Below are 72,089 nucleotides of genomic sequence, written 5' to 3'. Positions count from 1 at the left end.
CTAAAATCACAATAATAACCTAGCACAGGTTGCAAGATCTCATTCATTTATACCACATCTCAGGCTTATAAATGTGAATATAATAACATCAATCATTTGTTAATGCTAACAGCAACCCTTTTAAAATCCTATACCTAAATTCAAATGCTGCATATGTAAAAGAAAAAGTTAGTTTCCACTTAGAAAATGTAGAATAGATTTCAGTTTCGTTTCTATAAAAATTACAAAAAGACCTTATTCCTGTGTATAAATATTCACAAGAGAGTTCCATAATTGCTGCCAGGCTTTTCGAAACCCAAGAAGAGCTGATTTGGCTCAGCATAGCCTGAAGGTTGGAAACCACTGCTCTAGGCAAAAGACATGATGGATGTTCATCCGTTAGCTCAGGCTATATGTGTGTCTGCATACAGCAGGCTACGCCATTTTTAGCTAAGAGAAAAATATAACATAAAAATTCCAGATACTTTATTTTTAGTCTAATACTTGAGGGTTGGTTTCTAGGTTTAAAATTATTCAAAATACTTTTTGTTTGTCAAAGAGGAAAAAATTGGGCTAGATATGTATAAATTTACCCTCATCTGAATTTCAGTTAGCAGATTTATATTTGTATTTATTTATATTTAATGTAAAGAAATATTCTAAAAACTTCGTGGTAAAATTACTAATACTCCTTGTTTCTAGTGACCTGAATTTAACTTTCTAAATTAGCTCATCATTATTTATAGTTATAAAATTAAGTTAAACAGAAGCTTTGGAGTGAATTCCTTAAGTAAAAGCTCAGGAAAAGCTAATATTTATGGAAAATAAGTCGAAGCAGTCAGGGAGAAGATGAACTAAAATATTTACTTTAGTACAGACATAGGCATCCTTGCTGCAAATGTTTAGGAAAGCTTTCAGTAAAGTTGGTGATTTTATGTGAATATTCACGAGTTAGTGAGACAACTCGTGCACCTAGTTGTTATGTTTTCAAATTTGTGTCCAAAGGTAAAGGAAACGTACAAAGAAAGATGGAATGACATTGAAAGAGGAATGGAGTTGTTCTTAAGTCTGAGACCTTTTTCACTGGACAAACTGCAAGGAGTTAAGGAAAGCTGCAGAAGAAAGCAGTGTGGTATTTTTTTTTCCCCCGTATATCAGTTAAATTTGAAAGACGTTTTAGCTTAGTTTTATCTGGCATGCTAACTTGAGTGGAAATGGTGAATCTGTCCTGTCTTTGACAGACAGGTATTGGCTAACCTTAGTAAGAAACACAGCTGTTTTCACAGTAAAGAAAAAATCTGAGCACAATTTCAGAAATAGCCACTCTTAAGAATTACTGACAACAGCCCTTGATTACTCATACATGTGTCAAACACTCTTGTAAGACATCTTATCATCATGTAACAATACTGGTTATAATTTGAATATTATAGGAGTTTGTGTACTTGTCCTTTCTATAAAGAATACATTCCAGATGAAAAAAAATGTTATTTCATTTACAAGTTCTGGAGTATTACACTGAACAGTCAAGGTTCTGTCCTGATTCTTCCCAAACATTACCAGATTATATATATTTATTTTTTTTTCTTAATTAGGACTCCTATCTGATTGTATGTACAATCATTATAGGTATTAAACTGTCCTATATTCCTAAGATTACTAAGGTGGTGGTTGGTTCTTGCTTTTATTGGTTATCTATTCATCCTCTGGAAAAAGATAAATCTGTTTTAAAATGAATTTATTTGATTGTTTAAATAAAAGGAATAAATTTACACATGTTTGTTCTTGATCATAATGCACAGTATTTCTTCAAATTAAACTAGTCTTTTAGAAAAAGAAACTGCAAAAGTTAGACATTTTATCTCCTTTTTACAGAAATGTATAGTAAGCCTCTCAGGTTTTTTTGTCCCATGAACCTTTTTACTTACTAATATTTTCTTTCCTATTTCAGTCTTTTGTATTTCATTATTATAGACTATGTTAGTACAGCTAATTGTTTACTCATCTATCAGTGAAAAGGCTTTTCTATTAATAACATTTTATAAATTTCCCCTTAATACATTTGTGAAAGAAAGGTTATTTTAAGTGTACAGGAAGACCTCACACTTTTAACTAAAAAGATATAATTCTGTTCACTACATTTGGTTTATCTAAAAAAAAAAAAAAAAGGCAAACAAATCAGCATTTTGCTGACAGATTCAGCTCTTAACCCATTGTGTTTAGAAGCAATGAAATGATAAATTATATCCTAAAAATACAAATACAGACCTCACAAGCATTGTTTTTTTATATATATGAAGTGGTAAAATTTCTTCCATTTATTCTTCTTCACATTTTTTCCTTTGAATCAAAAATCTACTTAAAACTGACAACTGAAGAAACTCAAAGTAGTCAACTCTGCAGCTGCTTCTTACACAAAGGCTCTACAAATGTCCTATGGACATACTTTATAGATCTGTACGTTGTATACTTTTTGAAAAGCAGTGACAGATTAGAAGTTCATTGTAAAATTGTAAGAACTTTAAGCCACTCAATAGAGTAAGACCTCATGAATTTCTTCCTGCACACACATGTATTCAATAAGAACTTCTGCTGATGACCATTTGTGTAGTTTTGTTTTACTATTGTAATTTTTTGAAAAAGAAAATGTACAATTTCATGATTCAGTGTTTGGTTTGGGTTTGGTTTTTTTTTTCAACCAACGTTTCTGGTCATACAATCTTCATATTGTAAATCGATGCTTTATAGCAAAACTTTTCCTTGTAAGCTTAGTTATTCTCAATAGTGTGCATATAAATGCAGTTTCAGTCTAGTTTATGTATATATTTTGCATGATGAGTATTCAACATTAGCCTGATACAAACATCAAGTCTGGTAGAGATGACCGTGTTGTTCTTCCTGTACCACAACTTAGTTACACAGGTGGACAGCAGCAGGAATTTTGATATCTCTAGGATTTAAAGAAGGTCCTAGATGTTTTGAGTCTTCTCAGGCTCTGCAACAGCCCATTGAAGGTTTTGATCATTTAAGTTTTGAATGCTGTCTTCAAAATTATTTTTATTCCAAGACATTAAATAAGGTCTTTAATCAAAAGAACATATACTCCTTATGTGATACTTAGGTCACAGGTTTTCATTCTTTTTCACTATGTGATAATATTACTACTCATAGGATAGTTCAGTCTACCAGGGGCATCAGGAGGTCTCAATTTCAACTTCCTGTGCGTGCCAGGGTCAGCTGAGGTCAGAACAGGTTAATCAGATCTTGATCCAGTTGGTTCTTAAAAACACCAAGGAAAGAGACTTCACATCTCTGGGCAGCCTATTTCACTGCTTGACTGTCCTCTTTCAGAAAAAAATTTCTCTTATTTCAGTTTATGTCTATTGTACCTTGTCCTCCCACCATGGAGCACTGTGAACAGCCTGGCTCCATTGTCTTGATGACTTCATCATCACTTAGGAGATTAGAAGCATTTATTCTCTGGTTTGAACAATCCCAGCTGCTTCAGCCTGTTATAGGGCAAGTGCCCCAGCTCCTGACCACGCTGCTGAATCCCTACTGAACTCATTCCAATTAACCAATGCCCTTAATTAACTAGGGGGACCAAAATTTGACACTGAACTCCAGGTACAGTCCTAGAAGTGTTGAGGAGAGGGGTGTAATCACTTTGCTTTAACTTTTTGACCATGTCCTGTTAGTACAACTTCTCTCAGGAGGTTCTTAGCCTTCTGTGCTGCATGGGCACACTGCGGGCTTATGCCCAGCAGAGCTGCTCCCCTGCTAGTTAGGTGCCAGCTTCTATTACTTCATGGGAGCTCCTTCTTCCAAGTGCAAAGACTCATCATTTGTCCCTGTTGATGTTCATGAGCAAAGATAATCAAATTTTGCCTTAGATTTAGATTATGTATTGCCCTTTCAGTTTATGATCTTTTGCAGAAAGCACTGGGCTAATACATACAGGATTCAGACAGGAAAACAAAGGCAGTATATCTGAGCTGTATCTGCAGCACCGCCTATAAGTAAAGGAGCCTTGATGACAGGAAATCCTTTTCTGCTTGGTAACATGGATTTTCTAAAGCAATTACAGAATTTCTGGACTCAAAATAGTAACTGTGCTCTGTACAAATAGTTCTCCATTCCAGCATCATTTGCTCAGCAAGCTTTTCCACAAGCCTTGCAGCATTCTCTCTGTGGTCCTGAACAGGCTCTCTTGCCCTACAAGAAATATATACAGTTATAGTGTCTTCATGAACCATACTGGATGGAGACTGAAGTTTTTTGAGATCAATACACTGAAAGAGAAAGCAGAAAATACTAGTGAATAAACCAAGGAAGCAAGTGGAGATTCTCAGAAAAAAATAATGTAAAAGTGCAATAACTGTGATTCTAATGCTTCTTGAGTTGGATCAAGACTAAGGAGTAAGCATTACTCTTTTATTCCCCAACTCCTCACGTGTGTGTTCAGGTAGCCATTTAGCTAAAGTTATTCTTTCCTGTTCTTTCCTCTTTTGAAAGAATTGTAACCGCACTGTCTTTATGAACGCATAAAAATCTTTTCCACTTGCCCTCTTAGTTGCTTATATTTAAATAACTTACAGGTAGTCACAATGCATTTCTTAAATATTTATAAGTAGCTGAAGCAAGTCACTTATAAGCAAGCTCTTTGTATTTGCTAGCCTGAGGAATGAGCTCATGTTGCTGATTGTGGAACTAAAAGGCTTTGGGTTCTTTTTCCCATTTTTATGTATTAATGTTTAAATACATATCTATGGCAGGAATGCATGTGGGGGGCTGTATGTGTCTTTATATAATAATATGTATTTTTATGTTTGCTTTTTTTTTTTTTTTTTTTCATGACTAAAGCAAGCTTTAAAGTATTTTTTGATAAATTGCTTCTGGCTTTTACTAATAAAAAAATTTATCCTGAAAGAGACAGACATACATATGTATGTATGTGATTATTTATTTATAGGAAAAGTGACTAAAATAGACATGAATATAACCAAATATTTGAACTTAGAACGATAATAATAAATTGAAATTAGAGAGCAGTTTCTGTGCTGTATCTCCTGAGAGACGCAGAAAGGAACAATAAGCTTAAGAGAGAAAACATATCCTTATCCCTGCTTGTAATGAAATGTCCTATTCCCTTTTATATGTATGCAGATGAACATATTGAATAATCTGTAGCTATGTGGAATAGAAAAGTTCGGTACTATCATCATTTTAGTGTGTGCATATGTATGCAGATTTATTTATGTCTGCAAGTGTGTTTATGCATGTGCACACAGTGCCTGTCACTTGTCTGTTAACTAGAACACAAATACCTTACATTGAATAACAGAAGAATATAAATTAAATAAGAAAGCTTCTCCCTTGAAAAATAAATGAATATGTTTTGTGAATATTTAGTTTTAATATCAGGACCCATAGATCAAGCTATGAGCTAATGCCAGATTCCTGCAAGAAGTTATACATATACTGCACAGTTAAATGAATGGACACAAAGAACCTCAATTCTTTTAGCATTTTTCTCAAGAACAAATAATTATTTTTTGTTCTCTAAAGCAATGTTTTACATATAAATAAAATAAACACTTATGTTGTTACTAATAAGAAAAGACTAGAAAAAAACTAGATTGTGTTTTCAGTATTTAGCGTTTGTGTTGCCTTTTTTTGTTTTGTTTTAGTTTTTTTTGTTTTGTTTTGTTTTGGTTTGGTTTGGTTTTTTGTTTGGTTTTTTTTTTCCAAATTGTATTTTTTAAAATTTCTTAATATTCAGTGGAAGGTATGAGGTTTTGAGGGGGAGGGTGAGGTGGTTTTTTTTGTTTGTTTGTTTTTGTTATTTGTTGGTTGTTTCAGTTGTTTTGTTTTGTTTTGTTTTTTAGTTACAGTAGCCTTCTTCTTCAGTCTTACCAGATTATTAAACAAATAATATCTTAATAAGACAAAGAACATACATTTTATACCTTGTGAAGCAAGAATGCTAAAGTGGTACAATAATTACAGAGAAGATTTACTAACACAAGACAGACATACTCAAGTCAAGGAAATGATTTCCAGTGAATTATTGAAGAAGCGGACAAATGAAATTAATTTTAAACATTTTATGGGATCAGACAGCATCATGACCTTGTGGTCCCATTTTCTAAAATTAATCATTAAAAAATTGAAACTTCCTATTCCGTTCACAGAAATTGTGCTGATTTTTAAAGCCATTTTGTTTGAGTAGCATCATTTTTCTTCCTTAAATCAGACTTTTATTTTTCTTGTAGTTTTTGCTTTGTGGTAAAACTTGCTACTAAATTTGGCTTTAGGTCAGAAAGTACATCATATTGTGTTCTATAAAAATATCTGCCTATGGTGTTCTTGTTTCTTGTGCGTTACTGACTCAAATGGTTAACTAGTGTCTTTTATTTCCCTCCCTGTTTTTTGGTGGTTTTCTTGGGGATTTTTTTTTTATATATAAAGTTTGCTTACTTTCATGCTAAGTTTTTTGATACAGTATTAAATTTACTCTTCACTTCATCAGATGCCAAAACACTTTAGTCATAGACTTGCACAATTTTACTAATGGCATGACTTTCCTTCTCCACATGGAAGAGGACACAGTCCAGGAGACAAGCTGGGAGGGCAGAACAGTTGTTGGAGCTGCATGCAGTGTAGCCCTGGAGCAAGGCCGCGGGTCCCAGGGACAGGTGTGGGTAGTGGTGTCTCCTTCCTACTTCTCCCTACTGTCCTGACCTTCACCAACTGCTACACTGGCAGACCTCTTCATTTTGCTCAAGGTACAATCATCTCTCTGAAGTTTCGAGATGATGCACCCTTATTACTGAAAGCCTTCAACATGAAGAAAGCAGCACATTTTGCTCAACATCAACAAGTTCTTCCCTTCTATTTACACTGACTTTATACTAATAATACGAACGGCTCCCTGGAGCTGTTTATTGTATATATTTCATGGATGAAAACCATGGAACAAGCTGTCTTTAATTTCAAAATATCTTCCAATTTACATCACTATTTACTTCTTGATCAACTAATTGAAGTGTGAGTAAAAAAATGGATTAATATAGGATACTTTGATTTATAAATGAAAGACCACAAGAAAGCTTCAAGGTGCTTGTTGCAGGTGGTCAGGACAGAGCTGAGGACTATCTGACTATGTAGAGACACAGACATCATAGAGACTCTAGACATGTGATTGCTTTGGTCATTTCATGGCAAATCTGAAGAATTTTTTAACAGAGAATTTCTTTTTGCGTTATTTTCTGACACATGGATAATGGCTATGAGCTGAAACTATACAAACTTTTTCTTCTTGTAACACAGACAAGATTTAAGCAAGGTTTTCAGGGGTGAAAGTAACTTATTAGTCTAATTCACAGCAATACTTTGCCCTGATGACTTTCAGAGTTAAGCTATATTCCAAAACCTCCGCAGATGGAGTAGAAATTATTTTCAAATTTGCCATGGGTAAGAAAAATTAGGAATTATCTTCAAATTCCAAAACCCTTTAATTTGCTTTAGAGATTAAGGAGGTTAATTCTGAATCTACCTAGAATTCTAAGTTCTATTTTTGTGTAAAGAAAGAAGAATTTGGAAACTCTTGTGTTCTACATAAAAAAATATGGATCAGACAATAGTGTAGTTGAAGAGAATGTGCTGGTGATGTTATGTTATACACATTATATACATTAGATGTACTGAAATGGAAACTCAAATTGTAAGTGCTCAGCAGTGATAATCTGTGACCAAGAAATAATTTGGCATGGAGGGCACAAAGGCCTGACTGCAGAAGGAATTAAGCTGGCTGGAATCAGGAATGCCAGAGACAGAAGGGGTCCCTGTAAGGGCGTGACGTTTCCTTTGTTGTCCAAATAAGAAATAGCTGCAGCATTGCCTGGTGGTAATCCTGGAATGGGAGCTCTCAAGGGCCACAGAACTGGTGCAGGGAGATAAACTCAACATCTCAGATCCAAGGTACCACATGATGGTGCTCTCAGGATTGATGCTGGTGTAAGCATCTAAGGAGTCTATTTGTGACACATCTTTGCAGAGTCCTTGTGGAACTGTGTGTGGTGGTAGGACTGTCCAATGCGCTGCTCATTAGCAATAATTCTTTTTAATATTTAAGTACAAATGTGTTTAATTGATCTCAAGGGGTACAATAAAAGTTTCCTTACAATACCAAGTTTTGAAAAACAAATGTACTATGTAACAAAATAAGAAATAAGAAATAACACAGTATCACTGTGTCAGTTAACTGATTATTTTTTTAACCGAAGAAACCACCTATTAAGATGTTATTATATTAAAATACCTGTGTTCAAAAGTTATATTGAAAGGTCTTTTTTTCTAGACCATAGTTAAACTTCATGAAAGAACAATAATATGAACTTTACAGCAGTATATGTAAAAGGCGACAAAACTGAGTGTATTTTTTTGTAGGATGTCCACACTGTTCTTCTTACCACTTTTCTTTGTCATAACTGCTCTAACTAGACCTGAACAGACCATAAGGAAAATAGTATATGCAAGTATAGATATGTAAGTAGCTGACATTCTTTAAACTTAGTGTGTCATCTGTAATGATACATTGCACCTGAATTTCAAATGAAGCATTCTCTTGCACTACCATAACAGCGTATTAGTATTTTAACTGTGCAGGGAGATTAGTTGGTTACTCAGCATTACTCTGAAGAGATGGCAATATTTCTTAGTTCATATGATTCTTTTTAATTTCATTTACTGTTTTAAAATTAATGTCGATCTTAAATAATGCTATCAAATACGGCTCTGATTCAAATACGCTGAAGTAAATGGAAAGGTTCCATGGATTTCGAAAGTCTTTGGACCAGATTACATCTGAAAATCAATCAAAATACTATTTCCAAGAGATAAAGATATCAAGTGTAGTCTGAGGATATTACTGAAACATCTTGAAAACAATCCAAAATTCAATTAATTTTCTGGGTTTGATGTTGACTTCCTATACTTTAGGCAGGAAACAGAGGAGCAGTACAAGTAGCTTGCACTTTCCTTGATGATGTTTGTGACAGCTACCATAAGTTATTGAAAATGCCACCTCAAAGAGAGTGTGACACTCTATGTAGGCTTTCTCATCTACAGGAATTATTTTTAAAATGTTACATAAAATGGGTATTTTATTCTGATATTTAGTGTAATTGTACTCTTATCTGATGCTGTTCTAGCTTTTCATGTGCCCTTTTCAGAGAGATTTTTTTCCTGTACTTAAAATATGTGGTATCACTCATGAAATAATACATTCACAAATAAAGGAAACACAATAGTGTTCTTATAACATTAATATTACTTTTGATAATAACAAATTAAAATAAACCTGTGTAAACATGCAGAACTAGTTTTATAACTATTTTATACTTTATATTAGTGCTGTTTGTTCTTGGTTATTGACTTTTATTTTTTTTACTTTTTCCCATAAGTACAGTACAACATTGGCAGATACACCTTAACTGTAAGTGAAATAATTTCTATAAAAATAAAATAAAATATGGCATAGCGTAATATAGCATACTATAGTGTGGCATAACATACTGTAGCATAACATAACATGATATCATTTCATGTAATATCATAATATTCTCAAGACTTTGAGGACACATGTTTTGCAGATCTGTGCAAGCAAAGGTTTGTTTTGAATATTAGAGCTTTCCATAAAACAAAGGAATTAAATATTCATTTCTAGAATCAAGAACAAAAATGCTTTTAAGTCAGTGTTCAAGGAGTAAAGAGTAAGAAATGAGCAAGGACTTGCACTGCTTTACCTGTATTAAATACATTAATACTAACAACTGTCATAATCTCTTTTGATTATAGATTTTGGTGAAACTACTCAGACATGGTTTTAGGATCATTGATATTGAATCTGTGCATGAATGGTTCATACACTGATCTGAATTTAACCTCAGTGTGTTGTGAACACACAGCTCCATTTCTGTTTTATTACAGCTTCTAGAAGTGCAAGAAGTTTTACACTAGCTGCAATAAGACAGAAGGTGCAATGTAGCATTAGTAGGAGTAGAGCATACTCTCACAACAGCAGATTCAAACACCAAAACTTCCTGTTAACACATCACATTTTATTAAACAACTTGGAACAGGCAAAGGTTTGTTGGTACTGAATTAGTGTTCTGTGTAACCTTGCACTGGAATTCCAGTGTTAGATCTTTCACTGCTGTGAAACCAGAGCCTAGTGGATAACATTCAACAACTTTTTTTTGTTTTTTTTTCTTCTGACAAGAAAGCTGATCTGATATTCTGCTCCACGTTCAACCTCTGCATTAGCTCTTTTCCATCTGCTACAGAATGCCTTCTGTATATGCAAAATTTTCATAGACAATCAAATCACATTTTCAGTCATTGCCACTTAACACATTATTTCAACCATACACTTCTCATAACTGTATTTCAACAGTACACTTCACATATTTCAACTTACACTTCAAGTAACCTTTCCAAGCTTCTAATTTTTTTGTCATTTTTAATATCACAAATCTGTACCTCCTAATTCTTCTACCAGATGAGGAAGTTGATTAATTGTGTGCAATATTTGTTCATTTTAATTATGTGTAGGGAGCTTTTATTGTAATATTTAAATTAGGTAATTGTTGCTGATCAATATTTTAAGCTGAACTATTTATTCAGTATAAATTTTCAAAAATTGGCCAATTACACATGCCTATTTCTATACACAGGAAGATATATATATATATATATATATATTTTTAATGTATATCTTTGATAAAAATCTGTACTTGCTGACCTTCTTTCCTTTGTCTAATCTCTTCCTGACTTCTCTAGGTACTATATTCACCAACTACAGACCAAGATGGGAAATAAGCTTACATAGGAAATGGAGGCAACAAGCTTCTTTTTATAGGTCTGTGACAAACTCAATTTGACTATAGAAAACTCAATCCTATTCAAATAAATGAGAGGTTTTCTTTAAAAAGGATAAATTAATACATAAAAAAATACAGACTTTTTTTTTTTTCTGAGTTCCTCCCATTGCCTTATGTTATTGACTTTGTTTTCATATAAATCATTTGACACACGAAAAGTGAAAGAAACAATAAAACACCTCTTCCTAATCTCAATTCCCCTTGTTTCCACAACACATTATACTCTGTCCCACCTTGGTGAGGTGAGGTGCAGGAGGTTGAGGTCATAACACAGAGGTTTCCTTTTGCTACTCCTCACTTCTTAGCTATTTTCCTCTGCTGCTCCTTACTTCTTGCTGCTCCTCTACACCAATGTGGATCATCCATGGGCTACAGTCCCTCAGAAGTGTCCCTGCTCCAGCATGCAGGGATGACACAAGGTAGCTCGAGGTCTTATCCCATAGACAACACCCTGCATCCATTGCTCCTGAAACCCTGCATTTTATGTCTGTAGGCTATTTTCAACTACTTAATAATCTGGTGCAACCTGAACACATAATTGTTTTGGGAGGAAAAGAAAAAAAAAAATAGAATCTGGGTCTTTATTGTATTCAGGAATACTGGTGATTTGAAAATATAATTAAATAAACTTCTCAAATAAGAGCTATTTGTTGGTTTGACTTAAAATCTTTTTACATCATCTGTTTTTCTGCATAAAATATTGCAGAATGTTTCTAACATATATTTTCCTTTCACACTGTAGGCTAATGAAATCCTAGGAAAATATTTTTTAGATCTATTACCCTCAAAGAACTGGAGAAAAACAAAAATGTAGAGAATGTGTAAACACACACCTGCTCTCACAATCCTCAGTTTAATATAAGAGAAGGCATAATTATTTCTATATTATTTGGGGTATATAAATTCTTTTAACTGAACCATGCAGAAGAAGACATGTTCCATACTTAATGCTATGGCTCTCTTAAAACCACATGAAGAATGTGGTTAGATTAATGCATACCTCTGACAGACATGTAACAGTGGATTAAAATTGAATGTCTGAAACATGCTGCCCTTAGGACTCCTCCCTGCCTTCCTGACCAGTGCTGCCTCCATGGAGGCAAAGGTGTCTGATTTGCTTGTAGATAAGTAGAACAACCACAGCCTTCATTCTCAATCTTATGTTAAACTGACTCCAGTTTTATTTAACTTCTGTATGACAGACTGGAAACAAAGGTGAGGCTGGACCTGATTTGTGAGTGGTTGGGAAAGATGAGTGGGGTTGGTAGGAGCTGCAGCTTTATATCTGCTAATTAATGTCTGTTAAGAACCCTGAGAGGAGGAATGTCTTTGACCACTTCCCTCCATCTTTCTTCTGTGTTCTTCATTTCTCTATTTACCACACAGTTATTGTTCTTTTTCTACACGGAGAAGATCTTTTTGATTGGAACACTTCATGGTAGCACAAAAGAGCATATATTTGAAGTATAATGTAATTAAGAATTAATAAGGTGGTGGCAGACTTGATTTAATTTTTTTGTTGTTAACAAAGAAAAATTCTCAAGAGAACATTGAAATATAATTCAGTAAATTCTTCTGAACAAACTGGGGTTCTAAGTAGTGAGAAAAGTTGACAAACACACATGTTCATTTCATATAACGGATAGTAAATGTTATGATAACAGCCCCCCTCAAATGCACTTTGTACTTACATGAACATTATGTAAGTTTAGCGGTACAGCATACACAGGACACTGAGCTCAGTTTTCTGGGCTGCGTACAGTATCAGTAAGATTTCCAACATAGAACTTTTCTTTGTAACAGACAGAATAGAATATCCCTGAATCTCAAAAGAAAGCACAGACTACATTTCTAAAATGCTGTGTAATTCCTACACAGAGCCACTCCTGAACAGTAAGGGCAATTTAATTATCTAAATAGTAATTAGGAAATTAAATGGAGTTGAAAGCTTACATTCCTTTGAGACCTGGGACTTGGCAAATATAGAAAAAAGTGAAAAGTTTATGTCTCTAATAATATCTTAAGGGGTATGCAGTACTGTACGACTTTAGAAGAAAGGCTCCTCTCCCCCCCGCCTCAACCGGACAATTTAGGGTGCATAATTTACTTTTGCTGCAATTAAAATACAAAAATGTTCTATGTGGATGTAAGTAAGCTTGAAGACTGAAGCTGGTAAAAGGGACTTCAACTTTCATAATCATAAGCAAATACCAAATGTTGCTCACAAATACCTTAAACTCCTGCTCTATTAAAACCAGTTACTTTTCCTGTGTACTGTACCTTGAATCATCTAAACTTGAATTATGTTTATTTGCACAGCAGAAACTAAGGAAGAATTCAATTTAGGAAGAATCTTAAATAGTTAGGACAAAAGACTGTAAGGCAGCCAGAGATTCACAATAAATGTATCTGTGAAATTGTTCTGAAGATAATGACAAACAGAAAATCCATTAATTTGTATGGAATACACTGTCTGCAATATATAGAAGCAGAAATATTTTGAAATTTCCTCAGCCCACAAATAATTTAAATAAGGAAGGATATTATTTGCAGCATTTTTACAATACTTCATTAACTATTAATGGAAATTGTTAAACTACTTATTAAATAGTCCTTATTCACCAGCTAGTAATTTAAATACAGTTGTTATTTTATGATACAAATATATATCCATAATTTAAAACTTTTCTCATATGCTTGCTACTGCAGTGTTATAATTAAATCTAATACTTGAATGCATGCTGCAACACAGTTGCACCATGAAAAAAACACTGATGTTCTGTGTGATGCCACATAAGAAAGGTCATCTATTTCCATATTTCTATTGCTGAAATTTTATATGCTGAGACAATGGTGATCACAGTGTGCAATCTAAACCGAATGTACCCTAATTAATGAAAGCGAAATGAGCCTTTTGGAGCATCTCTCCACCAATGACTATACAAAGGTCTCAGTTATCTTCAGAACAAGCCAGTTTTCTTGAATGCTGAGAGGGAGTCATTTAAGTTTAAACCAGGAAATGTTAAGTGCTTTGCACTGTGCATTTGTGAGACTTCATTGGGATTCTGACAGCTGATTTTGAGAGGAGAAACATAAATGTTTGGGATTTATCATTCTTAATGGCTGGAAGATGAAGGCGCAATAGCTGAAGTGACAGCAGCTTTTTGGCATTGTATCCTGGTGTCAAAACAAACAGCTGAGCACAGGAGAGAAGAAATTAATTTCCTCCTTGCTTGCATATCTCTTGTATCCTAAATGGACAAATTATGGATTATGCTAAATTCTGAGAGGCCCATTTTTTAATTTCACCATAGAAGCCAGTTTTGGCAGTGTAGAACACAGCCGTATCAAATAGTCCCTCTAGTGGGTGCACACGGCAAGGTTGTGGAAGTGGGACAGGAAGGGTGTGCCTACAAGATGTGTCTGTAAGAAAAGGTCAGGGGCTGCACTATGCTAGTTCCAGTCTGTTCAAGCCAGCTCTGCCATAAATACCTCACAGGACACAGCTGAGCCTGTTAGTGAAGTTGCTGGTTCTTCTGGGAAAACACATTTTAAAACAGAACAAAATTTCACATAGGCAGTGAGCATTTACAAACAAAAAGTGTGAGAAACCATCCTGCAGACACCAACATCAGAGAATAAGGAAGGCAAGGAGGTGCTTCAGGTGGTGGAGCTTCCTCTACAGCCTGTGGAGAGGAGCATGCCAGAGCAGATATCCATGCTGCAGTTCATGGAAGACCCCACACCAGAGTAGGTGAGTGTTTTGTGAATGGAAGACCATGGAGCACTCATACAGGATCGGGACAGAAGTGTGAGGAAGACGGAAGGGCAGAGAGGCACTGTGATGAACTGACCAGGAGCCCCTGGATTCCCCTTCTCTCCTGTGCCACTCAGTTTGAGGGAGAAGGGAAAGGAACTGGGATTAAAGGAGTGAAGCTAATTGGTAAGTGATATCCTGCCATCATCTCAAGGGGTTTTTATCTCTTTTCCTTCTTCTTCTTCTCCCTCCTCCCCCTGCCCCACCCAAGAACAGCTAGGTGGGCAGTAATGTTTTTCTTTTATAGAAAAATAACAGTGAAAGTCAAAAACAAATTAAGAACATTGACAACACATAGCTGAAAATCTGCATTAGACAGAATATGGAGATTATGGGAGAGTTTAAGGAACCATTTTTTTTCCCCCCCAAAGAAGAATGTTCTTCTAAGCTCCATCTTAACAGCACCTCTACTAGCTGACATGATGCTTTATGTTTCTTCTTGAAATTGACAGATAAAGAACTTAATTTCTTTAGACTTCTTGAAAGACTCTAAGAGGTTTTAATTCCAAGGGAATTAAAAGCTTATTCCAAGGCATTTCTCAGAAAGACCTGAAAAAAACAATGTCAAGATATCTGATCCTTTTCTTTAGTATTCTTTTCACAAAGAAAACACACTGTAATACTTTTATAGAAGAGTCCTGTGAAGTTGTTGTTTGTTTGTGGGTTTGTTTGTTTGTTTGTTTGTTTTATTTTTCTTTCCCTTTTTTCCTTGATTTCTCTTAAGACCAAACTCTGTCCATATGGGAAGTGCGAGGGCAAAAAATCATGGACTCCACACAATCCAATATGAATTCAAGTGAAGCCATTTATTACAGAGATAAGCCTCCTTATATATGCAGTTATTTCCTGATCACATGTCCATGCTCCAAGCATGCATTAGCTGATTGGATATTGTCCAAGTTCACGAGCTGTCCACGCACCTGAGTCTCACTGCTAACAGGTCTGTTGATTTACATCTTGTTGAGGCCCTGAGGCCTCACTCCCACAGCGGGTGCCGTTTTTCAGCCTTTGGGCTGGCCTTGAGATTCATTTGGCTAGTTCAGAAATAAAACTACATCTAATAGAAACCCATCCACACAACGACCTCAAGAAAACCCCTCAAATCTCCCACAGGAAGAGCCCCATTTTGAGAAGTGAGAATATATTGATGGACGAAGATAGTTGCAAAATGTGGAAGTAAAACTTTTACTCTCTGCCTTTATAAATAAACATCTAGTTTTTGATACAAGCCAGGAAAAGGCCTTCCTTTTTTGCTATTTATGATAACCATCAATAATTAAAATCCACGTAATCATATGGGTGTTTTTCTTTCATGTACATGAGTACCTCATAATATTAATCCTGTTTGAAAATGAAATAGTTTTGCTGAAATTTTCTTATTCATGAATAACAAAATGCTTGCTTAGGCTTTTGTTGGAAACCTGACCTGCTCATCTGTCTCTTCCAGATTTCTTAAAGGGGGCAGGGGACACAAAAGCCTGGGGAGTTTCATTGACCAAGTTTATAACATCTCTGCGAAGACTACCAGGATCTACTTTTCAAGAAGTAGACTTTTTGAGGGAAGGATGCGTAGAAGGCAAATAATGAAAGGCAGGTGAGGCAGAGTATGATTAGTTTATGTCAAAATGTAAGGGGGGGAGTTCCAAGAAGGAGGCAGACTAGGGAAGGGAAGGGAAGGGAAGGATGAGGCACAAAAAGATATACCCTATATGCATAGTTCACCCTTGTTTCAACCAGGATGCAGGTGAGCTTAGAGTATTTTAGTGAAATCTGATGATAGTCTTAAATTAATACACTTAATTGCAAGTCTTTCCTTCTCCACCCATTATTGCCTATTCTACAGATGTTGATCCTAATCTATGGTGTTTCTATGTGTAGCACACAATCTTTAGTAATTTTATACAGCCTTCTTTGTATTCCAGTTGTGTTCACTTATTGAATCTCATTTTCTTTCAAACAGCAGCAATTCTATGTAGTTCTGTAAAGCTATTCAGTATGAAATGGTACAAGAAAAAAAGACAAGACCATCTTGCGAATATTTTTTAAAGGAGTCTGGAGTATCATTCACTTTTGATGAGTAATTTCACAATCTTTTTCATTTTCAGATGTGACTTAAACTTTCAAAGCACGGTGAAATTCTGAGGACCCTGTTGAGCCATTCCAATGAGCTATGGATTCTGTTTTCTGTAAAGTCTTGAATTTTTACCTGAGGGGCACAAATAACAGAGAATTTGCCTGCCTCCCCATTGTTGCACGTAACACAGAAAAATTTATTGGTTTCTCGTGGAAACAGGACTTCTACTTCATCTCTTCATCTCCTTACTACTAGTTTATGAGCTCATTGGGTAATTTCTCTCAGATTTGTCAGAAAAATAGAGATCTCTATTTAAATTCTGACAGTCTCCACAGCAACAAGAAAAAGAATATATCCTCAAAGTCTGTCTTTAGCAGTAATCAACAGAATATGTATATAAAAATGTATGAAATATATATACATATATATACATTATGTGTAATAGCTCTATTTGATTTGAGCTACTTAAATTGTCACTGATCTGAATAGAAAGGCCCTGATTAATTCCATGAGACTAATTCTATAGTTATCTTCCAAAAGCAGATCAAATTTGACTGAAACCTCAGATTTGCTTACCCTTACTCTAGGAAAAAAGCAGTTCTGAGTTTAAGTGTCATGTTCAAAAATTCCTTAGAAGAGCCAACAGTTTTGTACATGAAAGTGGAATACATGCTTGTTTGCTTTTTTACTTCCTGTATGCACAAAAAGGATTTACAGGTAAAGATTGTACAGCTTCCTCATGTCCCAGTTTTACAAATCTACCCTTCTGCTTATTAATTCCGATAGAGCAATTAGGTGTGTACAAAGTAGTTTCTATTGTCTAGAGTCTTTACATAATTCATGGAGAGACTCAAGCAACCCAATGTCTTAAATTCAAAATATTGATTATACAACTCATTGAACTTCAGTCCAAACTAGTTTTGAAAGGTTAAACCTTCAGATAAGAAACTCCAACAAAGAAATTTTACATAATCTAAATTTAAAAAATCATAAAATATGTACAGACCTATGTAAAAATCAATAACTGGAGAGTGCTTTTAAATAATATTTAATCAAATTATATATTAGCTGGTGTTATACAAGCGTCTGTGCTGGGAGAACAAGTGTACAAGGGAGCTGTAGTTTCATTCAGTACCTAAATGATGAAATAGAGAGTAAGATTATTAAGTTTGCAGATGATAACCGTCTATGAGGGAAAACAAACACATTAGAGGAAAGAATTAGAATTTAATATTATCTTAATAAATGGAAGATATATTCTTAAAAATGTTATGCTATACTAATCAAAATGAATGAGTTCAAGATAATACATTTAATTTGCCAGGTTGGATGAAGCTTTGAGCAACCTGTTCTAGTGGAAAGTATAACTGCCCATGGCAGGGGGTTTGGGACTAGATGGTCTTTAAGGCCTCTTCCAACCCAAACCATTCTATGATGTTAAATCAGAATAACTAACACACAGATTAAATAATCACTTAAGAAAGTGCTCTGTAGAAAAGTAACCTGAATATTGTTGAAGATCTGTTGGAAATGAGTCAACAAAAAGCTATTGTTTGTTTATATCACATGGCCTAAAGACAAGTAAAATGATCTTTATGTTCTGTTCATAATTGGTAATGCATTATGCCAAGTTTGAGATAAAAATAACATTTCAAGATCAATACAAGACAGCATGAGTGTCAGTTAAAAGAGGTAAAGGAAAGAAGATCAGAGAGGTGATGTCTTGAGGTATTTTGTACGTTACTGGTTCCTTGAGTCTATGTTATATTCTGGAAGAAAAAATAGCAAACAAAATAAAATATTTTGTTGTTGTTGTTGTTGTTTTATTTTGTTGTTGTTGTTGTTGTTGTTTTATTTTTGTTTGTTTGTTTGGGTTTGTTTTGATTTGGTTTGTTTTTGGTGGGTTTTTTGTGGTTTTGTTTGTTAGTTTCTTTCAGTGGACAAAGTATTAAAATATTAAACCTTCTTTGGATTGGTCACAGAATGAAATGTCTATGCTGTTCTGTGAGCAGACTAGTACATCACACAATTAAACCATGACCATGTAAATTCCTGAGAGACAAGCAGGGAATGTTGTGCCAAATTTCTTCTCTATGTATTAAAGTCATCTAAAAGTCCAAGTTACAAAATAATTAACTGATTCACCCTCCAGACACAACAGATGGGAGCATTCTGATCCCACTTTGTTGCCTGAAAGAGAGCTGATAATTTTGTTCACTTTTCTCAACTAATTTCTATTTATATTACACACTGCCATGGTCAGCTTTTGAAGTTTCATTTGCTCTATTCCAAAAACTTTCTTGATTGCTGAGGAGAATCTTTTCTTTAGCAACGTGGAAACGAAAGTGTGCTAATCAAAGTTTACAGAAACAGTTACAGCTCCTCCTACTGGGTTAGAAGCACTGTAGCTTACTTATGTATCTACATATTCAGAAGTATAGAAATATTCATCATTATCTCTGAAACATTAGACTTATTTTCAATGACTGGTAGAACATCTAGTCTCCTATTCAGAATTAGCATATAATCTACCTAATCCTTCTTGCTTGTATTTCTTATTGACCAAGTGTCCGTGAAGGCCCAAACTTGAAATATAAGATAACCAAATTTGAGCTTCAGGTGTTATATTACTTTCTAATTTTATTTTTGTACCAGGCAAAAACCCAACCCAAACCAAACCAAACAGCCTGAAACAAACAAACACAAAACTATCTTGACATCAGTTCCTTCATCCCAATTCATACCACTGAGCTATGTGGCCTAACATATTATCCCAAATGAAAGTTTTAATAACCTAGCTTTAGCCTAACTTCCAGGTTAGCTTAGCCCTCTTGGAAGCCCAACATCCTCAAAAAAGTCAGAAGAAACTGTCCTTTCCTCCCTGTTATCCATTTTAGAAAAATTACCAGTGTCTGTGTCATTGAAAAAGTATTTAGCTCTATTTTCAGGTTATCCATGTGCTGGCATTTCTATCATCACCTAGTGAGCAGTGACTATTGACATCAATAAATGAATGGGAGACAGTAGAAAATAATTGTGATACAAAAGCCTGAAGATGAATTCATGACACCTAAAGCTTCAAATTAAATGGCTCAAAATGAGGTATTAACACGAAATGCTGGCTCTGATAATTTCTCTGGACAAGTTGAGGTTGCAACTGTTTCTAACTGACAGGTCAAAATGATATCACTTCTTTGTGGGAAAAATGCCTGTTGTACAGTCAGGACATTGTTTAGCAGGGAAGATAGTACTGGGTCTCTCAGGTCCAAAACTAAGTCCTAAAGTATTTAAATTGTTAGAATGAATGTCAGAAAGCTGTTTATTGAAGACAGGGACAAATGTAAGGGAAGAAATCTACTCAGCACAATTTTGAACATTTTTTTTTTTCCACACAGAATGACAGAATCACAGAATGTTAGGGATTGGAAGGAACCTCAAAAGATCATCTAGTCCAATCCCCCTGCTAGAGCAGGAACACTTAGATGAGGTTACACAGGACGGCATCCAGGCGGGTTTTGAATGTCTCCAGAATAGGAGACTCCACAGCCTCCCTGGGCAGCCTGTTCCAGCGCTCTGTCACCCTCACTGAGAAGAAGTTTCTTCTCAAATTTAAGTGGAACCTCTTGTGTTCCAGCTTGATCCCATTACCCCTTGTCCTATCATTGTTTGCCACCGAGAAGAGCCTGGCTCCATCCTCGTGGCACTCACCCTTTATATATTTATAAACATTAATAAGGTCACCCCTCAGTCTCCTCCAAACTAAAGAGACCCAGCTCCCTCAGACTTTCTTCATAAGGGAGGTGCTCCACTCCCTTAATCATCTTTGTTGCCCTATGCTGGACTCTCTCCAGCAGTTCCCTGTCCTTCTTGAACTGAGGGGTCCAGAACTGGACACAACATTCCAGATGTTTCTATATGAAAAAGATATAATTGCTGAGTGGTCTGAGGATAAACCACAAAAACGTGTTTCTGGAAGGATCAGGGAAAGAGAAAACAAGGTTTACCAGTGAAAGTCAAAATAATTTTCTCATTTAGAATTAGGCAGCTGGTGTTACATTCAAAATCTTGTTACAGGTAAAAGGGAATATGTTGTGTATATGGAGTGAAGAAGTTATGATTACTTGAACTCCTAAAATCTAATTGAGATGCAGAAGTTTTTCAGCTACAACAATGCTAATACCCATAGCCCAATTAATATCGAAAAGCCTCCTAAGGAAAATTGTTATACATGAACTTACCATTGACAATGCTTTTTCTCTGGTGTTATACTCACCTTCCCAATATTTATTTCTATCTTCATCAAAGAGATTGGAGATTGAGAGTTTTATGAAAGTCAAAACTATCCTGATTTCCTTGATTAAAAGGGATGTGATACCTTGAATTAATTTAATGCTCTTCTCTCATCTACCCAGTCAGTCATACCATCATAGAAGGCCATCAGGTTGTTCAAACATGATTTCCCTTTGGTGAACCCGTGCTCACTACTCCTGATAAACTTATTTTCCTCCACATGTTTGGAGATGATGTCCAGAATAAGCTGCTCCATCACGTTTCCAGAGATGGAGGTGAGGCTGACTGGCCTGTAGTTTTCTGGGTCATCCTTCTTGTCCTTTTTGAAGACTGGACTGATGTTGGCTTTCTTCCAGTCCTCAGGCATCTCTCCTGTTCTCTAAGAACTTTCAAAGATGATGGAGAGCATCTTGGCAATAACATCTCTCAGCACTCATGGGCGTGTCCCATCAGGGCCCATGGATTTGTGGATGTCCAGTTCGTCTAAATGATCTCTAACATAGTTCTCCTCAACCAAGGGAAAATCTTACTTTTGCCAGACTTTCTCTCCTGTCTCTAGAGTCTGGGATACCTGATGGCCGGGTTTTGCAGTAAAGGACACCAGGGCACCCTCCTCATTCAGTAGCGGACCTTCATTTTCCCTAACCTTTCTTCTGCTGCTGATGAACTTGAAGAAGCCCTTCTTTTTGTCCTTTACATCCCATTTGCTTCTATGTGGAACTTGGCCTTCCTCACCACATCCCTGCATACTTTAATAGCCTCCTTGTATTCCTCCCAGGTGGATTGTCCGTTTTTCCACGTTACATAAGCATCCTTCTTGCACCTGAGCTTTGACTGAAGTTCCTTATTCATCCATGCTGGCCTCAAACAAAGTCAACTCAGGCCAAAACAAACTGAAAGTAGTACTGAGACATGCACTGTCAGGTCAATGCAAAGCCTATCAGCTTGATGGGGCTACACTGGCAATCATAATAACATACACTGCAAGAAAACTTGTAATACTCCAAAATACGGGAGAAAATTATGTTTTCCAGCCTTCAAACACAAGATGCATAGAATTAATCTGTTTGCATGACTAGGAGGAATATATGTCCAGTGCAAAATGTTTTGATGACAGATTTAGGATGACAGGATCAATATAATTAATGAAACTGACCTCAGGTGGTCACCTAAATCCAACCTTCTGCTCAAAGTGGAGTCATATATGAAGTCAGACAAGGCTACTCAGGGCTTTATCTAGTTTGGAATATAGTATATAGAATGGGATATAGCACATAAAGTCTTACAGGCATCAGGGTAGAGGATATTGAAAATGTTTATAGTTAATCACCCTCCGAAAATGTCTACCTTTCCTGATTATAGAAGAACCTTAGGTAGTTAACTGAGACTAAGTGTCTGGCCTTTTCTTAGCTTAAGATGAGTACCAAATTTTGCAGGCAGTTTTTTGTCTTCTCATTTGGCACTTTTTTTTTCTGTCTTCCAAAAAAATTAAGATGAGAAACAATCTTTTCAACCACTGTTTCCCAAAAAGGCTTTTTTTCTCAGTCTTGTATATCCCCCAAAAGTGCAGACAGTCCTGGCAGAATATTTTCAATGGACCTAATGTCCTCCATATTCATCAAGGCCATCATGCATTTCCTGGGCAATTGGTTTATTCATTAAGCTCACTTAATAAACACACAGTAGGATCACTTTCAATTTTTGATCAGTATGCAAACATCCTCTCCATTCCTGGGCATCACCATTTAATCTCAGACTGTTTTTGTCTCTATTTTTTCTGTTTCTAGATTAGTTTTTATTCATTAAAAGTTACATCCATTTTAAAAGGCACTGTTCATGTCACCCCAGACATTTGGTTTGCATTTTCTGAAAAGACAAAGAGGAAATCCAGTATTCACCACAAGTTTATAGAAAGAAAAATCCAAAAGTACATTGAATTTGTCCTAAGAAGTGGATCTTTCCAGAAAGTCTTGAAGAAATGCCTCCAAGACATCTTGTCATGCGTCAGATTATCTTCCATGGGAAGGAATACATAACTGATGTCCTTAAATGGCAAAGAACTTGCAGGACAGAAGCTCTGTAATATTTTTGTAGTTTTGCGTAATCAGTGTTTGTTCATTTGCCACCTAGCTCCAAAAAAATTAAAACTTTTTTCTGTTGTTTAATAGAAGTTGAAATGCTAAGAGGAATAGTAACAATATTAGCACACAGTAGTCTACCTATGCACAACAGATCTTAACTGTAAAAGTAAAAAATACAGATTTATTTTTCAGTTTCTAGAGGAGCAGGCAAGTCAGCTTGATAGTCTAAAACCTAATCAGCACTATGAACAGTGCAATAACTGAAAAACATTATAGAAAGCTGAAGACTTTGTTTAACTGCTACTCCAAAGGAGATAGAAGAGCATTTAATGATTTCTCATGCTCCTAGTGAAATATAACTTCACAACTGGGCCAAGTATATTTCTTCAGGTAACAGGTTCAATATCTTATCAAACAAACAGAGACTGGATTTAAACAATAATGCTTTGATTATATCTACAGTATTTAATTCCTGGTTAATCAAAATTATTTCTTAATCATTGATTTTCCTGAATAAATTGTTGAGACGAGGAACACACATCACATAAAATAGCAAGAAACAAATAAACAAGATACTGAATGAACCTCATGGCCCACATAACTTAGATATGAGTGATGAATTGACCCTTGTCATAAGCCAAGCACCCAACCTGCCTTTCGCTCGCTCGCTCGCTCGCTCACTCACTCACTCACCTCATGCCAGGAACGGGGAGAAAAACGGCAAGAAGTTGAGCAGACTCATGCATCAAGAGAAGGCCAGTTTAATAAGAAAAAACAAAAGCTATATGCACAAGCAAAATAAGGAATGCATTTATGTCTTCCCATCAGCAGGCAGATGCTTGGCCATTTCAAGGAAAACAGGGCACCAGCACATGTAATGATTACTTGGGAAAAAAAGTGCCATAACCCTGAGTGTCCCTTCCCTGCTTCTTCCTTCTTTCTCCTGGCGTTTACTGATACACACCATGTCATATGGTATAGAATATCCTTTTGATCAGGTCATCAACTGTTCTGGCTGTGTCCCCTCCAGCCTCTTGATAACCCCCCAGCCTACTCACTTCGGGGGGGAGTGGGGAGAGACACAGACGGAATCTTGATGCTGTGCAAGCACTGTTTAGCAGTAGCCAAACCTCTGGTGTGTTATAGGTATTGCTTCAGCCACAAATGTAAAGCATGGCACCATAGAGGCTGCTACAAAGAAAGTTAACTTCATAGTTTGATCCCAGCCAGACCCAATACAGTATGTGTACAGAGAAAATTCAATAGGAGACTGAAAGACCAAACCCAGCCACCACAAGATGCTGGAAAGCAGCTCTGCAGAGAGGCCTCTGGGAGTTCTGGTCAATGGCAAGTTGAACATGAGCCAATAGTGTGCCCTGGCAACCTAGAGGAACAACCATGTCCTGGGGTGCATCAAGTACAGCATTGCCAGCTGGGTGACGGAGATGATTGTCCCTCTCTACTCTGCACTGGTGTGGGCCTCACCTGGAGCACTGTGTGCAGTTCTGGGTGCCACAGTATAAAAAAGATTAAACTACTAGAGAGTGTCCAGAAGAGGGCTATGAAGTTGGTGAAGGGTTTGGAGAGGAAACCATATGAGGAGTGGCTAAAGTCACTTGGTTTGTTCAGCCTGGAGGAGACTGAGGTGAGACTTCATGGAAGTCTACAGTATCCTCACAAGGGGAGGAGGAGTGGCAGGCACTGAACTCTTCTCTCTGGCAGGAAGTTGTGCTGGGAGGGTTTAGGTTGATCATAAAGAAGCACTGGTGGAGCACTGGATCAAGCTTCCCAGGGAGACAATCACAGCCCCAAGCCTGGCAGTGTTCAAGAAGAGACTTGACAACACCCTCAGACACACGGTGTGAACTGTGGGGTTGGCATATGCAGGGACAGGAGTTGGACTCGATGATCCTTGTGGGTCCTTTCCCACTCAGGACTTTCTATGATACTATGATTCTATGATCACCTGTAACAGGTGAGAGAATTAACTTTTAGACCATTTTTTCTTTTACATCTGAAGTCAGATTACTCATTTTCTACACAAATTAAATGTTTTAAGCTTACCTTTAAGACATCAGCAATTCCTTCCTGTCTTATAGGTACATTAATACTATCATTAGATAATGAAAAAGTCTATAACCTTTTTCAGCAAATATTTCTTAAGGCAGTGTTGTTTACATTCTTGAGCACAGATTAATGCTGAGACCTGAAGAAAGAATCACATCACACATATATGACATTGTTCTGCATAGTAACTCTCATTTTTTTTTTAATCTAGTACATTACTGACTTGAGCATTAAAAAGGCACAAGACCACTTACATTGACCTTTCTGCCACTTGCAGTCCTGCATACTCTGCTTAAAAAGCAACAAGATCTAGAAATAGTGTATTAATTACTTAAAAACTAATTTAAAACATTATTTATTGTTAATAAACTTTTCTATATATGTATTAATAGCTCTCTAAACATCTGGAATGTCTGTTCCAATACTAGAAAACACTTTCAAGATGTAAGCTGACTTTGGGCCACAATGCTCATTGCACTTCATCTATTATCAAGGCATGTCAAAGTATCATATTTATGCATTATGCACAGAATAAAAACTATATAACTTATACAAATAAAATGTCTATTAGTTCAGATAACAGGCTTCTATTTCAATTAGAATGATAGGATAGATGTTTTGTTGGATTTGGCCCTAATCCTTCTAGGGCATACATAAGATGTTCAGCACCTTATAGAATTGAAACATTATCAATGAGTGTATTGTCTCAATAATACTGTCAAGATGATTCCATTAAGATGCTGTTGCTAAAATTACCTGAAAACAAAGAATACAAACCAAGTAGTATATTTTAAAATCTGCTAAAACTTAAAAATAAATAGTTTAGATTATTTTTTTATTCAAAAGACTAATACTATTTTGCTTGTGTATTAGGGAATCAGAACTCAGAATACTAGTTGAAGTTTAACTCAAGATAAATTTTTAAGACATTTTGCTTTGAACTAGTTGATAGTTCAATTTTAGTTTGACTTCGTGCAAGAGACAAGTGCTCTTAATCTTTAAACATTTAAAAGTTGTTCACTGAAAGGCATATGAAGAATAACATGATTCTCTTTGCAGTTCAGATTTACAAGAAACTCAACCAAAGCCGGGAACAAAGAGCAGTGTATTTTTTCTTTTAGTGAATTCACAGCCTCACATTTGGAAAACAATTTATCTTCACTGTAAAAAACAAGATTTTCACATCTCTCGTTTTCTCAGCAGCATTCCTCTTTGAGAGTTCTAATATTCTCTATTTAATGGGTTGAGAATTTAGTCTCAAGCAGACTCTGTAGAAAAGAAAATGAAACAAACAAACAAATAAACAAAACCCAACCAAACAGAAAACCACAAAAATCCTGAACAATGAGAAAAAATGCCACAGCCAAAGAACTCCAACCCTGGCATCTATGCTGAGAATACCCACTCCTAGAAAATTTTTATTTAGCTATTGCATTAAGGTCCTGCTTATCTCCAGAAGCAGAGGTTCTTTAGTCAGGCTTTTAAACACTTTACTGATAGCACCTTTAAAAACTTAGCACTTTTAGTCTACTTTCAATTAGCACTCTCCCAGGCAGCCTTGAGAACATTTTCAGAATATTTTTCTAACTAGCGCCTTCATCCTGAAAAAAGTCTGAAATAATCTAATTAAGCTTCATCTCAATAGCTCAGAGACAGGATTCTTACCAGGAAAACCAGGAAGTCCTAACAGAGAAATCCATTTACTGTAGTTGATAAAGCTGTTGACACTGGTAGGAAAAGACCTAGAAAAGAATCAGAAAGTAGCATTTATAGATTTTGCACCATATATATTTGTGACAAAATACTTTCAAGTCTTCTGTGATGTGAAAAAACAAAAACAAAAACAAACCCTTATTATAATTTTAATTTTTACAAAAATCTGCATTTAAAAAAACCCCGCTTAATAGTATTAGCTGTGACCTGATCCACTTTTTTCTGACTTATATGATATGAACGTTAAAGAAGATTGGACAAATGCTAACTTCATGCCATGAATAACAAATCGACCTTTTGCCATTTCCATTTCCACAGGAAATACCAAGAAACACATCCTACAAGACCTATGAAACCATTGAAATAACCCCCCTTTTCAGTAGCAAAGCTTAAAAAATTAGTTTTGATGACTTGTACACAGCTGCATATTTGTCTTACTCAAAAAAAAAGCAACACCCAAACTAAAAACAAAACAACCTGCGTTGTCTGAAAATTTTGAATTTCAGCAATTTTCTAAAATCCATTCTCTAGTCACAAAGAAAAGAAAAACAAAAACCCAAACAAAAAAAAAATCCCACCATCAACACCCCCCATAAAAGCACCGAACAAGACTATAGGTTATGATAGCCAGAAAACAACAACAACAACAAAAAAAACAAAAGCAAAACAAAACAAAAACAAAATAAAAACAAACAAAAACCCCACAAACAAACAAAAAAAACACCACCAAGAATTTTCAGCAAATTACTAGGATATTGTTTAGTATTGAAGTACCTTTTTCCACATGAGTTTTAGAAACACTTTGGCTACTGCTGATTTGATGCTGTAAAACACAAGATGATCAGCAAGGACAGTCTGAGAGTGCAGCTGATTCAATGCATCTATTATATGGAGGAAAAAAGAACATGAATAGAAAACAGCCTGATTTTTTTTTTCCCCTTGTCAATTAAATCTTACATTGCAGGTATTGTTACTGGGAGCCTGTAGCTTTAAGAATGGTTGAAATCGACAAGGTAGTTCAGCTATGCATAGTAAAAGATATACACTGTGATATTAATGAACTATTTCTTTCATGACAGAACTACGGGGCAATAGATATCACTACTATATAATTGTTTCTAACTATGTCTCTGGTACAACAGAACAGCATGGCAAAGCTACAAAGATAAATTGAAGCCAGAAAAGGTTTTGTTAGTGTGGAAATATCATCAGAAATTTTAGTTCCAGCTTTCAATTTAGTGTTTAATATCCTTCAGAGTATGTTTAAAGATCAAGAGTTTTCAAAGGCAACTTTTGAAAGCAATTTTGGGCATTGTTGGTCTTGAGAATCCAGTTTTAGATAACTTTCAGAAAACCTGAATTTCAATGATCTGGAGATTAACTCTTCCTGAAAACCCTGGTTCAATTTTCCCTACTCAGCTTTAAAAACTGAACTCAGAATAATATGTTAAAGGCATTTAAATAAGTGTAAATATCTGGCTGGTTTTTGGAGGAGTCAAATGCCAAGGTGTTTCTGAAAGTGTTCATTGGTCCTTTCTGCATCTTTAAATATTTGGTTGGAGAAAACAATCTTTTAGAATTAGGGGCATGTATAAAAAAAATGTACATATATTCATAATGCCACTTTGTCTTGTTTGTCTATGCTGAATGCACAGTATAACAGCATTTATGCTTCTGTTTTAGAGTCCAGCTGTTTAAAAACAAAACAAGAGAAAAAAATATACTGGACTTTGCATGCAACTAAGAATCTGCAAGGAAAAGGATTTGTATGGGTCAATTTTTCAACATGTGGTCCTTTCTGCAACATTAAATGCTTGTCTATATTCTTTCTGTACAAATAATTTGATTATGTTAATTAGTTACACGGTCCAGGAAAGTGCCTTCCACCTTGTGTTACAATTTGTCTCTTGTAATGTTCAAAAGAAGACTTATCATGGATACAGTAGCTAGTTCTCCCCCAGAAGCACTGAATACACTTAACCAATTACAGCAACGTCCTTAACTGTACTGAAAATCAAAGGTCTGTTAAACCCTATGAAGAGCGCTTAAAATAAATGACCAGTGGACAGCAGCTTCAAGGAGAATGTATTTCCACTAATGAGTGAAAAAGATGACAGGTTTATAAAGAGATTTGAGTAACTCGAACTTGGGGTTACAATAATTAATATCTAACTTGAACTGTAATTATGTTCTGTATATGTTTAGTTCACCCAAAGTGTCCATGTTCAGATCATTAATAAATTTTGCTAATGCTTCTGTGGTTAATCCCTTTAACAGAGCAGCTTTTCTTCACTGAACTATTGTAATCTGGGGTACAAAGTAACACAGACAGGCACCAGAGCATATCAATTTGACAAACAGCAAAGAAATAATAAATAATTAAACCTGTACTTTTTATGTTATCCGTCTCAAAATTTATACCTTCATCATAAGATCTGCTAAAGTCATCAGTTTTGGATAATGTACAAAACACTGTCTCTTAAATTGTGCAACATAGCAAAATGTATTTTTTTTAATAATGCATCAGTAATTATAAGGTGAATGAGCACTACAGAAGTTGTAGTTTCATGACTACATTTACTTCAATGGACACATGATGATTTGTGCCAGCTGAGAATTTGTCCCTTATGTTTAATACTTTATTTTTAATTTATTTTTTCCAAAATATACCATTTTCTGTGCTAGAAAAACAATGTACCTACTTGATATTGTTTAGATTCAAATTAGATTTTTTACAGGAGAGTTTGAGTCTCAAGTAGCATATAAGTAACCTTGAAACAGAGTAATATAAGGTTTTAGATTAGAAACCTAGGGGTATTTTTCCCTTCCTCTTCTATTCTGGGGAAAAAAAAATACTGAAGATATGAGTATAAAATTATTTTTAAAACAATTGCATTTGCTTATAAATGTAGGAGAGTTTGATGCCAGGATAGCAGAATAAATAATTCTTGTGGGTTGACCCCAGCCAGCAGCCAAGAACTCACAGAGCTGCTTGCTTACCTACCCATGGCAGGATGGGGGGAAAGAATAGGAAGGAAATACAGGGGTTAACAGGCTAGTTAAAGTGAACTCTGCATGCACTAGCAGAGGAAAATCAGGAATTTTTCACTGCTTCCCACAGGCAGACAGATGTTCATCTGCTTCCTGGAAACCAGGGCCTCAGCACACATAATGCTTACCGGGGAAGACAAACCCCACAAGCACAAACATCCCACCTCCCCAAGATTTTATTGTTGACCTTGACATCATATGCTGTGGAGTATCCCTTTGGTCAGTCTGGGTCAGCTACCTCAGCTGTGTCTTCTCCCAACTCCTTACCCACCCCCAGCCTACTCACTGCAGGGGTATAGGGCTGGAAGTGAGATGTGTTGGGTATAGTGGAGAAAAGAAAGCCTCAGGGCTGTGCAAGCACTGTTAAGCAGCAGCCAAACAGCCAACATTGTTTCAGCTACAAATCCAAAGCACAGCACTACACAGGATGCTATGAAGAAAATTAACTCCATCCCAGCTGGAGACAGCACAGCAGCAAATGAGAGCAATAACTGAAGGAAAAGTGTCTTGAGCAGTAATATGAAACTTTCAGATATTCAAATTATTTGAAAGATAGATATACAGACTTGAAGAGAATAAATAAATCAACACCAGACAAAGGCAAGAAAAGACAAAACTTTCAGTTTATTTTAATTTTTTATATTTCTTAATTTAAGTCTTTTTTTTTTTTTTTTTTTTTTTTTTTTTTTTTTTTCCCCTGCAACCAGGAAACAGCACTGAAGGAAATAAACATGAAATCCAAAATTAGATTCTAACTTGTAATCACATACTTCAGCCTTCTCCACATGCACAGAGAAGAGCATACACCTTCTCAAGCAGCCTAGCAGCAGTGGTGCTCACCTTCTCTGCAAGAAGAAAAGTATCAAAACAGAGAGCTTCCATTACAAGGTTAACCATGGAATTATTTTTGAAAATAAGAACAAAAAACCACTGAGAAACTGCCACTAAATACTACACATTTCCCTTAAACTTGTATCTGTCCCTTTCTTTGCAGGATAGGATTTTTTTTTTTTTTTTTTTTTTTTTAAGATAGTGCAAATAGCCAGGTATCAAATAGAAGCTTATCAGGTATATCTTATGATCTCTTACATCACTAGAACACAGACAGCAATGTTAACTCCAGTCATAGTCACAGGTTTACCAAAAGATTTTCACAGCTCATATTTTTGTATAATGGCTTCTTGAAACACTGCAGAAAATCTGGGACATACAGATTTCATTGCTACATTTCTTTTGCTTTGTCTCATCCTGAATACTGACCTTTAAAAGATGATCACAATATTAATGGTCTTCTATATCGAGGGGTATTTTTCACAATCTTTCATGCTAAAATATGTCTCTGCATGTCTGTGAGTTCTAACTGGTCAAAAAGAGAAGCATTCTGCGAGGTTTATGTTTTCATTTATACTTGAACAGTCCTGAAACACTGTTTTCCAGTTATTATGCATAGTGTATATCATGCCTCAGGGAATAGGTTCAAAAGCACAGATATGTCCAAATAATTAACCAGGCTTTAATAATCTGGCATCAAATGTTTCTATTAAGGTTAGTGTATTAATAAAATGTACTGCATGTTGCAATAGCTATAGCATTTAAACGCCACAGTAATGATGATTCCTTCTATTTGAATTAAGATGTCGAATGAGGAACAGATTCTGGCATAAAGGCGTCTTGAGAGATTGTTAGTCTCTATAGTTTAATATCAACAGAATTTTTGCAGAATAAACCGGTCAAATATTAAATCAAATAATTGGGCAATGCTGCAACAACCAAAACAGCAGCTACAGTCTTCACATATTGTTCACTGATTCCTTCTCCATATGCACTACACTTTCTCACCAGCTTACAATCCTCACCCTGCTACCATCTAGAATGATTTTTTTCTAATAGCCTTCAAGCAACCCACAGTTTGAAAAGCAAATTCTAGGTCAATGCTTCATGATGAATAAATTCTCTAAGAGATCACCTAACTTTCAACATCACAATGTTTGGTCTGAAATTACACTTTTTAAAACAACAACAACAAAAAGGTGGAGTTAGAGACCTTACCTCTACCTTTGTTCAGTTTTTATTTACTAGTCTTATTTTACCTGCACAACTCTAATGAAGTAAAAATGTAACTGCTAATTTACCCTGGTGTAAGCGAAAGCAATTTTAAGTTATGAGCTTAGACAAGCTACAATACCTTTGAAATACATGAAGACAAAGCTAGGTGCTTCCCAAATCAGACTGAGATTTAATGTGCAAATCTTATATAAATGCAGGTTTATATTCAACCATCTCTAAGTTCCCTTTGTTATCATCGCTTTGGCTAAGAACTACTAGAGTGAAGATCCCTACAAAGAAATTTGCAAGTATTTCACTTGAGAACCTCTCAGAAATTGTGTATTTATATCAAAAAGTTGGGTGTTCAATAGCATGTTTTTGATTCTATTATGATCATGGCTATACCTGCTTTATCTTTTTCTTCTGTTGTAATAGATCTTGCAATCTGACAGTATGTACTATTTTTTTTCCCTGTATTTCAACTTTCATAAGGAGAACTTATAAGAAATTTTAAACAGTGTAAGGAGGAAAATATAAGAATTGTGTCCCAAGTGGGTAACTACAAGTTTTGCAGAAACTGTTAATTTCACTGTGGGAGTTTCACCTGCATATAAACAGAGAGCATTCTGATTACCTAAGTCATGACAAGTGCAAAGATGTGAATGTTATTCTGTTCTGGTCTACTAGACCATGATCTGTTCCATCATTTGCATCCACTAGTAAGGTAGAAGGATGCATCTTATTAAGTAAATTTGATAATATTAGGTGAAAATACAACCATGAACCATCTGATAATCATAATATAAAGTGGATGCAAAATATAATAGCAAGGGTTCCTGAAAGAACAGCCATGTCTTACTGTTCTAGATAAAAGTTTTGAGAGTTTAAGTTCTCTTGTCTACTATTGTGTTGGCAATCCTGGAAGGAACAAAAAAAATATGTAGAGAAATTATATGCAACTGAATAAGCTAAAACGTTAGTAATCAATCTCCTTTCTGTAACATGCAAAGTATTTTCATCAAGAGACCCAAAAATATATAGCATTCTGTATTATTTGACTTAGGATCCAAAATATTGAATGCATTTTAAAGAAAATAAAATATTGAATAAAATAAGAAAATATTGAAAATTTAGATATCCACATATAAGAATACATTACCTACAGTTGTAGGTAATATAGAAGAGAGGAACATTAAATATAAAAAAAAATCCAAACAAACAAAAAACACCCCACCAAACAAAAATACCCTAAAACAACAACAACAACAACAACAAAACACACAAAACCAAAACCACCACAAACTTTCAGTTCCCACGTAACTAATAAGATTAAAACAAAACCAAATTAACATGCAAAACATACTTCATGACCATGAGATTGGATTTTTTTAAGGATTTGTATCCACATAAAAGTCAGGAAATAAAACATCACATAACTGTTCTTGTGCACACACATTTGGATAGTTTGCATTCCTGTTCAGAAAATTTACAGCCCTAGAAACCAAAACTTTTATGGAAAACTCCATTTACAAGTTTAAATGCATGATGTGTGTTACATTATATCATAGATAACACATATTGCTCTGTATTTTTTTTTTTTTTTTTAATCCAGGGGAAAAAAAAAAAGAAAAAGGGAAAAAGAAGATCCTCACTCTATAGTGAAAGATTCTGCATAGATCAGTCTCTTGTTTTTTAAAAGCAACATCAGTTGGATAAAATGTCCAACACACAGCTGGATCCACCCACAACACAGTGAGTGAACAATTGGCTGACAGGCTGGGCTCAAAGGGTTCTACTAAAGGGGGTCACAATAGGCTGGTGACCAGTCACTAGCGGGGTTCCACAGGGATCCATCTTGGGGCCACTACTCTTCAATGTCTTTACAAATGATTTGGATGTGGGACTTGATGGAAAGCTACGTAAGTTCACTGATGGCACAAAACTGGGAGAACCGGTTAACACTCTCGAGGAAAGAGAGGTCCTGCAGAGAGATCTAGACAAATAAGGGAACTAGGCAATCAAGAACTATGTGAAGTTTGACAAGGGCAAATGCTGGATTTTGCACATGGGACACAGCAACCCTGGCTTTACATACAGACTAGGGAACAAGATGCTGGAGAGCAGCTCTGTGGAGAAGAATCTGGGGGTTCTGGTCGACAACAAGTTGAACATGAGCCAACATTGTGCGCCGGCAGCAAAGAGGGCCAAACGTGTCCTGGGGTGCATCAAGCACAGCATTGCCAGCTGGGTGAGGAAGTTGATTGTCCCACTCTACTCTGCACTGGTGCGGCCTCACCTGGAGCACTGTGTGCAGTTGTGGGTGCTGCACTATAAAAAGAATATAAAACTACTGGAGAGTGTCCAGAATAGGGTTTCAAAATTGGTGAAAGGTTTAAGAGGGGAAGCCGTATAAGGAGTGGCTAAAGTCATTTGGTTTATTCAGCCTGGAGGAGACTGAGGAGAGACCTCATGGAAGTCTACAATTTCCTCAGAAGAGGAGGAAGAGAGGCAGGTGCTAATCTCTCTGATGACCAGTGATAGGATCCAAGGGAATGTCAGGAAGATCTGCCAGGGGAGATTTAGGCTGGATATTAGGAAAATGTTATTCACCCAGAGGGTACTGGAGCACTGGAACAGCATCCCCAGGGAGGTAGTCACAGCCCCAAGCCTGACATTATTCAAGAAGTGATTCAACAATGTCCTCAGACACATGGTGTGAACTGTGGAGCTGTCATATACAAGGACAGGAGTTGGACTCAATGATCCTTTTGGGTCCCTTACACCTCGGGACATTCTATGATTCTAACTGATGTCTCAGAGTTTATAAACCCATTTCCCAGGGAACATTCTATTAAAAGACACCTCAGTTTAACAGAGCAAGGTTTACTAAAGTTAAAAAGATGTCTGGAAAAGCGATTATTCAAATTACAAAAACGTATAGTTGCTTGTTTTTCAGTTCAAGAGGCAATGTCTTTTCAGGAACAAAATTTCAAGTTTGGGACTTAGGATAGAAGTAACGACTTCCACCCACACACCAGTCCCCCAACCTCATACAGTATACAGCAGGTCTATATAGTTTAGTAGTTCATATTGCCATGTCCTTCTATCAAACTTTTACAAACACTGTATTTGGTTTATACAGCAAGGTTTGGCATGTAGGAGTGAAGGTGGTGTCAGGGGTTGCCCCCATACCAGACACAGCTGGTTCCCACTGACTTTGTAGCAGACCCGCTGCAGGACTGTTGTGGTTGAACCTGAGCTAGCAATCACAATCACGATAGCCACTTGCTCATTCCCTGCTCCCACCCCCAACTAGGGAGAGAATCAAAAGGGAAGGGAGAAACTTGTGGATTGAGATAAACACAGTTTAATAAAATAACAAAATAATACTAGCATACCACTACTACTACTAATATCTGTATAAAATAAAAAATAGGAAATAGAATATAAAATAAAACACACTCAATGCAATTCCTCCGTCCACACTGAGCAGCAAGTCCCAGGAAGAGAAAGAGCACCCTCGTCCCAAATAGCCAATCCCAGAGAGAGAGAGAAAAAGCCAAAAAGACAGACAGACCCAGAGGCCAACTGCAAAACAGCAGAATGGAAAAAGACTGAACTGAAAGAAATTCCTGAATGGAACTCAGCTGAAACAGGCAAGAACTGAACAGGTCTCCATCCAGCCAGAAAACCTGACTCTGCTACTAGAAGTGATTTTCCTTCTGTTGGTATTTCTAGACAGTTATCAAGTCATATTTTAACATTATTCTGTGTAAATGAAATAGGCTGAGCTCATTTAGTTGTGCTATTCATTAAGGTAGTATTATAAATTTATTTATTTTATTAAAGAGCTTTAACATATTTTGCATATTTGAGAAAAGACTATATGATTTTAGGACCAAAAAAACTAAAGTTATTTCCTACCTGGAAAAAGGGATAATGCCTCGTAGTGACACTAACAAAATGAAACAGATTTGTCAGCAATATGCCTATTTTAAATCATTCATTATATGCGAAAAGCCACGGGCAAAACTTAAAATACTTAGAAAGGTGCCTTTTGTTAAATGTTAATTGTGTCTCAAGTGATGACAGGTGAGGACCACAATCTGAGAAGTACATGTTACTTGTCACTTACAAAAGCAGCTACTAGAACCTTTAAATAATTAAACTAGTGGAAAAATGTAAAAGAAAACACAGAAATCATGCCTTGCTTTCTTGTTGAAATCCATCTCTTTATTGAACACATCCTTCTCTTAAAAATAAAAATAAAGAGCAGATCATCAGATTATCTTCTCCTGTTACTGTGCTCTTTCACCTTTCTTCCTTAAACAGAAAATAATTTGTTCCAGATTCTTATTTTCATTGTACTACTTCAACAGTACAAGCCCAATTAAAAATGTGTTTTTTTTCTTAAGTATCATTCTCTTTCCAAAGTGCTGTATGAAACAGTCAAACAAAATTCAGGTTTTGCATTTTTACTTTTACTAGACTGCTTGCCTTTCCCTGCCTAATGTCCTTTATTCCCACTCATTCTTCACAGTAATACAACAGGGAAACAACAAATGTAAATCTTCATATGCATTTTTGTGAAAAATCAAATATTTCACTGTAGTTACAGCTTTCTTTTCCCCCCACAAATCATAGTAGTAGGGCTGCACTCACTTCCAGACACAAAAGTACAGTGACAGTCCCCATTCTGTAGACATTTATGGCTGGCATTAATTATGATGTGTTTTCCTTTTCAGAAATGCAGGATATAATCTATATCTTCTGCTTATATTTAATTAAATCTCTTATAAACGTACTTGGTCTAAACTACATTCAACTACATTTAAAAGTTATAGTAAGAGTACTTCAGTTGAATCTAGCATTACAGGGAAAACAAACAAACAAAAAGCCCAAAAAAACAAAACCAACCAACACCAAACAACCAACCAAACAAAAAAACCCACAAAACTAAACAATCCAATTTATCTGCAAAACCCGCATAGAAATACTGGTTAATTCTGTCACACAGAAATTCATATCACAAGCCAAGATATGGCAGCTCAGTAAAACTGCAGCCCAGTAAATACAATTTTGCCATTAGTAGTCAGTGCTTTTAGGGCTTTATAGGGTGTCAGAACTGACTGGGAATTCCCTTACTCTTTGCTGGTTTTGACCACTGCTCTTGGCCATAGTGGGCCACAGCAGAAGACATCATCATAAGGAGATAAATAGTTCAAGCAGGCTCTAGACAGAGTATAGTTATAGGCCTTGATGTAAACAGACACATATGCTACCATGAGCAGCTATGACTGCCTTTACCTCTTTCATATAGGTATGTATATGAACATACTACTCTCAGTGAACCTCAGTGATCCATTGATCAATTTAGCTGACTAATTGTAATAGAGAAGACTGTATTTGGCTCCTGCCCAATACATGTGATGCCATCTGCATCCCTTGTTTTATCCTGACATTAAGCAGCATATATACACGTAATGTGTATCTGACATTAGATATTAAGAATGGAGTTGCACACTTCTAAGAAAATCTTACAGGAGCTCTAAATACCACAACACCAAATAACCTCATCATAGGACTGTCCAGTCGTGTTTTAGACACGAATTTCCCCTTTCCTCTTCTCCCAGAAAACTAACCTAGGGGATAACATGAAGGTTAATTAACCTCCACCTGTAGGACTATATAGACACTATATGCTATATTGATACCTCCTGAATTTATTTATGTGCTTTAACTACTTCTTGAGTGTTCAAAGCTTGAAATACTGTAGTTATTGTTATAATTTTCTTAAGTCAGATGCTTGTATATTTTAACTGAAAACTATGACTAAAATAAAATGTGAAAGTACTAAATATAATTAAAGGGCAATTAAGGTCCTAATCCTCAGCTCATGAAAAATAACATTTCTTTTTGGCTCAGCCAAGTGGAAGAGCTATGCTTTAAATTGATTGAATTTCCTCCAACAAAACTTTTTTCAGAGGTACTTCAAGATCATTTCAAAGCAGAAATACCATTACATTGAGAGTATTTCTACTTTAATTTTGAAAAAAACAATATAGTTAATATATATATTCTTGAGTTGGAGCCACAAAAAAAATCCAACAACAACCACCAATGAACCAACCAAACAAAATACACCACGAGAAAAACAAAAGAGCCTCACAACCAGCCAATCAACAAAAAACAATAGAAAATTTGTTTTGTCAACATGGATTTTCCTTTGCTACATTATTGCTATTTTGAGTTTTGAAATGGAAGAATGGAAGTGTTTGTTTGTTTTGGAACAAAACATGCTGATGGACCAGAATTGTAAAGAGCAACTTTCTTTGGTTCTTTTCATTCTAGAGATTTGGATCATATGATCAACATTTGACTTTACTTCTGGCTCTGAAAACTTTAATTTTGGGGTCAAATGAAAGAAATTAGAGTCACTGATAAAAATTATATGAATCAATAGCTATAAGTAGCCTAAGATCCAAGTAGTTCTTCATTTTTAAAGCTTTTTTCAGATAAAACATTTTTTATGTTTATCTTCCATTTTGCAGCACATTTCCCTTTTTTGATGGAGCATTTATAAAGGAATTCAATACAAAAAGCCTTTAAACACAGTTCTCAAATATAATTTGTTACAGTAATAGTTTGATGGCAAGTTGAAAATGCCTTAGAGAGTTTCAAAGTACATTCATTTTCTGCCTTTCATTGCATTCCCCTAGAGTTTCAACATAGAACAGAACAGGGGAACAGTCTGGAAGAAATCCACATGGATTCAAAATAGGTAATTATTACCCAGTGTTTCTATTCATACTCCTAGATAAATTCAAGGACATGTCAGAATGAGCAAAGACACTTAATAAATTCAGATTATTATGTTATGTAATTTCTTTGTGATGTTGCTATGTCTGAGAGCTTTATTAGTTTTTCCTATTAAAGTGATTTCGTTTGTTGTTGGTGGGTTTTTTTAATTTTCATTTCTCTCTCTTCACCTCCCTTCAATGATCTTTAAATGTTAAGTGAATTAAATGACAAATATTTCCTAGATTTTTCACGCCGCTGAAATACAGATCAGCTGACATTATAAGCAGCTAGGCATAGCCATGACATATGGGACCTCATGTCATGTTCCCTTTGCTTATACTCAGAAAAATGAACTTATTGGAACTGTTACAGAGGTTCTATATCCTTGGGAATTGTGCCTGTGCACTCGAAGTCTCTCAAAGGTGCAGTTAATCTGCTTCCAGGATTGTACTATGAAGAACTGCTGTAAAGCAGCCAAACTGAGTCTGATATTTGTATCTCCTTAACTTCAAAGGAGAAGCCATTAAAATAGAACCATTTTCTTTTGCAATTGTTTCAAATGTATATTAAAAGGAAATCATACTTGCCCCAAGCCCAACTTCAATCTCATTTTAATTGATAGTCACTGTTTGTATTAGAGAGGTGCATGCAGATAATGAAGTTACAGCCATGAAAGTCCATAATGGATATATGTTAAGGCATAACATGGGGCTTATTTTAACTATCATAATTTTTTAATTTATTTGGAGAACAAATAAATATTTATTCAGAGATGAGTTGAGCCCATTTCAGATAAAACTGCACTGAAATTCAGTACCTATTGAAATGTGCATTGGGGAAGTCTTTCAAGCACTGGGCCAGAAAAGTGAGACCTAAGCAAAGAATAAAGAGATTTTTGGGGATTTATTGTTCTGGTTTGGTTTTAAGTAAAGTAGTAGATTTCTAAATGTAAATCTCTACTATAAGGAAACATGGTCATGTGGTCAAGAGGAAGGGATTATCAGTGCAAACAATGGACAGGATTTGGACTGGATGAGAGCGGAAGTGCAACCAAGTAGATTAAAACACAGGTAGAAAAACTCAGTTCAAAACTCTTGACTAACCATTGAGTATCCTGGTCCTTACAAGGATTAAAGAGGACAGATTCTTACTCAAATTCGGGGTTATAGATACCACTACACTTCCACATACTTAGAAAGCTCATGCTTATGATGCCTAAACTCCCTGGATGCTCTTTTCTTCAGCTATTGATATTTGGTTCAGCACACTGACTAAACACATTTTACTGGTTCTTCAACAGTCTAATATTGGATGTGCACCCTGAATTGTGTAAATTAAAGAGTAGCAAACAGCATTCATCATTAACAATGTAACATTAAGTTTTCAATCACCACAAATCCTTTCTAATCGCTTGTGATTTAGAAATGGAAAATGTCATGAGAGAAATTTGCTAGAGACAGAACTGGTCTGACTGGTCCTGACTTCCATTTTTGTAAAGTAAGAAATTAATGCCTTTTTTTTTTTCTTTTTTAGTAAACAGCAAATACATTTTAATCCCTCTCTGGGAAATAGAAAGGCAGTTATAAATACACTTTAGTTACTCAGTTACTTATTTCCCTCCTCATGTCTTCTATCTAGTTTTCTTTTGATGGGTGTAGATCAAAGTGGTATTTTAAAAGAACCATTTTTGTCTTCAAACAGTAGTGATTTCCAAATGGCTGACATGAACAAAATTAAAAATGGGAGTAGTGACTACAGTATTTTCAATTATTTGACATGAGCTTTATACACCTGCTTATTATGATACAGCTTTAAATAAATTAGCTATGAGGGTTTTTTTCACAGACAACCTTAATTCTGACACTGTTTTGTTTGAAACCTCAACACTTGAAATTATATTTTAGTATAACTATATTAAAATACAATTTTTTATAAAAACATAATAAATATTATTTTCTATGTTCAATACAACACTGAATAAAACCTTAGTACAAGAAAACCATAAAAAAACCCTATAATTTTCCTCCATGTAATTTTAGAGCAAATATATTCAGGTTTTCACAATCTTTAAGAAAAAAGAAAAGCAGGAGACTGCTATTCTCTGTAAGGAATATCTGTAATGCAGATTGTTTGGACATGTGTTGTTACCTTGGGTGTCCTGTCTGTTTACTGAAATGAAAGGGATTTTGAAACTCAGCAGTAGGTAAATGGAGTGAAAGTTGTGCAAAGACATGTTTCAGAATGATTAGAAGTTAGAAACAATTGGACATTTCAGAGCATTTAAATATATGCTTTTGTCAAGAAGAAACATTTTTGCATTCCTTTATGTTTGATTTAAGAGAAAACTGATAAGTTCCTTATCTTCAGTTTCAAGACTTCCACTTCCCATTTCTCACACTCTATAGTAATTACATATTGATATTTGAAATCCTTGCAAATGGATAAAAAACTATTATCAATAATATGATAACAATATTAATAACAGTATTAGTAGATGTTCTCTAAATATCCAGCGAGATGTCTTAGGGTTTCAATCACATTTCTCTTTCTGTAAGAACAGCTGTTGCTGCATTAAGACTACTGGGTACAATGCTGCATGAAGTGTCCCTTGGCAAGGCATTGGCAGTGGAGGGCTGCAGAGGCGACTTCTCTGAGATAAGGCCAGGGATTGCCCCAAGCCAGAGACAACAGGTTCTGCAGAGGACACCAAGCTCAGAGAAGAAACGGGAGAAGAAAGCCCTACATGGCAAAGCAGGTATTCCATGGAACCCATGGAAAAGCCCATGGTGGAGCAGTTGGGTATTTCCTGACAGGATCTGTGGCCCATGGAAAGCTCATGCTGGAGCAGGATCTTCCTGAAGAGCTGCAACCCATGGGAAGGACCCACTCTGCAACAGGCATCCACACTGCAGCTCATGGACAACTCATGTGTGAATGGCAGAGAGGAATTGTTATGGACTGAGGGTAAAAATAGGGTGGTGGGAGCTGTGTTTTGTGTTTATTTGTGTTTTTTTTTTTAACCACCCTGATCTGTTTTTAACTGGCAATAAATTATTTTTCACAGAATTACAGAATGACTGAGATTGGAAGGGATAGTATGGGCAGAGGTAGTCACATTTATACAGTCCCAAAATTACATTCAGCCCTTTGAAGACAACTGCAAGGCTGATGTGGCCCCCAGTGAAAATGAGTTTGACACCCCTGCTCTCGCAGTTTCCTCAGGTTCCCACCCATATGGCTCCCCTCTACCTTGTCTTTACTTGTGAGAAGTGGGCACTTTCATGCTTCTCAGAGGGATCCCAGGCATTCCTCAAGGATCCTGGACTTTGCCTCCAGAAGATTCCAAACTAGACCCCAGAGATTGCCCCACAAACTTCTGTGTCTGTTGGCTTCTCTGTTAGCTTGAAAGTGATTAGCTACCACAGCTGGTTTTTTCCCAAAGTTCATTCTGTCTATGCCAGTAATTGTTAAGTAATTTCTTGTTCCTACCTTGACTCACAAGCTTTTTTTCAATCCTATTCCCCCCCCCTGCCCTGCTGAAGATGGGCTGGGTGGGTGTCCAGCCAAGATAAATCCACCACACACTGTTGTCCCACTGTACTCTCCCACTCACATGTCAGTACTCATTGTGCCTTGTTCTTCAGCTATAAATTTTTGTGAAGCAGAAATCTCTGCCTTTAATTGACATAATCAACATAGCTGATATCTTAATTCAAGACTAAGGATACTATAAATTGGATTTTGCTTGTAACATCTTTGCACTTTAGCATCTATGCAATCCCAGATTGTTGTACATCTTTCTACAATGCACTGAATTGCCATTCATCTTGACCTTCATTTCCTAGACTAGAGACAGACAACTTCAGTCTGTGGATCTCTGGCATCACTGACCAGAGAAAAGGCCAGGGAGCAAACCTATTAGTGAAATACAGCTTGTGAGTATGTTTTTATTAGGATACTCTCAAAAAAGGAAGTAAGCTTGAGCTTAACAGTCTCTGTTACTGAACCTAGGGAAGAGAAAAATGCATATTAGCTTCTCTTGCCAATTCACACTAGCCAAATTGTTCTAACACTAATCACACTGCAGAACCACAACAAGATTACACCTTCTCTTGTAAACTGAGAAAAATTCCTAATTGAAGACTCTTAAATGAAAAGTATAATATGCACACATATCACTTTTCTGGACAGTTCTTTCAATTTTTATTCTACAGTTTGAGGAAATAATATATCTATTTCAAATGACACCATAAATGGGACAGTGCTTTACTATACTCACATTTTCACTTCTTTGTGGAAAAAAGTCCACACTTATTTAACAACTGACCAGGTATTTCATAATATCATATTAATTCATCAAGGGAAACTGTATTTTCCTTATAGGTAGGTATTTTTATAGGATATTTAATACTAACAGCAAACTTTGAAAATGTATTGACATTTAAATTGAAAAGAATTTGGTCCAAATGACATTTTCATATCTGTTAATAACAATAATAGAGATAAAACAAAGTTGGCTTTAGCCTCATACATGTCATACATGTTTTTTCTAGTGATTTACCACTTCATTAATGAAAATAACAAGGATATTGATTTAATTTTAATACTTTTAGTCTCTTTCTTATAAGTGAAAAGCAATAGTCATCCAGAATTAAAAGAAAAAAACAAACAAACAAACGAGTAAAGTCCTGGCTTGCCCTTTAAAAGGGTAGAACAGGCTTACACATTCCAACATGCTGTATTTTACTTGTATTTGTTGCTTCACTAAAACATCACAAAATAGAATGGTGTCAGACGTCTAATGTCTGATTTGCAACATCATTTCTATTTTGAAATAACTAGCATATTTACATTGTTCGTGTACAATGAGTCAATACTTCAAGTTTCTTCATGTTTTTATTATTATTTCTAAAGTATTTATAAAGGCTTTTCTGGTGGATATTATTTCATTTTGTACAGGAAAAAGATGAAAAAATAGCACTGGAAGGGGTCATTATTTCTATTTATGTCACTGTCATTATGCTGACTTTCCAAAATGTCCAGAAAATGAAACTTATACATTTATAGTTGGAGTTCATCAGATTCGAGCATTCCCTTTCACAATGCATGGCAATCGTGAATGTAAATGTAGTCAAGAAAGTTATAATTTCTCAGATGGGTGGTCACAAATTACAAACAGACAAATTGCTTGAGATAAAATAAGGCACTGACCTGCCCTCTAAATTGAAAACAAAAGTTAAAGTTTAAATTCTATAAAGTTCTTGAATGCTTCTTCATTATTCTTGCTTATGTTACTCTTCTGTTGTGGAAAAAGTAGGTCTAGGATTCACTATTAAAAAAACCCAAGCACAATCTTGTTCATAATGTACTTGTTATGTATTTAACTTAATGATGTTTTTAAATTATATAATGGCTATCACACATTTGTTGCTATATTGTCATACTCTTAACAAAGCCAAGGACTATGATAATAAGAATTACAACCACAAGTTTTAGTTATTACATGTTGCCCATAATAGAATTCAACATCTCTACTTTGCATTCAGGTCCTCATAAAATTAATGTGTACAGTGAGCTATTTAAAATAGAAAGCAAACAGCAATATAATCCATGTGCACTTACCTGTATCTAGTCCTAAGGACACCAGTATATTTTAAGTTACACCTTTTCTACACATTTTATGGAGCTGTAACATGATACCTGCAGTTTCCGTGATTCATAACATTTTTCTTTCAGCAGTTCCTTCACATCAATTCTTTCAAAATAAGAAAGAAGATTTTATTTGAAAGGAAGATTGTATAAGGACCTACTTCTTCTTTCATGCATCTACATATAGTGACAAATTTTAGATATCTGGAGAATACTTTGGTTAAAAACTGAAGTTTCAGTATTTTGAGAGTAAGCAGGAATAATATTTTGTTTACAGCTTTGTTCTCTTCCAGCAAAATTACCCATTCTCTTTCAGGAATTATCTGGTCATAAAACATAAATCATTCTGTCTGGAAAAAATAACATGTTGATTTTCAGGTCACTATGTACAAATATAATTATTTTTTCATTAATGCGGTAGCTTATCTTTTCCTGCTAGGCATTGGAGATGTAGGCACAGAAGACTGAATCCAAATTCTTTTGGAGTTAGACTAAAATATTGTTTTCCTTAGTCTGAGTTGGCATCCAGAGAGAATAAACATCTTGCCCAAAATTAAGCCAGTTCTCTGACATCCAAGTATGATTATATAAATACAGGCTATCCTTCATGTCAGCATTGTGTTATACTAATTTAGAGGTACAATACAGAAAACAAGTGTAATATAAGCAAAACATTGCAAAGTCACAAGCAAAGATTTCTGCTTACAGATGGTGGAAAGTTTGAAAAGTCAGTAGGACAGTTATCTTGTAAATATGTTTACATCTTTTGTGACTAGATTATGTTTTTTAGAGCAGACATTCAATTCCAGAGCAAACAGTTAACACTTAAAAAAAAAAACAAAAACAAAAAACTTCTAACTTATGTATCTAAATGCATGTCTTAATTTGTCCCAAGTATTGTATGGGCAATTCCTTAGGAACAAACCTTACTGTTTCTGAGTCTTAGAACATCTGCTTAAAGTTTTCATAGTAGTCTTTTTTTTAGGTATTTGTAATATTAGATACAGATACTACCAATCTTTAAACTGTAAATTGAATTCAGCACTGTAATCTAGTTATAAAGATGCAAAACAGTTGTCAGTTTTTAAAGACATTATTAATAAACTAGCAATAATGTAGGTCATTTATATTTCAAATAATATATGATTTTTGGTGTTCATAGAAACTTTCAGTAGTGATGATGTTAGTAAGAGTGCACACTAACTAACCTTGTAGTCTTTAGCAATCATACTTTATGTTAGTATTAGATATTCTAAAACTGAAGTTACGAACTGTGTTTATGCAATATCTTTGTTATCAGTATGATGACTCAGATATACTCCTTAACACACCTGATCCCTTCATTCTTCTACAACTGGCCAAGAAGACTTTTCCGATCTATAATTATCCTAAGAAAGAGGCCAGTTATACCACATTTTAAAATGTTGCTTTAGACAACTGGCAAATTTAGTCCATATCTTTATACATGTGGGGTAATGAGTATCTGGCATCAATTTAAGAATTAATATCTAATCAAGCAAGACACCTGAAGCAACTAGCAGATGTTTATTGAATTGGCATCTTAATGGCTCACCAATGAATAGAGTAGCATAAGAGTATTTTTTCCATAATTCCAGTCAGAGCAGACGTATTTAAACAGAAACATAACTGTGTAATAATTAGCTTAGTTCGTATGACTAGTAACAGTTATCAGCTCAAAGGACAGAGGGTACAAAAAAAAAGTTTTCATAGAATACATGAATCTTAATAATTATTCCTAAGTTAAATATTTTCTGTCCTGATGAATATACCTCTAAATACACACAAAGAATTTAACAGTTTACTATGTATAGTGTATTTATCTTATTTTGTCATTGGTTAAACTACTAATTACTATGCATTGTAAACATCATACATGTAAGTGTAACTCACATTGTAAGATCTTTAACTTGAATGCAGTTGAAGAGGATTTTAAGGTTGTTGGGTAGGAGGCTGGGTAACAGCACAGGGGTGCAAAAAAAGAAAATATTCTCAGTTTTCAGGAATACTCAAATAATGCTTATTAGAAAAGGGAATTCTGATAAATTGATATCAGGTGCAAAAAACTGATATATGAATAAAAGCTTCTGTACTAAGTTCCACTCCTGCCTTTCTTTGTTTTTAAATCCAATGGTTGTACATAACATCTTGTTTGTTATGTTTTGTGGACATGATAATTATTGGGAGAAAAGAAAGAAACAAATAATCCATGCTCTAATATGATGTGGAGTCAAGTTAAAATGGCATGCACTTTTCCACACATTATTAAATGATGGTTCAAGCTTTTTTTTTTTTTTCCCCCCCCCCAACAGTGACAAAGTACATGTAAGAAACATTAATCAAGACAAAATTAGGATGGAAAGTTGGAGAAGGAAACTATACTAAATTAAAAGCTATGAAGTATGGAAAATCAATAGTACACTTAGGAAAAAAAGATCATTTGTGGAGCTAAGGACTAGAAATTTTTAAAATAAATGTTAAGAAAAACACAAATATGGGAATATGTAGGCTTGTTACTAAATTGAGTTTATATCTTCTAATGATATAAACAGATAGATCACATTTTTCTGTTTTGGAAGAAAAAAATCAAATTTATTTTGTGAAAGGAGAGTAATATGATAACTTTCACTCAAAGAAGAACTGGAACTGATATTAGACAAGTTCTACTAGAAAAGAAAGAAAATTAAGTACATTTCAAAAAACAGAATATAAATTGGGAAAATTAAAATAGAACTTTGTATAAAGACAGGGTGACAAATTTTAGGAAATTTACAAGAAACCAAATACATTTTAGGTAGTGAAATGCCAGTAACTTCTATAGAAAAGACAATGGATGTGCCATTAGAAAACAAAGTAGTAAGTATTTATGGGATCCAGGTGTTGTGGGGTTGTGTAGTTTGTTAGTTTTTGTTTTTCTATTTTATTCTATTATTGAAAAAGCAGAAGAGGTCAGATAATAAAGAATATGATTCACATTATTTTAACGAAGATAAAGATAAAAAAGACATCCTTCAAAGAAAAGAGAAAATTTCAGGAGCCAGCAATTACTAGTAGATGCAGAGATTAGAAATACCCCAGTATTTTAATATTTGTTTTGCTATTCTTGAAGTTAAATAAGAAATGCATGTCTTGCTAGAGTAGAGTAGAGGGGCAGAACCACCTCTTTCAACCTGATGGCCACACTTCTTTTAATGCAGCTCATGATACTGCTGGCTTTCTGGGCTGTGAGCACACATTACCTGGTCATGTCCACCTTTTCATCCACCAGTATCCCCAAAATCCTTCTCTGCAGGGCTACTCTCAATCCCTTCATCCCCCAACCTGTATTGTTACTGTTTTTTGCCCTGAGTGTGTGGGAACGATTCAAAGCTGTGCAAGGGGAGGTTCAGACTGGATGTTAGGAAACATTTACTTACCAAGAGAGCAATGAAACACTGAAAAAGGCTTCTTAGAGAGGTGGTCGATGCCCCATACCTGTTAGTGTTTAACAAACATTTGGACAATGCCCTTGAGATCATGCTTTAACTTATGGTCAAACCTGAATTGGTCAGGCATTTTGATTAGTTGATCATTGTTGATTCCTTCCAGCTGGAGCTATTCTATTCTATTCTATTCTATTCTATTCTATTCTATTCTATTCTATTCTATTCTAACAGTCTTCCTTTATTGGCTCATTAAGGAAATTACAGGTTGAATGATGAAAAATGCTGAACACAACAAAAAAGGAATACCACCCAAGTATTATAGAGAAAGAGAAAGCCTGAAGAAATTGTAACACTATATCTTATCTATACTCTGCTGTTAGTCAAGAGAATTGATAAGAACAGGATATAAGCACTAAATGAAGTACAACAAGAACATCTTTCCTAAACCAATCAGCTATCTGGAAGCATAAAACTTTTAGTTTATAAAAGATAAAAACCCAAACTTTTGAAGGTAATTGCATGGATACTAATTGCATATATTTTTAAGAATTTAAGAAACAAGAAGCATTTGGAATTCTGACAACTCTATGAGTAGCAATAAATAAAGAAAATACTGAGAAAAATATTTTTGTAGCTGAAACATAAGCTTCTAGTTTCATCTGAGATACCTTGAGATGTGAGACATCCTTGTTGTTCTCTTAGACATGACACAGGACATATGGGAAACCCATACACTTCTAGATTGGCACCTGATGGCAAGGCAGAATACCCTTGTTGCCTTTTTTAGGTAAGCAAATCCCGTCTCTTCTGACAGCAGTGATATCTCTAGAGACTGATCAATATAATCAAAGGAAGGAAGTTTAAAACATTTTGAACATGCTGTTGGAAAACAAGGAGTCTGTCAATGATGAGCAGAAGAACATGAAGGGCAAAACTGGAAATAAAGCAAGTAAACAGCACAGAGAAATAAGAATAACTCTATACGTGTAAGGCAAATAAATTATCAATCAACAGACATTTGGTCAATCCATTTTAGCAAACACTCCATGATCTAAAATAAATGTATTGATAATCAGAACGGTGAAAAAATCTTATGCATTTTTTTTTAAATAAAAAAGCATAAAATAACTTTTAAAATAGAGCTTTCTGATTTACTCGCAATATCTGAGATTTCCCACAATCTATTACCTTTAAACAAGTTAATCCAACATAAACTATTATTTTATCTAATATGGCTTCAGTTATTATATTTCAAATTGGGAAATCTGAAAATCTTCAGAGACACGTTGATACTATGAAAGTGATTCTGAAAAAAAAAAAAACCTAATAAACCTTTCTCTGTTCACCTTTCAAAATTCAAACTTCATTAGGTTTGTTTATTTAATTAATAATAATAAAAAAAAACCCAAATATTCGACATACTGTCTAAGACTCCTTCAAGAATGATCTAAGCTTTGAATCAAGGTGTTAAATTTAAGAGCTACAAGCAAGAACAGAGTAAGTGCAGTAATAACAGCCACTGTGAAGCTGTTCAATTTGTAGGAATCCTCTTAAATGAAAGACTACACCTTTGTTCCACTTTTACACCATTGCAGCATTAGAAAAGTAGACGTAAGCCTTTAAAATAAAATGTATTGATTTCATAGAACACATTAGTGTATTGTAAGGGATAACCTCAGGGAATTAAGTCAGAAAGTAATCCTTAAAACCCTAGAGAAATGAATTTTAATGACCCATATTTCCTAAAAATCAAAAATTCATAGTGTCATGTAGAAAGGAAACTTAAACGTTAGAATCTAGTTTACTGACAGCTGGTAAATTCCTTTTTCTGCACTCTAGCCACTTCACTCAGATTTCTCTGTGACTTCACAGAAAGTCACGAATATTACATGCTGAATGTGTATTGACATACATCTCTCAATAATTTTTTTCCAGTTCAACACTTGCTTTTACAATATGCCTTCACAAAACACGTCAGCCTTAGTATAATTTAATCATCGGTAATACTTAGCAGAACTTATTGAAATTATTTAAAAAGATTATGCTTATTCAGCTTTGGTCTTCCATCAAGTGTGAAGACGGTGTCATAAGAGAATGCAAATGACTTAATTAAAACATGTTTTACATAGATGAGTTTTATAAATGGCTTTTAATTTCGGCAAATAAGAGAACAGGTGGATATTTGCTTAGAATATTGATTGTGAAATCAAACCATAGTGTCTCTGCTATATAGGAATAATTTAGGCATTTATAATAGATGTCAGCCTGAGACATTTTTCTGCTAAGGGGTGTTACAAGGCTTCTGAGTCTGGCAGGCTCTGGACCCAGGTGTTGCTCTGTCCTGGATGCTGGAGCTAAGCCTGGTGCCCTGGAGGCCTGGGAGTCTCTCTCCCAGGCAGATGGCTACAGCTGCTGATCTCCTGTTTGGAGACTCATTCAGGAGCGAGGCTGAATGTGTGTCCCAGAGGCACGCTCCTTCACGCATGGGACACTGACAGCCATGGACATGATACTGCCTCTAACAGTCCCAAGATGTGGTACCGCCAGGGCTCACAAAAAACCACAAATACAAAAGCCAAGTTCCTAAAACATAAGTACAGAAAAGCAAGTACCTTTACTTGTACTCCAGCTGATCAGGGCAGAAGCTGACTAGTGAAAACAACACACAAGAACACTCTCTCTTAGTTTGCAAGCATTCACATGCTTGTGAATTCCTCAAATACCAACACAGTCCCTCTGCCTAATACCTCTTCTTGTATCCTGAGCACTCTTACTCTCTCTACAGGTGTTTTACTCACTGACTGGTCCAGTTTGACCTTCACCAGAAGCACACACTCATTTCAAAGACAGGTCATACTTCTATACCCTCTCAGATACCACCATGAGCTTTCTCCCTGACTTACACCTCTGCCTGGACCTGGGTCCTCTTGTGCCACCTGGTCCAGCTTGAAGTTCAGTAGCAAATTAGACAGACTCCCACCTTCCACACCCACACCTACTCACACCACATCTGGGAAAAATGCACCTTGTCCTCATCTCACCTGCTGACACCCAGGCACATGGGCCCTGTCCCACTCGATTTAATGGTATCATCAAGGTACACACCATCTAAGCCTTGGTGTCACTTCATTTGCTAGCTCTGAATTCAGTAACAGTCTCTGCAGTTGCTGTTTGAGCACTCATACATGGAACACAGAGTGAGATTACACTGAGGGACTTAGTAAGAAGATGGGACAAACTGTAATAATTAGGCATAGGGTTTGGTCAGACACACATACTGACCACACAGAATCCATTGTCTTATCAGTCTTCCTTCCCTTTTTTAGTCCCTGGTCCCTCCTTTTTCTCTGCCTTTGACCCTTCCCTAAACACTCCTTACTAAGTTTTGCACAGTGCCATAGCCCACTCCCCCCAATAACCTCAATACTTGTGTTCCCCTGCTTCTCAGTTCTTGCCAGCTATACAGTGCAGGTTGACCCTCTCCTGGGCTTCCTTACTGACCATCAACTACCATTTAAAGAGTTTTGGTCTTCAGTTTTGTTTGTTTGTTTGTTTGTTTGGGGTGTGTTGTTTGTTTGTTTGCTTGTTTTATCACTTGCCTGTCAGATTTATGTCTCTGTTTCATTTGTGACTTTGAATCCCTTTGAACTGAAAGATACTTGATCTGACAACCTAAATGAAGCAGATGCTGTCACATTCCACATTCCTTTACAGTATATTAATGGGTAATTTTGTACATAGTTTTGATAACACCTATTTCTAGGTACTTCTGCAGACATGATGGGCATGCATTTACACTTAGTTATGGAATCTGCTAAACAGCAGTAGCTTAAAAAATAGAAAAATTTTCCTTCAAAACTCAAGGAATAACAAGAAAAACAATTTTATGAAACATTGAAGATAATACAAATTGCACAAAGACGATAGAAATTGTTACCTCTTAAAAATCTGATATACTTTGTTCTTTTCAAAGGCTAGAACTTTCTTCCGTTAGTAATAGAAATAAAATTTGTACATGGTCTTTGAACTGAATGTAGTAAAAAACCCTTGTTAATATTTATAATATCTAATAGAATTTTACATCATATCCCTGCTATATGTCTCGTGGTTGTGTGTTGCCCTTTTTTTTTATGCATGGTGAAAATCTCAAAGCAGGACGGAGTTGTGACAAGCACAAAAAAAGGCAAAATGGAACTATGTATGTCCTCATTTTCAGTTCTTTCACCTAACTGTAGCAATACAAGGACAATGGTGGTTTTGCTTTTCTGTTGTGTTGTGTGCTGTTTTTTTTTTCAGGTTTTGAAAATTCTGTCAGATATCAGGACATGAGATTAATATTTTATATTTTGTTGAACCCTTGTTTTTTAACTTAAAGGTGTATGGAAGGTTTCTATTAAAAAAAAAAAAAGGCCAGAATATATTAAGTACTAAACCCAAAATTTTATAAAGACAAAAAAAAAAAAAAAAAAAAGATGAAATATAACATTTTCTTCCATAAAATATTGTTAAGTAATACCATTTAGTTATACAATAAAGATGTATTATGTATGGGAACAGCTAAAAAACAAGTGTCTGACAAATTATTCAGTAACTTTCTGAATGGGTGTTCATCAGAACATAGTCACATAATACAGTAACTTTTGAACACTTTGTAGATGGGAGACAAAGTGGGGCTAGGTAAGCTGAAAAGAAGGATCCACCACTGCATTTCAGTTTTGATTTTATAGAAATATTATTTCTTTGCTTTTTTAAAAGCAGCCTTCAATTGAAATGTCCAACTTTCTACTTTACCTTGGATATGAACCATAATGTCAGTTTGGTGGTGAATTAAATTAGTAAATATTTTAGGTTATGTTCTGGAGAAAGATACAAAAATAAGAACTACTAATGTTATACATTTTAATGATTGAAATATAATATTTTTTATGTAAGCTTTGCTTGATGTTAAAATCTTACTGCAAATATGAAGTGGGAAGTTGTAGGATAGAATAGTTATTTAGAAGAGGTAAAAATAAACTTAAATAAATAATCTTAGAATAAATTTGATCATGTATATTAAGGTGTTTTATCTTTTACTGTAATTTTTAATGCTTAATAATTTGAATTTTTATTAGTGATTCTTTTGTGCTAGTTGAGAAAATTATCACCATTATACAGATGAAGAGCTTTGCCCTAAGTTATGAATTTCTTCAGATTATCTCCCTGATCTTTTGATTCCAAGCTGGAAGAATGTTGTTTCTCTTGATTAATATTGTGTTCCTTAAAAAATGAAGCTAAACTAAAAGAAGAGACCCTTCTATGACAACTTTAGTCATTTAAAAGTCCAGTCAGTCATCTTTTTTTTCTCATGGTCAACTGAGAGAGACACAGACCTTTACACAAAATTCAGCTTTCCTGTCTCACATCACTAATTTGTACAAGGGAAGTTACACCCTGGATCTTCTTTCCACTGTCTCCATTGATTGAAGTTAGGAGTCTAAATTTGACTAAGATAAATCCTACCTTAAGAGACTTTTTGAAAATCACAAAGATATCTGTGGTTAAACCAAAAATCAGTCAATTTGTTTATCCCTATCTGAGACTTTTTAACCCTACCTGAGGGTCCTACCCTTTAAGAGCACTCTCCATATATGATAGAAGATTAAAAATAATTAAGTAAAAAAATATTATAGTGAAATAAAGTACAAAGGGATGATCTGAAATGAGTAATTCAGAAAGTGAGGTGATTGCAAAGGAGACAGGTGTTTCGCCACACCTGCAATTAATTAGTAACTTGAATGAAAACAAACCAAAATTATCATTATGTGATATTTTTCTAATTAGATACAAATGAAAGAAACTATGAAACCTGTAATTTGTTTAGGTGGGGGGAAAGTGCCGGTAGAAAAGAAGAAATTGTAACTACTAGTAAATCTGTTCTTCAAAACAAAGAATCAAAACAAATGTTTGTCTAAGATCCTGTAAAGTAGGATTTTGAACCTATAAATACAGAACTGGGGAACCCAGATGTCTGTAATTTGTAGTGCACCATTTAAAAGTCTATGACTCACAGGTATTATGCATTATGGAACAGGTGGTACTTTAAAAACAACATAGAATTCTGCCAGTCATAAAATCTCAATTGCTCTATGCCTGAATATTTTTTATTATTGTTACTGTTGAAGAAATCTTTAACACTGAGAGATTGTCTTAGACTATTCAGATCTAAACTTACCCATGAGAGATGGCATAACTTTTCTCCTGGAGTAAACAGGAGGGACATCATGAATCTTACTTAGATCATTTGTAGTCTTTCTGTGCAAAGGACTGTGCTCTTTGATAATCAAGGACATCTGGTTCCCTCATATAAAGGTGAAGTTTCATTTAGTCTTCACTTTTTAATTCTTGGGATGTGAGGATGTGAGTACAGTCTGAGAATCTTGATATTTTTGACAAAAAATATATTCTTATGATCATATGTTTGAAAATGGTATATTTAACTTTTATTTCCTCACTGTTAATTTATAACATTTGATGATGCTATGTTTACCCTGTAGGAGTTTAATATTTACCCTTTTAGAAAGATAGTTAGAGGTGAATTAGAATTGGCAGACCACGTGCTTTTAACATTTTTTTTTTTTCTTTTTCCTCAATGGTAAGCCATTAAGACTTCAATAATTTTGAAACAAACAGCCCTCATTGTGGAGGAAATTAGCAAAGAATTTATTTCTGTTGAAGAAAACAGTTAAAATGAAATAATTAATCCTCTTCTGCAGAAACTGGTTGAAAATGAAAAATATTATTCTTCAATTGACATTAGACTATACTAAAAACCAATTTAAGCTACCTAATTTGTATTCTCAGAAGACAACTTAAAAGGTCATGCTGGTTCTTTCTTTCATTAAAAGGGAATAACTTTAGAAAAGGTTACTGTAATTTAGGTTCTCTAGGTTTTGTTTGGTGGTGGTGGTTGTTGTTGTTGTTGTTGTTGTTTTTGTTTTTACTGCTGCTGAAAGAAAAACCTCCCAGCCTAACATTTGGACAAAAGAACAATCTCTTACATTATCGATCTCATAGGTAATCTCGTAACTGTTCACCTTGTTAAACTGACAACATAGAAATATATTACTTATCACAGTGTAGAACTGAATTAATCTTTCTTGTTTGTTTGTTTGTTTTCTTTTTGTAAGAATTATTTGGGGAGTAATTAACTGCAATGTAATAGCAACACTACTGAGGAATAGAATATTGATTTGCAACAGCCAAACACAGCCAGGCAGCCCCTCTGAGAGCCAACAAAGAAGAGGAGAATGGATAAACATATTGATCATGATGATAGTTCCTTCGATTTAGTAATGAATATTATATATTTGTATGTATGTGTGCATATATGTATCTGTTTGTGTACAGGTATAGATATCTATATTCATGCACTCATAGATAGATGCGTACACACATATACTCTTGGGGCTTTTCCTGGCTTTAAAATATACATTTTAAATAAATCAGAGTCACAGGAAAGATAGGTTGGTTACTCATGATTGAATGGGAGTCAGAAAGGGAGGACCAATCTCTCAGTTGTTAACTTTGTGGCCAGCATACTGTTATCTCTTTAGCAATAGAAAGTGAGGATGGCATTGCCATGTCTGTGTACATCTTTAAGAAAAAGGATAGAAAATATTCAGTCAGGTTAAAATCTTTCACTTCCCTTTTCCAAAATAAACAAAGCCAGAAATGGAGTTAAAAATGATAGTGAACAGCTGTTGTGGTGAGAGAAGTGTTGAAGGAGTAACTGTTTTCTCCCTGCTGTACTCCCAAAGGTACTATAGTCAGAATAGGCTAGCAGGAAAAAAAAAAAAAAAAAAAAAAAAAAGCTACTGTAAGATCATAACTATATAACTATTTTAGTTTAAAACAGTAAATATTTCTCAAGTGACTGAAGTGCTACCTCTCAGTTCACTAATTTAGACCTACCATAAATGCTTTTTTTCAGTATTCTTGTTCGGTTAAGTAAAAATACTTTAATACTATGGGGGTCAGAAGGAAAATGATGAAAGGTTAGAGGGAAAGTGGTGAAGGATCAGTGAAAGTGAAATAAATCTATATTGTTATGGCTTGACACAAGAAATTAGGATAATTAATCCCTTATTTTCCTGTTTTCTTCTTAAGAAATATTTTCTTTGTGACAGAATAAAAACATTCATTGACTGGTACATTAAACTTTAATAATTTGTGAACATAACAAATCATATGTGAAGGTTTTAATTGCAGAAGCTAGTGAATCTTGCAGAGGGAAAGCAGAATCCCATCACTCTCTTGGACACTGTGCATTTTGAAGGATGCTATGTAAGTAAGAGCAGTCAGCTATGTTCAAAAATTTTGTGTCTTGAAGGACATTACAGTAAAAGCAAATATTCTTCTCGGGCTTTTCATATTTGGATTAACCAAGCAAAGGTTAACTAACTATCCATGTGCACTGAAAAAAATTCATGAAACTCCTGGGGGGGAAATCTCAGGGTCTCAGGCAATAATTATCTCACCATTTGAATAGGGAGTTTTTGTTTGTTTGTTTGTTTTCTGAAATAAATCTCCATGTTTAGTTTTGTCATGTTTTCTCCACTAGATAAAACTGCTGCCTTTATTGGTTGACATAGTCTCCTTTGAAATCTACTTTTCACTCTGGCAATTTCACCACATTCTGCTTTTTATAACTTGCTGTCTTTCATTACTCATCTCAGTCTGGAATAAAGGGAACTGTCTCAAAAATTTATAGATATTTTCACCATATATTAAATAAGTATGATTTCTCCGTATGTGACAGTCCCCATGATATCTCTGTCATCTCATATACATTTCAGAAAGTTCTGACATGAATCAATGCACATCATTTGTCACAAGGTAAAGCCTATCCAAAAGCACTGTCCAGACAAAGGAGACCATGACTACATCTGTCCAGCTCTGACTAGGTTAAGCAAGTATGAGCTGGAAAGCAAAGAAGCAATAAACAACTATAACAGTTATTATGTTCACACTTTTTTGTAATATGCTTGGGACTGGAGATGGAAGTGTGATAAAAATCCTGGTAACCACAGTGACAACATCTAACTGGTCACGGATATTATTAATAAGAAAGTCAAAGACAATACTGTGAGACCGTGTGATTTTTGGAGGACCTACACTAGCAATCAAATATAGGAAGTAATACACAATATGAACTGTAGCTGCTGGGAGGATAATGGGGAGCATCGTGTGTGGAGTTTGAGGTACAGCCATCCTGTGGAGTCAACAGCCAGGACCTGACCCATCTTTAGGGCCCACATGTACTGCCAGACTAATCCACACCAGAAGGACCACAGATACATACACCCAAAAATTTAGGAAGACTGTCTGCAAAACCACTGTAATTTCTTCTTCATATGCAGTTTGGGCTTGCACCTGATTTTCATGCTATTCAATTTGTTTATTGTGAGAGGGAGGGGAAAGGGAAGGGGAAGGGAAGAAAATGTTATTGTTGTGTTGACCTTATAGTTATCTTCAGTTCTGAAGATCTTCTTGTCAAAAACATATACCATGATGTGTGAGTGAGGTCTTCTTCTAAGTTAGATCTTTGCCTGGAATGAAAACATGAAGAAAAATTATAAACTTGCTTGTATGTTTTTGCATAATTCTTCCTTTTTCATAAAAATCTATAACTTGTTTTCATTTTTCTAGGGCAAATCAACACAAAAATAGTGAGGTGCTTTCAGAACTGCTCCATAGGTACATTTTTCATTTACTAATGTTTTTTAGTTCTATTTCTCAAAATTATTTAGACAAGTATCTTCTCAAGACATGAAAGTATTCACTTTATTGTATTTAAGTTGTTTCAATTTTTCCTTCTAGAATGTCCAAACACTAAACTGTAGTCTAAAATGGAACTGGGAACAAAGTCAGTTTTTTTTTTCCTAATTCAAACTTCTGGGTATTTTGGTCACTTTTTACACCATAAATGATTATTGGCACAGTACTAATGGAAAGCAATACTTCTTCCTCATGCAACTAATGAAGATTAAGTGTATGTACAGTTTACAGAGATTATTCAACTCTAACTTGGGCAATGCAGAACATAATACTTGCCATAAATGCTAGTAAGAAAATTTAATCATTTATTCACTGATTCTAGATAGAAAAATATGCTTTTCATTGCGATTTCTTCACTGTTATCTACTGTCTAAGAATAAGTGATTCTTCTGCTAGTTAATAAGATTATTGCTTGTATTTTCCTCTTGAGCATGCTTAAAAGTCTCCTAGCCATTTGTCTGTTGCTTTAGTCTTAATAGTATTAGTATGTTCAGTCAAAAGTTTACAGACTGCTAGCTAAAAATCTGAAAAGAATTATTAAAGGTGTTTTGTGAGTGCCTAAGAATTACATATATTGATTTCTAGTTTTTAGAAATCTCTTTATAAATTTTTTTTCTCATTTCAACTTCACAGCCTCTGCTGATTTATATTCAGTTCGTTGCTTCTTTATTCTTATATTAAAACTAACTGAACAGGCAACAGAAAAATATAATTTTGTGATGTCTTTTAAAAGACTGATCTGTACCTGGCAGAAATGTGCCACTAGTTTAGCTTAAACAGGCATGAAAGTAGTCACAAGCAAAGTATGGCAAAGACACAGAAAATTTTAAGGTCAGTGAAGCAGATTAAGAATAAATAGATAAATAAATGAATAAATTCACAAAAGTAAACATCTAATCTATAAAAAGTATTACTATGTCTTTTGCATTCTTATCCTTTTCAGCATATTTAAATATTACAGGAATGACCTTCTGACCCACTTGATATTTTTTTCCCTCCTAGGACCAATTATTACCAAGTGTAATGAAAATATAAGGTTGTATATGGCTTCTCCTTGTATTAAGTTACTAATAGACACACTAGCCTTCTCACTAACAGAATTTAATACCTCAATTGTTCTAAAGTTGTTTTTTCTGATTTTAGGGTATGAATTAAGCAAGAATATGCTAAATCTTTTACATTTTCACATTAGGAGTTTGGTTTGTGTCTTTTTATCTTACTAATAATCTAATCTAAAGATACCCATATAGAGCTAAATCTTTTACAGTTTCAAACATATTCTCTGTTGCAGAGACTACTTCATCACAGATTACTAAAACATACAGCTGTTTCATGACAAAGAAACAATTTAACTTTCTATTTATTATTTATAACTTTGTGATGTCAAGGACAGTCAATGTTGTACTCATCTGATATAGAGACCTCATAGAAACACACGTTATTAAATACAGATATTTTATGTATCCTGGATATCAGTGTGTACTTCAGAATAAACTATTCAAAAGTCTACTGAATTATAATTGCAGCTGTCTAGGGAACTATTTAATCAAAATAGATCTGCTTAAGTGTGTAGCAAGAGGAAACATTAAAAAAATTCTTCAGAGGTTCAGAGAGACAAAACAGCGGGAATTTTTCCTTACAAAGGGAAAGGAAAGAGGTATTTGCAATTTCTTTCTAGTGTAACATTTTTTAAAATGGGGGTGGTAAATCATAAAGAAAAAAAAAGTTTTCCATTTTCAAAATAGAGTTATTAGAGAACTATAAAAAACTCCTTTGCACCATTTCTAATACACGTATTCCTGTAACAGATATTGAGACAGCTTCAGTATTATAACACCAGTACTTGTTAGAAAGCAGAAGTCCTCTTATGGTTGATAGTTCTTGAGTATAAGTATCCAGAATTAAATTTATGCTTAACTTCCCACTAATCTGATGAAAACAGGAAGGGGCAAATATGTGAGAAAAATCCTTAGCCTATTTATTACTTACGGTACCTATCACTACACACTCATGGATTTGAAGGCAAAGCACAGTATATCTTTGCCTCTAAGCCTGTCCCAGTGTAATAAATCTTCTATACTCACTCCCAGAAAAAAGAAAAAACAAAACAAACAAACAAACAAAAAAATCTTCACCCTATTCTGAAACAAGTTCCAAAACCTAATGTCTCTGCACAGCCCTATCCAGACAAACTGAGTGTGTTAATATTTGACTTGATAATTAATTAATATTTATGACATCTAAGATCAATGTGTGTGTGCCTATTGATAAAGTCTTTCGTATTATTTTGAAAATCCCTTTGCAACACTTCCACCTGTTTGTTGTTTTTTTTTTTTTTTTCAACATTAAGCTGGTAAACAACAAATTTAAAGACAAGTAAAAAGAATTACTTATTTTGAGTAAATTAAAAATCGTCAAATAGCATGACTCTTGAAAAAACAGAAGAAAAAAAAAAATCTTCATCTTCTTTAATTTACCAAGAAGTATTTCACACATAATCAGAAATTAAACAACATTTATATAAAATAATAATTGATCCTTTTTTTAGCCTTTGTGAACAAACCTTCAGTGACACAATGAGTTTTCCCAAGACATCACACACCTAAGTGTAGTGTACTTTAAAAACTAAACCAGTACTTTTAAGTGACTTATGCTGAACTGAAAACAGCAATTAAAAGTCTTGGCTACTTTTTTCTTGTAGTAAATAGGTGAGCCTGAAGGTATTTTTTTTATGTTATAAATCAAATTGTTTCTCAGGCTTTCCTCCTATAGTCTGCATTTCATGGTAGGTGCATAAGCTAGTGCATTCCTAAAGGCAGTGTACTCAGCAGGACACTGGTATCTGCAAAGGAACTGAAAGATATATATGCATTTCTTCCACACTTTTTCTGACCCTTTCTGTAGACAAATTTTCAAAGCTATATATAAGATAACTGGAGGCAGTTGTTTGAACCATTAAAACTATAATATCAAGGCACTAAGTAGGAAAATTTGGTGTTAACAATTTGAATCAACACAGCCACAAACAGATTGGAAGACTAGCTTGGCCACTACAAGTCAGTGCCACACAGTTCTCCCAGCTGCCATAACTGTTTCCATGAGAAAAAATTCTTAAATGGTCTGTGTCTTTTTTGGAATTTAATTGTTACATTGATAGAGAGCACAGTCTTCCTATGGACTTGGTGAAGACTCTAATAAAAAGCAAGGTGTACTTCAAGATTTAAATCAGTTTGTGTCCCTGACCCAGCATATTTAAGCAGAGTAGATGTAAGGGTTGCCATAGTAGTTTAACCTTTTGAGCACTGCTGGTACATGCTGATTATAAATGCAGGTTATATAGTACACTAATCTGCCTATAATATAAGATCTTTGATTAAGAAAGACTATATTTTGTGTTTCATGCAGAGATTAACATTAAATCACTGATAGAAATACAGAAAAGTAATTAATGTTTTTACTGTAGTTTGTTATTAACAGCTCACCTTGCCACCACTCCTACGGATTCCGAAAATTGTTTTCTTCTTAATATTGAAAATATCTCTTAAAATGATAGCCTCTTTTGTGCATTTGAATGTACTTTGTTCATTTAGGGTAACTTTTTAAAAAAGTTAAAGCTGCTGAAGTCACTGCACCTCTGCAACCACACTAGTGATCTACGTGGTTAGCTGTGCAGAAGCCAGGTGAAAGGAAACAGTGTCAATACTTGACAGTCTTATGTTGGATACTTAGAGAAGGCAACACTGTGTCTGTATGAAATGTTTGCTTTCATGGTAAATTCTATTTACACTGTGAAGGAATATTACTGTTTACACCATGTTTGATTTAGATTCTTTATTAAAAAGTTGCATGCAGTTATTTCTCTCTGATCAATGTCACTGTATCTTTTGAAATAAAATTGCAACACTTCAATAACTCTAGTGTCTAGTATAATTATGAATGAAATCTGTTGGGGACCTAGCAGTTACTGCTGTAAGAATAGAATCACAGAATCATAGAATGTCCTGAGTTGGAAGAGACCCGTGAGGATCATCAAGTCCAACTCCTACCCCGCATATGACAATTCCACAGTTCACACCATGGGCCTGAGGGTGTTGTCCAGTCTCTTCTTGAATACTGCCAGGCTTGGGGCTGTGTCTGTCTCCCTGGGGAGCCTGTTCCAGCGCTCCACCGCCCTCAGGGTCAAGAACATTTTCCTAACCTAAACCTCCCCTCGCACATCTTCCTGCTATTCCGTTTGGTTCTGTCATTGGTCACTAAAGAGAAGAGTCCAGCATTTACCCTTGCTCCTCCACCTGTGAGGAAGCTGTAGACTACAATGAAGTCTTCTCTTTGTCTCCTCTTTTCCAGGCTAAACAAAGTGTCTTTAGCTGCTCCTCATACAGCTTCCTCTCCAATCCCTTCACCAACGTTGTAGCCCTTTTCTGGATACTCTCGGGTAGCTTAAAATCTTTTTTTATACTGTGGTGCCCAGAACTGCACACAGTGCTACAGGTGATGCCGTACCGGTGCAGAGTAGAGTGGGACAACCACCTCTCTCGTCTGGCTGGCAATGCTGTGCTTGATGCACCCCAGGACACAGTTGGCCCTCTTGGCTGCCAGGGCACACTGCTGGCTCATGTTGAACTTGATGTCAACCAGAACCCCCAGATCCCTCTTGACAGAGCTGCTCTCCAGCATCATGTTCCCTATTCTGTATGTATGGCCAGGGTTGCTGTGTCCCAGGTGCAAAACCTGGCACTTGCTCTTGTTGAAATTCAAGCGGTTGGTGATTGCCCAGTTCTTCAATTTGTCCAGATCCCTCTACAGAGCCTCTCTGCCCTTGAGAGGGTCAACAGTTCCTTCCAGTTTTGTGTCATCAGCAAACGTACCAAGCCTCAAGTCCTGAGTCTAAGTCATTTATAAAGACATTGAAGAGTGCTGACCCTAAGATGGATCCCTGTGGAACACCAATAGTGACTGGTCACCAACCCAACATAACCCTATTTACTAGAACCCTCTAAGCCTGGCCCATCTGCACTGTGTTTATCTGTTCATCCACTGCATTGTGTGTTTATCCAGCTGTATGCTGGACATCTTGTGCAGGAGAATACTGTGAGAGCAGTATCAAAGGATTTACTGAAATCCAGAAAGATCATATCGACACACTTCTCTTGGTCAGCTAGGTGGGTAACCAGATGGGTAACATTGTTGTAGAAATTTTGGTTCTTTCCTCTCTTCCTTTAATTGTTGTCCACGTTTAAGAATAAACATATTCTTTGAGAAAATAAACAAGATCAAATCAGTTATAACTGTATGTTACATGTAATTTGACTTGATAGTTTTATTATGCTTATCTTTCTATGTAGTGAAGTGCAATGTTATGTTTTAATTTTTTCTTCTTCAAGGTCCTTCTCTTAACTGCATAGATTAACCCTCTTGGCTAGATAACTAACAATATTACGAAATAACAACATAAAAAGTTACATTTTAGAAGCATTTAAACTTAGTATTTAAGTTAGGTAGGTCTATTTATTCAAAAGGACACTATTTTGCATTTTTAGATAAACCTTTACATCTGTTAAATTTATGTTTATGCCAAGAAACTTATCCACCTACCTTTTGCTGCCAAAATACTTTTTGCTTTCTGCATAAGTAAATTTTACTTCAATAAACCCTAAAATATGGCTTTTCCTGCAGCTTTTAGGCGATAGCAGAGTTTTGATTTCTGGACTGCTGACTGGGTGCTTGTATGTCCCTAGTTACAAGAAAAATGCAATACCAATTCAGTACAACAAAAAAATGCTTAACAAAGACAGCAGATGTTTCATAAATTGGAGGCAAATTTCTGTCTGTTTTCTGTCTTGCAGGTTGATCTCCACCTGCTGATTCTTTGGTTACTCAGAATCCCATCTTGGATCTGTATATATGTGGATTTCATAGGGACTACATATCTTTAATTCAGGCTAACTAAGGAAGCAGTTAAATCTAAGTCCATATGGTGATAATTGAAAAAATGGAGTCTGCAAGGATATGTTTATTTCATTAAGGTTATCTGACTGAGGACACTGTCAAAATGGGATGATATGGAAAAAGTGGAGACAAAAAAATTTGCAGAGACACAGACCTGACAGACAGAATTGGAGATGATTACAAGAAATCAATATAGTCAATGACATTAATTGATGGTCTGTCAAGAAACTGCAGGCATCACTTGAAAGAAGGCCATCCTGGACTTAGCAAATTATGAGGGTGCAAACCTGAGGGTACTAGATATTGGTGGTGTGGATAATCTTGGAGCTGTGCAAACTGGTGGGGCAATGTGCAGGGGAAGGTGATTGGAGAGGAACGATAGAGGAATAGTCAGAAAGGGATATAAAAAGAACTGATTGCATGTAGAATGGGGCTGGCCAACACACTTGTTGAACTGAGACCTATGAGTGATCATTTCAGTCTGTCCTCTTAACCTTAAGTATCTCTCTGTGTAATCTCACTCTTTGTCCTGTGTGTGTGTGGAGGGGTGCTGCAGGGATTAAGTGCTAGTTACTGAGAGGGCCAGTGTGAGTACTTTTGGAGTCAGCAGCTGGTCAGACCAAGGGTGTGGGTGGCCCTGACCTGTGGTGTAAGTTACTGGAGCAAGCATGGTCTCAGCATCAGCTACTGGAGAGAGTATGGGGTCTTGACTGCCAGCTACTGGGGCAGGAATGGTGTATGTGGGAGAGACCGATGTGAATGAAGTGAGTGCCAATACTCAGGGGATCTAGCTGGCGGGTGGAGCAGTACCTGGGTCACAGCCTGTGTGTCTGGTGCCAGCTGTTGGAGGGATGAGTGTCTGTATCTTTCCCAAATCAGGCGTGCATGGGGTGTGCTGTATAATCATTAGCAAACCTCAAGCTGGACCAGCAAGTGAATAAGAGATCCTGGGTGTCATATCAGGTGAGGATAAGGCCCAGGCTTGTGTCTGGGGGGATGCATGAGTATAGGGTGCTTGTAAGACAAGTGTGTGAATGTATGTATATTTGCTGGTGAGCACCAAGATGGACCAAACAGTGAATGGGGCAGGTAAGAGGACCCAGAATCTGGTCAGGGATGTTGAACTGACTGAGGGTTTATGCTGGTATTCAAGGGAACTTTGATTATGCATGTGTGTGTGAATCTAGAGAGTGACAACAGTGTGCTGTCAATAGTGAGCTTCAATCTCTACCAGCCAAAGGGGAGGAAGGGTACTTGGATGTCTGTGTTCATGTTTTATGCCATTAAGCAGGTGTTATTGAAGGTAGTGTCTTGTCTGTGGCAGCCTGTGTAGCTGATCATGTCAGTGTCTTGTGTGTGTCCCTGTGTGTCCGTGTGTGTGTGCCTCTGGGATATAATCTCAACTTTGCTACCAGTTGAACATGCAAACAGAAAAGCAGTGCCCACTTCTGTCAGCCTGGAATGGAGACTCTAGGTATCGTGGCTGAGCTCCAGCAGCCAGACAGAAAGAATTTCTGGACTCGGAGATGCTGGACGCAGCAGCTGTTTATTGGTATTGTTCCCTTAACAGAAGCCATCACCCCAGGCATGAAGCATCGTGGACCAGTCTAAGTAAAGGGGATCCATGTGGCCTAGTAGGTCAGACATTATTTAACAAATCTGAGAGCATGTCAAGAAAATTATAAGGTAAATAGCATAAGAATCTTCACTAGGATAAAAAACAAAAGTACAAGTAAATCTAACAAGAATCTTTATTAACCTTAACCTCCTCCCTCCCCATGTCAGAGATTTACTGAAGCAGATGTTTCTTACTGCACAACATCCTTTTTTTGACAAAGTTAATCACAGAATTTCTTGCCAAAACAAGAGAAGTAAAATGTATTGCAGAATGTCCTAGAAATTTTTAGAATCATGTATGTGCCCTTACCGAACTGGATAGGGAAAGAACTTTGATTTGTGTGTCTGAAATCTCTGTTTAGTGTTTATGTTCCTGAACTATTTTCTCATCCAGAACTGCAATTTCTCTTTCCTAGGCTTTCAAATCTTGAAATGCTTTCCCCTACCCTCATCCCTTTCCCCTCCACCTTCATTCCACACTGTACTGGAAAATTAATAAGAGAGAAATTGAGAGGTAGTGGTCAGATATCTGTCCGAAATGAAAGACTTTGAAACTGTGAAAAATAATAATAAAAAAAAAATCTATTTTTTTTCTCAAACTGTTTTAAAGGGAACAGGCATATCTACATATATTTAAAGCATATGCATTTGAATCATAGATTCCATTGCTGATTCCCTTAGTGGAAACCACTATTACCTAACTACTCAGGTTAAAGTGCTAAATTTGTCCAAAACTTTTGCATTAATTCATACTGAAGTTGTACACTCTATAACAGAAACCAGAAGTGCATGATATTTTTCCTTCATTTTTTAGGGCTGGAAAACCTGTAGTATATAAAAAAGGTTGTATGCAGGTGGTACAGCTGCTCTAGCATACACAAAGAGTAATCAAGCAATCAAGACTACACAAATTTTCTGTCTACTGTTGATAATCACTGGTCCTTTTGCTTCTGAACTGCTTCACTTTATCAGTAATATAAGTATGTGTAAACCTTATGTGAAAAAAAAAAAAATAATGAATTAAAGGTCTTGAGTACCTGTTTAAAATAAAGCAGACAATTAAGTTATCTCTACATTTTGTTCTGAGACTGCAGAAAATACTGACTTTTTTTTTTTTTTTTTTCAGATGGCTCTCTATCTGTTAACTGACAAACTAAAAATGCAGGTGAATGAGAAAAAGCTCAGCAAACCAGATAGCAAATTTAGAAGCTTAAGACAGTACAGTTTGTGAGCATCATTTGCAAATCATAGTATTAAAATTCTAGTAAAAGGTTTCAGTGCCAATTATTTTAATGAGAAATAGAAGTGACAGAACTGGGAACCCTCTAGTGACAATATCCATAAATGAAGGGAAAAAAATGGAAATATAACCTGATCTCATAACAGTGTCTCTTGGCTATATTTTATGGATTTTTATTTTCCCTTATGCCCTCCTCAGAATCTTGAGTTAAATATGTATTTTTCATTCATCTATATTTTTATGAGTTAAAACTGACCTGTGTCCATTCACATTACTCCAGTGTCTCCTGGCTCTGTAATTTAAATAGTCTAGATATGTGCCCACAGTAGTATTGAATAAACTACACTTGCTCTACAGACAGCCTAGTATCTAACATGAAATGTCATGCCAGTAAAACTCTGCTTGATTTCTCTCAGTGTGACGTGCTTTCAGGGTATGTAACCATTTTGAACAGTCAAATGATACTTAAACAAAATATTTGTTCAGGTTCTGCAGATAATTAATTATATCAGATTGCCTTAGGTACATTGTCCATTCCCATAAGACACAAGACTTGCAGGCATTAAGTGGCTTGATTGTTAAAGCACAGTCCTTCTAACAGTATTCTATTAAAATTATATTAAAACTTGCAGAAGTCATAGCCCACATGGTATGCACATATGCACAGACACTAATATTTTCATGTCAGTCAAGGTGAGGATGAAATTCACATAGCAAGAGATATATAAAAACGTCTAGCATTTTGTTATTAAGAAACATTTGTATAGTTGTAGATAAATATTAGAAAGTCTTCAGAAGACAAGTTATGTGGAAAAAAAAAATCTCATTCAATTTTAAAGACAAGCTACATAATTTTCCACAGAATGAATTAATTAAATAGAATGTTGTTGCCCAAAAAATGTTGAGGTAAGTTCACATGCACAAAGATTTCTTGTGATGGTCCACAGATTATGACATAGATTAACCGTAATGGTGAAAGATACTTCTGGAGAAAAACAAAAACAAAAGAGATAGGGAGAATGGGAAAAGGAAATTGTTTTCCCAGCACCCTGCAAGGAAAAGCAATGATAGAGGTCCCAATGTGAGCACCCCTCTCTGGGTAACCACTCCAGCACAGCAGGTGGTTCCCTCTCATAATTTTTCCATATCAGCTGTAAACTTTGGATGAGGACCTGCTCAAACTCCCTGTGGGCTTTTCCTGCTTACAGCACTGTTATTGGTGGCTAGAGAATGCTCTGTGCAGGAGCAGCTGCTTAGATGTTAGCAGCTTATTAAGTTTTATGCATACATATTATTAGGTCTCCTGTTGTAAATCAAAAGCTACAACTGGGGCAGGAACAGTGAGGAAGCAAAGGGTGATCTCATGCCAGAGGCAGTCACTTCCCAGGACACCCCACAATAATAACAGTATTGGGGTTTGCTGGTAGTAAGGCCATGAGAACAAGGAAAAAAATGCTGCCATAGAGGATCTGGAAAATACAGTGCCACAGCAGCTTGAGTGTAAGGTTACAGACCTGCAAGTGAAAGACAGGATATGGAGGTATAAATTGAGGACTCCTAGCAGTATAAAATCCAGTGATGTTCTTGCACAGAATTGTTAAATATTTTTAATATAGTTTCTACTGATTTTTTAGAGCAAAAGATTAATAGAATTATTAATTGCCCACTATTCAAATAAGACAATTACCTATAAAATTCTGTATTTGTATAGACCTTCTTTTTTCCTGACACTTTCAGTTTCTATCAAATATTCAAGTTTCTGCTAAGGGATATTAATTAGATGACAACTAAGGTCCTGTTGTCAGGATTTACTAGTCAAAGATAAAAAGTTTACACAAAAATACTCTACTGTTTTATGTGACATTCTAATACAGTCTTCACAGAAACAAATGTCATATCACGTTCTGACAGAATTTAATTTTTCATTACGATATTTTAATAAAATTCTTACTACAAGACTGTTCCCTTATATGAAGACTAATATCAATCTAGTGCATCAGCTTATGTAAAAAAAAAAATTCGTTTAACAAGTTCGAGATGAGTATTAGGGTAAAATATTAGATTATTCATTAGATCTTCTGAGGTTTCTATCTAGTTTGAAAATTTTTGATATTTCATATGAAAGCATTACCACAGTGTATCTTTTAGTGTTAAAAAATGAAAATTTTCTCACTTAATATTTCACAAATCTTTTTTATTGTTTAATTCACAGCTTCCTTTCTGTTATGTTCAATTCTTCCTCAAACAATGAATCAAAATTGTACATAGCAAACCAGATCATATATATGTTTTTTTTTTTAAACTGTAAAAGATTAAAAAATAATGCATTCAGAATTTTTTTTTTTTCTTTTCTAAATTCTGATTTGTGAAAAGAAAGTACTTAATCCACAGAAAATTCCTGGCTAACTCTGCTCAGGCTTTTGGAAACGTTTATAGCTTTGAGCTGATCGCATGAGAACAGACTTGTGCTGAAAATTTAATAGGAACTACCTTGCCTAGAACAGGTCTTATTAAATTCTGATTTTAATGGGTAGGGAGAGAATTGATGTATCCTTACATGTAATATATCTTTGATGTATCCTTACAATTAAATGAACAGACTGAATTTTTGGCTGCTTATCCTTTTCTACTTTCCAGTACATTTGCTTTTATATATTGAATATGTACCATAAAGATGCAATTACATATGCTTGCATAAAATAAGATGTAACAAACTTTAAGCTTCTGTGGTACTATCATGGAAAACAATGTCACATCAGTGCAAAATCAGAGACAAAACAAAATAATCAACAAAGGAGTTAACGGGAAATTACACAGTTTTAAAACATTGTCTTAAGAGTTTATGGAGAATTACTTTTCTGAACAGTGTAACATATGACCACTTTGATGAAAACTGGCATTGTTTCCATGATCTACACAGACAAGTACGGAGTCTATGGAAAAACAAATGTGTAAACTAATTATGTGTGAAAATACTGATCTGCTTTCAAAAGTTGAACTTTACAACAACTTTTTCCCCACGTGTTTGGACAAATGTTCAAGGTGGCATAACTTTTGCCCTCTACCAACAGTGAAGAATTTGCTTCACATATCTGCTGGAAGATCTTATGCATTTAAAGAAAATTAATAATATTTAGCAGCAAAAATAGAGGAAAGATTACGAGTAATATACCCCATCCAATATAAGGCTTGTTACATGCAGCGTTTCACCTTTGTAACTTTTAAAGCATGTTACTTTTGTTTTGGTTTTGTTTGGATGGTTTTGGTTTTTACATACGTTAGGTGTATCAATACAAAAATGCCAGGTAGTGCAGTCACTGGGTTATACAAAACAAGCTGTGCTAGCACTAATATAGCTCTTTGTGAGCCACTGTAACAGCTGTGTTCCTTTGTAGGCTGAATTAATTTTGTGAAGGTCATATGAAGAATACTTTTTTGGTGGGGGATAAAGCAGTATCAATAAAGCTTACCTGATTTTGAAACAAAACTCCAAAGATAATTAGTTGAAGTCTGACAGCCTTTCCCTCACAACATTGAAGAGTTCTTGGCTATATGGAATAAAAAATACATCTCTTCTTTTTACTCAATAAAATAATTAACATCATCTGTACCAGCAGTATGTATAAAATTACTAAACATTATTGTTACCTCCAAGAGAAACATATGTAAATTCCACACGGATTTTATTGTTGTTAGTGGTTATATTAGAAGGTGCTCAAACAGTAAAGTGACAGCTAGAAAATTCTAAGATAGGTAAGAAAGACAGACATTATTATTGTTGTTTAATTTTTCCTTTGTATTGATTGATTGTGCTTCTCTGATACATAACAAAATTAATTTAATATACAGCAAGTTTAGGTTGTGTTAGAAGTATCTCTGTACTCATCTGATTACACTATATAAAAATGACTACTTAGTCTATGCCGCTAAAATAATTAACAGCTACAAGACGCAAAATAGGTAATAGAAAATTTTAATAAGGTGGGAGTTTAGTCCAATCTAAACCAAATGAAAAAATCCTCAGGCATTGAACACTCATGTGCTTCAGTATTTTTGGATAACAAAGATTCGTTTTCTAGCACCAGGCACAATTGTGAAACAGTATTATGTATAGCTACAATATTGTGAAAGTTAAATCCAAGTGACATTGTGGTATTTATCCAACATCTAGTGACACTGAGTTTTAAATTACCATTGTGTTTTAATCCACAATATTTTATTTCCCACTGTAAGGAACAAATGCTGGAAAGCTCCAACTCCCCACAGTTAGCCCTTCTGTAGCTAAAGATTATTCTGAAAGCTCTTCGAGGTTATGCAGAGATGTAGCCTTTTTCCATATTCCTTCCTCAGATTTCAGCCGCAAATACTAGTTTTTCTAAAGCCAAAAATGGTCCACTGACATTTTTGTACACATTCTTGAATGATACCAGCTTCTTCTTTCTCACTCAAGAGTCCACCGAGGGTCATTTTGATGTTTACTACCATGATTTTATACCTTTTTTTTTTCCCCCACATTACTCTGTGGCTCCAACTTCTAACTAAATTTACTATATATGGTGACTTCCACAACTTGTAGATAGCATTTCTTTGTTCTCTGTTGCTTTTAAAAGCAGATCAACATTTCTTTAACCTGTCATGTGTCAGTTGTTTGTGGCTGTAGGACTTCCAGTGCCAGGCCTGTCCCCTACCCCTTATTATGCCAGGCTTGCACTCCTGTACAATGCATCCTGCAGCTCCACTTCTCACAGCCTCTGCTGCTGTACCAGGTCTGTATTTTCCTGCACTGTTTCATCACATAAGAATTGTAAAACCACGATTGTACTATGCAAAGATGACCAAAAGTAAAAACAAACAAACAAACAAACAAACAAACTGTAAACACCTGTTCAATTAGAAAAAATACTGCTACAGCTAAACTAAGTCAAATAAGACTAGAGGTAGGTCAAGAAATTTCAGGCTAAGGAAGCTGTAGCAGTCTCTGTGCTGAGGCCCTGTAAACTAAGAAAAAGCTAATGACATGTTACTCGCAATGTCAATACTGTATTACAGGGATATTCAGCCACAAGTACTAGTCTGTGTGCTCAGGAAAGAGAGGGGCGAATCAACAACAAAGCAAAATACATTTGAAATACAGAGTGCCTTTTGTGAAGCTAAGGGGGATCTATACATGCCAACATTACACTGCAAATATTTGATAGATAAATAAATAAAAAGGAGAAAATACCGCAATGCTTTTTACAAATACATTATCCAATATTAGGGACTGTACTCAGCAAAATGTTAATTTCTGTAAGAATGTTTAGCATGGACTGAATAGAAAACCAGTACTTTTAGTGAATATTAAGTTCCAGCTATGTAGGGGTGATATATGTCAGTTGGGCAATTAAGACAGTATGATGTAGCTGGGAAACAAGTTATCACACATTTTATATTTTCTACAATGGAGTCATGTCTTTTTGGAGCTCTGTCATTAACACAACAGATAAAATGCTGTATTTTCCTGGCCC

General features: G+C 35.4%; 2 long non-coding RNA genes across 2 annotated transcripts; one reads left to right on the top strand and one right to left on the bottom strand.

The window, feature by feature from the left end:
• Positions 1–23,618: 23,618 nt before the first annotated feature.
• On the bottom strand, positions 23,619–28,709 carry LOC110357922 (uncharacterized). Its single transcript, XR_002411918.2, has 3 exons — positions 27,742–28,709; positions 26,920–26,996; positions 23,619–26,522 (listed from the first exon to the last, which is right to left on the bottom strand). It is a non-coding gene; the product is annotated as an uncharacterized LOC110357922 (long non-coding RNA).
• A 4,632-nt stretch (positions 28,710–33,341) lies between these two features.
• On the top strand, positions 33,342–42,421 carry LOC110357921 (uncharacterized). The gene is made up of 3 exons (XR_002411916.2): positions 33,342–33,983; positions 38,784–38,845; positions 41,426–42,421. It is a non-coding gene; the product is annotated as an uncharacterized LOC110357921 (long non-coding RNA).
• Positions 42,422–72,089: the final 29,668 nt, after the last annotated feature.

The sequence above is a fragment of the Columba livia genome, chromosome 4, assembly GCF_036013475.1.
Source record: "Columba livia isolate bColLiv1 breed racing homer chromosome 4, bColLiv1.pat.W.v2, whole genome shotgun sequence".
Taxonomy (NCBI): Eukaryota; Metazoa; Chordata; class Aves; order Columbiformes; family Columbidae; genus Columba; species Columba livia.
Note: the sequence above shows the minus strand (reverse complement) of the source record. Positions and strands in the feature narration are given on the sequence as shown.